At 34.1% G+C, this 72089-nt stretch overlaps 1 pseudogene; it reads right to left on the reverse strand.

The window, feature by feature from the left end:
* Positions 1 to 8676: 8676 nt before the first annotated feature.
* LOC101317771 (heterogeneous nuclear ribonucleoprotein D0 pseudogene) lies at positions 8677 to 32294 on the reverse strand (annotated as a pseudogene).
* Between the last annotated feature and the right edge of the window lie 39795 nt (positions 32295 to 72089).

A 72089-nucleotide genomic window follows, 5' to 3' on the forward strand; every position in this document is an offset into this window, starting at 1 on the left:
TCTCTCTCTCCCCCCCCCCCCCCTCTCTCTCTCAGAATATCAGTTTTCAATCCACATTCAAATGCATGGAAGTTTTGTTTTTGTCTTGTTTGGTTTGGTTTTTCATTTAGGTTGAGGATAAATAGTTTGTCTGGCATAAAAAATTTTGTGAGGCAAAAAATATACAGATAAGAAGGATGGAGATGATGGGATATATTCTATCCTCAGTTGGCCCCTCTGTCTTGGGTGAGCCCCTATTGTTAAACGATGAGAAAGGACAATCATCTTAAGATCTCTGTCCTAGAGATAAGTGTGACATATGAAGCGTGAGCAGAAAACAGTTTTCTGATGCTATCTTCTTCAGAGTCTTCTGTTTCTTATATCTCAAATAGACTTTGATAAAATTATTCTTAGACCTATGTCATGACCAAAAATTGTTGACTTAACTAGAATTTATGCATAAGAAGGGATATCATCCATTCTTCAATTTTTTCTTACTCTAAATTCTTATTTACTAGCACTGTGATTTGAAAGTCTGGCTCTTGCTCTCACTCTCTCCCCACATGCATGTAATTTCCATAAACCTGTCGTTTAAGCTGTTATATTACCTAATTCGACCAATATTCCTATTTTGGAAAATTGGAAAATGGGAGTACAGATTCAATTTGATTAGTAAAATAGATTAGTTCTTTTAGATAAACGCAATAATTTCTCTTTTTTTGCTGTACGCGGGCCTCTCGCTGTTGTGGCCTCTCCCGTTGCGGAGCACAGGCTCCAGACGCGCAGGCTCAGCGGCTATGGCTCACGGGCGCGGCTGCTCCGCGGCATGTAGGATCTTCCCGGACCAGGGCACGAATCCGTGTCCCCTGCATCGGCAGGCGAACTCTCAACCGCTGCGCCACCAGGGAAGCCCAATAATTTTTTTTTTTTTTTGACTGTGTTCTTCATTTTGCTGAGCTGGGCTGGAAGGTCCTTGAAGACTTTATTTGCCTGTCTGACACCTTGGTGCTCTTCCATTTAATGGTGTAGCTGTGTTTATTTGCAGCATAGCAGCAGGATCCCCAGAGAGAAAGTGGGAGCTGCTAGGTCTCTTAACATCCAAGTCCATAGCAGTCACAGCATCATTTTCACAACATTTCACATTTTATGAACTGTAGGATTTACTGGAAATAAAAAAGTATAGAACAGTGATTAAAAGCATTGGTACTGGAACCAGACAAAATGTTGTTCCCTGATATTTTTACGGCTAGTGGGGTGATCTCTAAAACCTCTAAGACTCATTTTCCTCTCATAAAATGAGATTTTAAATAGTTCACTTTAAAAGGAATTTGGATTGATTTATCAATAATAGTTCATAGCAAATATATCTTTATGTAATTAATATATTTCATTTTTAAAGCCCTAAAATTAGCCAACACTATCAACAACAATTCAGTTAGCAGTTGAACATTTTTTCAATTAGTTGGGCTAAACTGAATAATCTGATTTCCTATATGTTCCAGTCCTCTTTAAAAGATGGGAACCATGGTCGTTTCTCTGCATTCCCATCATCTAATGTTACTTAAGTAATGAAATGGTCAGGGCTACCTAAACTATTATTACTGTAACTCATTAAGACTTTAAAACGTCAGTGCTTAGCACTGTTATTTTATCTTGTGTAATTAAACTGAAAAGTCATACTAAATATCATTTAACCCTCTGAATATTTTCAGTATTGCTTAATTTTGAGCCAGAAAATCAGTACTTGAGGGCACACATAGTACTATGTTTTAATTCAGTTATGTAGGTGAGCATGGGTCATGGATGTATCAGATAGATAGGTAGATAGATATATAGATAGAGATTTAATATCGTGCTGCTAACATTCTATACCTTTACCCTTAAATGTTTCAGAATACATCTCCTAAGAATCTGTAACCATGGTACAATTATCAAAATCATTAATTAGAACATTGATACAGTAATTTTATTAACTCAGTTGTACATATTCAAATTTCATTGATTTTTCTATTAATGTACTTATTAGCTATTTTTTCCCAGTGCTGATTCCAGTTCAGACAATCTATATTAGTTTGCTGTGTTTCTTTAAGTATCCTTTATTCTATAAGAATTCATTAGCCTTTTTTTTAGATTTCATGAGCTTGACATTATTTTAAAAATTACAGACCGGTTATTTTGTAGGCTGTCCCTCAGTTTCATTTTGATTCACACTTGCTAACGATTCCATTCAAATAATGCATTTTTGACAGCAGTATCATAGAAGTGATGCTGTGTCCTTCTCAGTGACTGATAAGGGGGCACATGCTGTCACCTTGTTCCATTACTGATGATGTTAACTTTGATGATTTGCCTAAGGTGGTATCAGCTAGGTTCATCCACTGTAAAATTGCTAGTTCCTCCTTGTTAAAAAAAAAAAGTACTTTGGCGGGAACTACTTTGAGAATATGTAAATATCCTGCTCCTCATTAAACTTTTACCCATTAGATTAGCTCCCACTCATGATTTTGTCTGATTCAGTTATTATGATAGTTGCTAAGTGGTGTTATTTTTAACTCTATCATTCCTTCTTTATATCAGTTTTCTGTATAAATTATTTTCAGCTGGTCTAAGACAGCTCAGTGCTTATCTCCAGGTATGCCTGGAAGTTTCAAACTGATTCCTGGCTAAGAGAAGATTGAGAGTGCTAACTAATGATTTATAATGTGCTATTAAAAGTTTGAAACTTTCCAGGTGTCACCAAGCCAGTTTGCATATTGATCACTTACACATGGTGTAACATGTTACATGGCTTGGCTTGGCTGTATAACTATATAAGGGCATAAAAGGTCCCACTGGGAACATTTGGGAAGCTCTTCTAAAACCAAGATGCCTCAAACAGGTTATAAAGGTTTATACTCCAGAGATGAATACATCATGTGTGAATAAGAATAATTCTGGGGAACTGTGCCTGGAAGTCTCTCAGGCTATTGATTCTTGCCTGCACACTCTTTCTGTATCCTTTGACTTTATAAAGATCTTTGTGAATATGCTCTCCAAAGTCTTGTGGGTCCTTTCAATTATCTGCTCATACGAAATCATTATAGCATTAAATGGTAAGAGAGATCTTTCCCTTTTCTCCCATTCATTTCTATCAGTACACATTTATAGATTCTTGTTTTTTCAGAAAAGTTGTTGCAATTATTTTTTCTTTTGATGCTCAAATTTTCTATGCTTTGACTATTGGGAGGTCCTTCAAGTTGGTTTCATTGTCTCATTGACATGCTATCATTATTTTATGTGCATTTCCCTGCTTTTTCTTGTTGTTTTGCATGGCAGCAAGGTGCCCATATCTATGTGTATATGAGTATATGTATATACACAAATAGTTAATATAAAACTGTGTATATATGTATAAATAGGTTTTTAATGTCACAATGCAGCATGAAAGAGCTCATTCTAATCTTCCTTCTGTCTAATATTTCTAACTCTGCTTTCTCTCTTTTCTAAACTAGTTAATATTTTGTATCCTTCCCCAACTGACTGTACAATAGTTACCTAAACACCATTTATTAAGAAGTAAATTTATGCCCTAGTAATGTCAGATGTAATATTTATAATATATCAAATGTCCCTTAATAACTAGCTCTGTTTTTGGACATTCTATTCTATTTCATTGGTCTATTTCTATGCTTATGCACCAACACCACACTACTTTGAGGAGCATGGCTTTAGAGAATGTTTAAACTTGTGTATGTATTGCCCCCATGTTTCTAATTATATGTTATTATTACACAGTTGTAATCAGCTTGTCTAGATCCATGAAAGTTTGTAGGCATGTTTATCATGATTGTGTTAAATTCATAAAATTACTTAGAGAGGAGTCACCTTTATGATGCTGAGTCATTCTGTTAAAGAATAATATATTTTGTTTTGTTTGTTCAAGCCTAATTTGTGTCTTTCATAAGTATTTTAAAGTTTTCTTCATATACAGTTTGCATATTTACATATATTTCTAAGTTTTCTCATCTTTGGTGTGCTATAATTAATAGGGTTTTTTTTTCTCCCATTATGTCTTTGAACTGGTTGTTGTTTATGAGTCAGAAGGCTTTTGATTTCTGTATGTTCATGTTATTCTCCTACTCTAGTAAATTATTTTATTTTTGAGACAAATGTATTATTGATTCTTTGAGCTTTCCAAGAATACTATCCTATCATGTACAAATAAAGTTGTACTTCCTGTTTTACAATTTGAGACGCTAATTTATTTATTGTTTCTAATTGGATTGGCAGATATTTCCAATACAGTTTTTAAAATTTATTTATTTTTTTGTATACCTATATCAACTTCCTTTTGGACCTCCCTCCCACCCCCCCATCCCACCCATCTAGGTTGTCACAGAGCACGAACTAAGCTCCCTGTGTTATACAGCAGGTTCCCACTAGCTATCTATTTTACACATGATAGTGTATTTATGTCAAACCTAATCTCCTAGTTTGTCCCACCCTCCCCTTCCCCCGCTGTGTCCTCATGTCCTTTCTCTATGTCTACTTTTCTATTCCTGCCCTACAAATAAGTTCATCTGTACCATTTTTCTAGATTTCTGTATTACCAATACAGTTTTAAATACTAAAGTCTTAGTTGGCATCTTTGTTTCTGATTTTAGTTGTAATACCTCTTTTTCCCTGTTAAATAAAATACTGGTTTTATAACTATTTTTTCTTGCTTTTATCTTGTTAAGGACATATGTATCAATTTGTATCTTCCTAGCTATATTTTTATGAGGAGCAAGTATTTAATTTTGTCAAAGACTTCATCATCTTTAGAGATAATCATATGATTTTTCCCCTTAGATACATTAATGGCATGTTGGCTTAATAGATTTTCAGATATTAAACCAAGCTTGTGTTACTAGCATAAATGCCAGTTGTTCGTGATGTATTACTTTCTTAAAGTTGTTGAATAAACTTAGAGTTGTTGAATAAACATTTCTTTAGGATTTTAAATTAATATTGTTAATGGTTAATTTTATGAGCCAACTTGACTTGGCTAAGAGAAGCCCAGAGACCTGGTGAAATATTATTTATGGGTGTGTTTGTGAAGATGTTTCTAAAGAGTTAGTAGACTGAGTAAAGAAGATTCATACTTAACAGTATTGAGAATCATCATCCAATCTATTGAAGACTCAAATAGAACAAGAAGGTGGAGGAAGGATAAATTCTCGCTATCTCTTCTTGAGCTGGGATATCCATCTTTTCCTGCTCTCTTATATCAGGCCTCCTGATTCTCGGGCCTTTGGACTCTAGGAGGTACACCAATGTTCCTCCAGTTTCTTAGGTGTTTGGCTTTGGACTAGGAGTTACATCAGTGGCTCCCCTGGTTCTCAGGCCTTCATACTCAGACTGAATTATAGTACCTGCTTTTCTGCTTCTCTAGCTTGGAGAAAGCATAAGTCAGCTTCCATAATTGTGTGAGCTAATTCTCATAATGAATCTCTTGATCTATCTGTCTATCAATCATCAATATCAATATTGGTATCTCATTGGTTCTTTTCTCTAGAGAACCCTAACTGATACGAATGTTAAATCATTCACTGTAATTTTCCTTTTTGTGCTTATTTTTGCTATTTGGAAGAGGTGTTGTGCCAACTCTGGTATTTTCATTATTTTTTTGCCATCTTTTCCTGTAAAACCCTAAACTTCATTCTTTGTCTCTTATTTCCATTACCAGTTAATATGGAAACAGATGTTTTTTCTTGCACCATTTTCTTGCCCAGCCATGATGACTTGCAAAGCTTAAGCCCAAGAACTGTGCTCACTTTTAATTTGTTCCCCCATGTTCAGTCCTCTGAAAAACCACGTTTCTTTTCAGAATTTTCACAGTTAAGGTGGAATTTTTCTTTCTGGCAGTGATTTTAGGTCAATCCTCTGATATATATATGTATATGTATATGTGTATACACACACACACACACACACACACACACACACATGTTTTTACTCAGAAAAATGCCTAGCAATAGATTTATATATGGCTTAAAACAAAGCTTATGAAATATTTTCTTGAAATCTTACCATCTCACTATGTTTCTTATCTGTTTGTTTGTTGACCTCATTGGTGGGAATAGAAGACTCAACCCAGCCTGTATGGGAACAGTTGCCAAAAAAAACCCAGAAAAAAGTAATTTTTATTTTGTCTATAGCCATCCTAGCTAATGTGATCTCATGAACACTGAATTATTATCATATAACCTAAAAGAGTCCCAAACCATAGATTCTGAGAACAGTTATAGCAATCTTAAAGTGAATATTTTTAGTGTTGTGTTGAAATAAGGGGCAGAAAATTAAATTACTAGAACACAGCTTGAGTTCTTTCTTAGAAAAATGTTCCAATGCATGTTTATTGAGGTTGCCTCTGGGACTTCTCCCAGATGTGCACTAAAATGCTATTTATAGAGGAAATACCTTTCATAAAATCAGTTTCCCCTCTCCAAATTTTCTGTTTTTGTTAAGATGACTACTACATTGAATGTAGACATCAAATTCTTTGAGCCTTGTACATTTATTAATTTTTATTTCCCATTTGAACCATTATTCTGCCTCATCTACCCACTTATTCATATATGGCACTCAAATGTTGAGAACAACGATGAGTGTATTCATGAACTCCATCCATGTATAAATGTATAAATAACCATTTAACCTTTAAATATCTTGATAATCATTCAACAAGTCAAAGGCATAGATGTCACCAGTTTTAATGCACGCACTGATTCGCTCTTAGATTTTATCACTTACAACCATTAAGAATTGAAAGGATAATTTATCTTGAAGGTTGAAGCATGTGTCTTTTAACTAAGTGTTATCAGGGGACCAAAAAAAGGAACCATAAACAGATGGATTAGTTCTCTGTGCACTAAATCTAAAGGGTACTGAGCTGCATGATATGTTCTCTTTTGTTTTTGTCCCTAGCTCAAGGTCACAAGTGGAAAATAGTAATTCTTCTTTGAAAGCCTCATATTGTTTTTTCTGCAGTTATGCAGAAAATTATATTAATTATATTTATATTAGTTTATTTCTTTTCCCATGCTTTATGTATTTTTAAAGGGTTACTTTTATTGAAATAATATCCAATAAAATCAGGCAAATGCATATTGCTAGGGTAGAATAAAGAGCAAAAGGAATAACACTTGTTGGGAACATATATTAACTGTTATTTACTTTAAAAAAGCTAACTCATTTAACACTTACATCACTCCTATAATTTGGATAATGTATGACAATGTTAAAGATGAGGAAATGGAGATTATATACTCTATATAACTTATACAAAGTCGTAGTTTCTCTGTTAAGTAGAATAGCCCAGATTAAATGCCAGGTTTATGTGATGTTTTCTATAATTTAATACCTAGTAGAATATTAAAGAATACATGCAAAATTTATGTACAAACTCAGGATTTATAAAATATAGTTGTAATGCACTGTAAACTATTATGAGTATGCTATTGGCAAAGGATAGATACATAGATCAATGGAACAAAAAAAGAGAATCAAAAGGTAGACCCACACACATATGGCCAATATATTTTGACAGAGAGGTAAAGGTAATTCAATGGATAAAGAATATCCTTTAAACAATTGATGATGGAACAAGTGGAATCCATAAGCTAATAACTCAACCTAAACCTCCCACCTTACACTATAAGTCAAAGTAGATTATAAATGTAAAAAGTAAACTTACAAAACTTTGGAGGGAAAAAAATAAGATACAAATCTTTGTGGCCTGGTGTTAGACAATGAATTCTTAAATGTGACAGGGAGCAACAGACTGGGAGAGAATATTTGCCATCTCACATCTGACAAAAGAATTTTAACTGGAATATATAAAGAACTCTCAATACTCAACAGAAATAAAACAAAAACCCCAATTAGCAAAAGTGGGTACAAGATTTGAACCGATACTTTATCAAAGAAGATACATAAAAGTTAAAAAAGGACATAAAATTTGTTCAACATTATTAGTGAGGAGGGAAATGCAAATGAAAACCACAATGAGAGCCACTATAACACCTTTTAGGATGGCTAAAATAAAAATTATCAATAAACTCAAGTGATAACAAAGATGTAGAACAACTGGAACTCTCATGTATTGCCCTTGGTTATGCGAAATGATACAGCTACTCTGAATAGGGTATGGCAGTTTCTAATACGGATAAACACATAGTTACCTATATGATGCAGTAATCACACTACTCTGTATTAACCTAAAGAAAGAAAAACTTATCTTCAAGAAAAAACCTGTACATGAGTATTCACATAAGTCATAATTCAAAAAAACTAGAAACAACCTTAACATTCTTCACCATGGATGAATCACAGAAGCATTATGCAAGTGAGATAAGCTAATCTCAAAAGTTCATATACTGTTTGATTCCATTTGTGTGACATTTACAAGAAGATACAGCTGTAACGACAAAGAGAGAGTAGGTAGCAGGATGGTAGGAGTTACCTACCTACCTACTCTTTTTTTTTTTTAAATACAAAAAGATTTATTAAAAAACCAGTAAGACACTACTACAACATGACACTGTCACACTGGGCTTTTAACGTGAGACTGGGGGGAGGCATAAAACACAAATTGATTCTGAAGCAGAGCAATTAAGAAATGAAACAATGAAAGCAAATTTCTTTTAATGAGAACTCAGAATTAAACTTCAGAGGGACCCAATGTCATACTTCCATTTGGGGACTTGACACAAAAAATTTAGTTTGAACTGCTATTAGCAGGTGGCAGGAGCCACCTTCAAATGAATCTTCAATTTGGAAAATACTGTTTCACCACCTGTTGGGGATAAGTTGCAGATGGAATAATTTAGTATGGTTTGTAGCTATTTTGATGACCACATTGCCTGGATGCTTTCCCATAACCACTCTGCTGGTCACCATCTCTTCCATGAGCTCTTCCCGGAAATCCTCCTCTAGATCCCCACTGTTGCTGTTGCTGACACTGTTCCTTCGACATAGCTACTTTTATTCCACATTTACTAAGACCAACATTGTAGTATTTCTTTTCCATTATCTTCTTCACTGGTTCTTCTTCCTTAAAGGTAATAAAACAGAATCCACACCTCTTATTGGTCTTGTTGTCCATGGGGAGCTCTATGGATTCAACCTCACCAAAACCACCAAAATACTCCCTTATTTTCTCTTCAGGTGTATCTGGAGAAAGGCCACCAACAAAAATTTTTTAACAGGCTCTTTTGTTTTCATGACTTTGGCCCTCTTAGGATCAATCACCTTCCCATTCAATTTATGTTCTTTCTGATCCATGACCTTATCTACACTCTCCGACTCTTTAAATAGCACAAAGCCAAAACCCCTTGATCGCTCTGTGATAAGATCTAACTTCAGAGTGCAGTCTACAACTTCACCAAATTTGGAGTAGTAGTCCTTCAGATCTTTCTTTGTAGTATCCCAGCTAAGGCCTCCTATAAACATTTTCCATTCTTCTTGCCGTGCTGTCGCTGCTTCAGAGTGTAGGAGGATGGTAGTAGTTAGGAGGATGGTGTGACTTAAGAAAGAATATCACAAGGTAGTGTTTTGGGGTAATGGATCTGTTCTGTACCCAGATTGCCGTATGGTTACATGTATCTATACATGTGTTAAAATTCATAGAACTGTACACCAAAAATGTATTTAAAAAAACCTATTGCAGCCCTCAGAAAAAAATCTATAATTGTGTCAGTGGTGTCAAAGTTATAACCATAAGATGCAATTTTGAATAATATCCCCAGTTATTATATGAAAACATAATTCTGTACTAAATAAATAATACCATACTCTGAAATATATCAGTCATAAAGCTTTCAGGACACACAAACCTAATTAAGTATGTAAACATAAACCAATAGTAATTACTACTGCTTGTGTTAATTTTTAATGTTTATGTAATCAAAATAAAGAATATTGCAAGGTTCCTCTAAAGAATTTGATTTTCCCATAAAATACTGTTGATATTCAATCTTTTTTTTTTTTTTTTTGGCTGCCCCACGCGGCTTGTGGGATCTTAGTGCCCTGACCAGAGATTGAACTCTGGCCCTCCGCAGTGAAAGCCTAACCACTGGCCCAGGGAATTCGATATTCAATCTTTTAAAACTTACCAGTTATTCATATGTTTCACTATGAATGTTTCTAACCTTTTACTTATCTTTTTCTTCTATGACTCATTCTTGTGTTCTGAAAGGAAGTTTATTTTTGAAAATAATTTTAAATATACTATAAGTTTTTAAATAAGTTCAACATCGTAATAAAATCAGTTTTGGGGACAATAAAAAAATTTAAAATAATATATTATTATAACTTCTTAGCACCCGCTTTCACTTTCCAGTGAATCTTGGTTTGGACAGCATATCATTTGTTTAAGTTAGTAGTGATTTTATTTTCTTACTGTGGCACAGAACTTTAATTCCCTCCATCTAGCTAAAATTCTTTCTTCATTTGGTTGGCATCCAACTCTACTTCCTCCTGTACTTTCGTTTTTCTTTGCTCTGATCCCCTATAGATCTTGTATGTACACCCTTGTTAACAATGATAGGTTGTTGCCTAATACTGTTTTTTCCTATCATGTTTTTTGTTAAATAAGTCAAAATTTCTTTCAGAGCAATAAAAATGATTTACTTCTTTTATACAGAGGTATAACATGTATCTAGGATATTGTTATAGTTTACACAACGTTTGATGGACTTATTATCCTACCATTGATTGGTGAATCATCATAGAATTAATTTTGAATCCCTTGGCATGCCACTTAGTAAATTAGAAAATAGGAAGTTGTAGAGAAATGATTCTTTACTTACACTCAAAATGTGTGTATCTCTTCCAAAATCGATTATGATATTTGAAAGAAACACGTGAGCTTAGAAAGTTAAGCTGCTTGAGAGCTGATAGCTGCCCTGTCCTATTATAGAGAGATTTCCTTAGATTGCTAGAATAAGTCCTTAGAGTCAGCAGACTGACTTGCTCTTGTCACACAGCGATTGAGCAAGCCCTAAATTAGACATGTGTCAGATTACAAGGGTATCCACACAGCACCCATGTGCCTAGTTGCCTACCCTAGCAAAACACCATGGGAGTTAATGAGGAGTGGGCCATTTCTTTAAAAATGTATGAGTTTTAGTTTGATACCAACAAAGAAGAAAGTCTGGGGCTGGGGGAAAAGACTTGTGTTTTCATATATAGATAAGAAATTCCATAAACTCATAAGGTTTAAACACTCTATGAAGATAAATTAATAGCTGTGTTGCCTAAGATTTTTAGCCTTGTCCCTGGTTGTAAGTCTGTACCATCCATTAGTAAGTAGCTGACTTAGAAGTAGACTTTATTGAGGAGAGGGAGGAAGGTCTCCAGATGCTTGAGATTATCCTTTTATATGTGCATATTTATTGAAATGCAATGTTACTTCTTTTAAGAGTTCTAAGTTCCTTGATAGCGATACTTGTATTCTATTTTTCCAGTGCCTTGCAACATTGTGTGTAGAGTAGATAATCAAATTTTATTGAGTGGATGTTAAATATATAAAGTATAATTTCCAGGAATTCAATATTAAGATAGAAAACATATTACATGCATAAATAAATTTTACCTGTTGCTCTTCATCTCCAAGTATTAAGCATATCCTGAGTCATCTACTGTTCCAAGTTAGGTCTTTAAAGGTAGAGAGCTAGTTGGGATTAGGCAGAGTTTATGATGTAGTAGTTTTGTGTTAAGTTAAGGGTTTTGAAGGGAGACTTGAATAGTAAGCTGTTAGGCTTGAGAAACAATCTATGTTATTGGTTTACATTCGTATTTTCCAGGTCCAACCATGTCCTGGAGTAAATACTTGCTGTTGCCTGTAATCAGATTATTCAATACAAAGACATGCTTTCCTAAGCATGCCTGGTCACAGGATGGGAAAATATGTTTGGTCCCAGTATTGGTTTGGATAGGGACAGGGAATTATGTTGGTTTCAGTTTTCATTATTATTTTTATGTTGTTGCTTCTTATTCTTCTGCTCAGCACTCATTTTTGAATCTCCATTACACTTGTATTGAATTTCTTCTACACATTCCCCTGCATCTAACCTTTCACTTATCTTTTTCTTCTATGACTCATTCTTGTGTTCTGAAAGGATTTCTTGGGCTAATGCTTTCAATCAGTAAACTTATTTTCTACAGAATTCAATCTGTTATCTGCTGTCTTTTTATCATTTTTGAACTCTGTAATCATATTTGGTTTTATATTTTTATTTTTTAAATAATAGAGCAGTATTTCCTCATCTCAGATATTCTATCACTTTGTATGACAGGATCATTTAGTTAAACAGCCAAACTGTACACGTGTTACGTTAAGACTATCTTCTTAACATAATTATGTTGATAGGAAATCGCATCTGAATTTATAAGGACATAATAAATAAATTTAGGTTTTATGAAAATTTTCATTAATATTTGCATTGATATTTTTGAAATAGCAGAATTGTAAAATTAAGAGCTCTCCTTTCTAAACTTTAATTATATTATGCCTATCCAAATGAAGATTTGAAGGCAACATTTTTATTTTCAGTGAAGATATTTATGTTTCCCCAAGTAGAAAACTGAGAAAAGGATGAACATGATGCTAAAAAATAGAACGTTTCTCTCAAATGATCTACAGGAAAAAAACGATAGTAATTTGAGCTTACTCTAATATTATAAAAATAAATATTTAACAAAATATTATGCAAAGACTTTGAAATATTTTATTAAATAAGCTATGGTGTTTTATCAAACTAATGATTAAATCTCAATTGTATTTAAAATATAGTTTTCTAATATCACTGATTTGAATTTTTTAATGCACTGTAAGTGCTGAGGGAAAAAAAAATATGTATATATATTGCTTAATCTGGCCGCATTGCATTGCATTACACTGCTTTCTAGCTTTATTTTGTCCAGTAGAGCATTTCATTTTATAACAGGTATAACCTGTGTCACTATTTCTTTCTACCTCTGACGTGGACTAGCTTTATAATGCAGCATATTCATACTCTCGGGAAGAGGAAGCATCTTAATTGCTCTACTTCTAGGGAAAGCAAACAAGTCCTGCTTATTGAACTTACTAAATTGTTTGTAAAAGCAGAACAAAGGTGACAATATCCTGAATCATAACATCATATTCTCAGAATTATCAGATCACATGTGCAACTTTATTCAACTAGAAATTTTCTGAAATAAAACAACAGCTAGAGTGTTTTCCTATTGTTAATCTACAACATCTGGAATCTAATTTAAAACATCACCAGGCTTGCAAAAGAGCAGGGAAAGATGACTTAAAATAAGGAGAAAAAGAATCAATTGATACTGACTCAGAACTGAACACAGATATATGCATCTGAACTCCGTTTAGTGGAGGTTATTCGAACACAAAGAGGGCAAGAAGAAGCTGGGGCAGAAGAAATGAAAGATAATTCTTTTATCTCAGGCAAGTTTTTTTTACTGTAGGTGATAAAAGGGACATCCATTGAGACATATGGAGTATTAATTCATAAGTAAATATATACCAGAGGTTGCCAAGAAAGTATAAAACATGATGTCGGGCATCTGGAATCCAGATTCTGAACATTAGAATTTCTCTTACAGAAAGATTTAGAATGAGTATAGTCCCTATCTGGAACCCCAAAAGAGACAATTATGTACTTTCACATCTTCCACAATCCAAAGAATGGCCTGAGGAATAGTGGGTCAGTGATGTGCTCCAAATAGGGTTAGATATGAGCCAAAAGAATGAGTTAGAACAGAAGAGGCCTACAAGGGAAGTTGTGCCAACACCAAGACCTAAAGTAATTATCTGCCTCGAGTAGAGTGTGTTAAACATTTGCAGAGATACAAGGTCCACCAAGTAAAATTACTCGAGCCTTCAGGAAAATATTGAGCTTGTTGACTGCATTGATGCATTTTAAGCTTAGTAGATAACATTAGCATTTTTAAACCAAAAGAGCAAATATAATTTTGATCTGACTAGAAATTGCAAATATCCATCTAATACTGAATTTTAAATTCCTATTTAACAAAAATCAGCAAGAGAATGGCAGTATATTCAACAGAAAAAAATAAATTAAGCATATGATTTGAAGAGGTAGTATACAAAACAGGAAGCCAAAGTGCCATTAAATATATGAAGAGAGCCAGACCCTCAACCTGACTAGAAATCAGAGAAATAAAAATTCAAATTATACCACTTTACATCCATCAGATTGTAAGAATTAGCACTTGCTAGGATTTGGGGAAAAAAACAACTTTCATACACTGTACAAGGTTTATAAACTGTTACAGCTATCCTGGAAAGCAATTTGGAAGTACTGAAATTTGGTATGCATATAACCTCTAGACAACCTATTCCACTCTACAGCACATTTAATTTATAACCCAAGTAATTTATCATATAGGTCTATCAACGGATACCTTATTGTTATCACTCTAGTCTTTTCTGTAATGTAATATAATTTGAAATTAAATACATTTAACATAATAGTATAATGTTAAGAAGTAGTAAACTGAAAAGAATTCAGAAGTAAAATATTGAGGGAATAAATAGGCAAATATAACAAAATACAGTTTTTTATTTTCCAAGAATATGCATATGTTTAAATAAAATCTGGTAGCAGTGATTAGACACACATACATTAAATACACTAAAACTGGTTATCTAATGTGTTGAGATGGGAAGAAATTAAGCATGGAGGATAAAGAGAATGAAACTGAAAAAAGATAAATTTTAAGATAAAATAAAAGGGTCTTGTAAACACAGGTGATGATATGATGCCATGGATTGGAAAGTAAGATCAGTTTAACTTGGGGCATATCAGATCATTGTTGAAGCATTCAAAAAGAACACAGTATGAACTTCTAGTATTTTTTATACAAACAGCATGTATATTGGAAGTGGGTATAGTCTGTGCAGCTGAGACATGAAGTTTTTAAGCAGCCAACTAAAATTTTTACAGATTTCTAAGAAACTTTTACTTTAATTTCAAAACTTGGAAGAGATAATAAGTATTTCTAATCTGGGAAGTGAGATGATCTAATTTTCTGTTTTGAATGATCACTCTGTAACGTGAACAGATTAAAATGGGGCAAGAATAGAATAGAGTTTGTTTCAGTAACTCTTACAAATATGATAAAGGCATTCACCAAGGTATGCTTTAACAAGGAGGGGTGCTAGATTATAAGATATATAAAAACTTTAGATTCATTAAAATTATGTGATAGTTTTGTTGATAGGTAGAGATAGGAAAGAGAGAGGTAAAAGATAACTCTTGGTGTTATCAACTGAAGAACTGGTGTTTTTATTAAAGATTGTGAACAGATGATCAAGTGGAAGATACACTGAGTGAGAGGTCTCTGCAGCTTATAGGAAGATATCCAGTGGATAGTTAGATATATGGATCTTAAGAAAGCTGAAATTTAATTAGATATTTTATATTTATCTAATCTAAGAAGACCTTTCCTTGACAATATTGAACAGATAACATTTGTGCACAAATTTAGAGAGATAAGTAGAATATCTGCCACCCAATAGGCCAATAAAAAGATTACAAATAATCCTTGCTGCTCCCAAGTTTCTGTAGTTAAATAAGTGGATTTGAAATGGACATACAGTTTTAAAGTTGAATAACCGAATTAATGGATTTTAAATGATTGTCAATTACTATCACGATCATAATTCTATTTTGAAAGAAAATCTAGAGGTTATCCCACTGATTTGCAGAAACTGATTCCTGTGCTGTTACTGTTATACAAAGATAGCAAAATATTCTGGTTAGGAAGATGGGCTTTGGGGCTAGATTATTAGGGTTTTACTTTTACCCTGGGCAAGTTAAAAAATGCCTTTGACTCTCATTTCCTCAATTTAAAAGGGCAGCTAGTCTAATACTTTTGGTAGCTTATCGCCAAGATGGTCACCACTGATGCCCGCCTTCTCAATATCTGCTTTCCATCTCTCAGTTGAGAGTGAAGTACTTTCTTCCAACCCCTTGAACCTGAGCTGGTTTGTGATGGCTTTCACCATAAATTTTCAAAGAACTGGAGTTACTGCAGTTCCAAGCTTAGCTTTTAAGAGGAATGGTAGCTTCCACCTGTCTCTCTTGGAACTTGCCCTGGAGAAAAGCAGCTGCAATGTAAGAAACTTATTTTGAGACTGCCTGGTGGGAAGGCTATGGTAGCCACTTAAAAAAGACACATGGAGGAAAAAAATACCTCATACCCCCAGCTCTTCACCCATCCCTGGCTAGACTACAGACATGTGAGTGAAGAGTGTTCAGACAATTCCAGCTTCAGTTGTCATCAGACTGTATTACAATAAATATCAAGATGAACATTGTCAACCTCCAGACTCCATATAGGTTATAATAAAATGATTTGAATAGCAGTGGTAAGAGTAGACATCCTTGTCTTGTTCCTGATCTTAGAGGAAAAACTTTCAAGTTTACAGCACTGAGTATGATGTTAGCAGTGGACTTCTTGTATATGGCCTTTACTATGTTGAAGTACATGATTTTACACCTGTTTCGTTGAACGTTTACATTATAAGAGTGTGGTGAATTTTATCAAATACTTTTTCTGCATCTGTTGAGATGTTCACATGATTTTTGTCTTCCATTCTGTAAAAGTACTGTATTATATTTATTGATTTGTGTACATTGAACTATACTTGTATCCCAGGGCTAAATACCACTTGATTATGGTATCTGATCCTGTTAATGTTGAATTCAGTTTGCTAGAATTTTGTTGAGAATGTTTGCATGTATGTTCAGCAGGGATATTGGCCTGCAATTTTCTTTTCTTGCAATTATAAAATGAATTTGGAATTGTTCCCTCTTCAATTTTTTTGGAAGAGTTTGAGAAGGATTGGCACTAATTCTTTAAATGCTTGGTAGAATTCACCAACAATGCTATCTGAAGTGGGCTTTTTTATCTTGGGTGGTTTTTGATTACTGATCAATCTCCTTACGGCTCCATTTACATTTTCTATTTCTATTTCATGATTCAGTCTCCATAGTTTGTATGTTTCTAGGAATTTATTTCTTCTCGGTTATCCAGTTTGTTGGTGTATAATTATTTATAGCTGTCTCTCATGATTCTTTTTGTTTCTGTGGCACCAACTGCAATGTCTCCTCTTTCATTGGCAATTTTTAGTCCTCTCTCATTTTTTCTACATTTTTCTAGCCAAAGGTTTGTCAATTTTGTTGATCCTTTCAAATGCCAACTCAGAGTTTCATTGATCTTTTATATTGTTTTTCTAGTCTCTCTTTCACTTATTTCTGTTCTAATGTTTATTATTTTCTTCCTTCTGCTAACTTTGGGTTTAGTTTGTTCTTTTTGCCTAGTTCCTTGAGGTGTAGAGTTAGGTTACTTATTTGAGATCTTTCTTCTTTCTTAATGCAGGCATTTATTGCTATAAATTTTCTTCTCAATACTGCTTTTGCTGCTTCTCATAACTTTTGGTGTGTTGTGCTTTCATTTTCATTTGTCTCAATATTTTTTTTGTTTACCTTTTGAATTTTTCTGACCCATTGGTTGTTCAGAGTATATTAATTCCACACATTTGTGAATTTTCCGATTTTTTTCTGTTATTCAATTCCAATTTCATATAATTTTGCTTAGAAAACATACTTTATATGATTTCAGTCTTCTTGAATTTGTTAAGATTTGTACTGTGCCCTAATATGTTATCCATCTGTACTGTGCCCTAATATGTTATCTGGGAGAATGTTTTGTGTTTGAAAATTATGTGTATTCTGCTGCTGTTGGGAGGAATGGTCTGTATGTATTTCTTAGGTCCATTTGGTCTAAATGTTGCTCGTCTGGTGTTCCTTATTGATTTTCTGTCTGAATGATCTATCCATTGTTGAGAGTGGAATGCCAAAGTTTCTTACTATTATTATATTGCTGTCTTTTCCTCCCTTCAATTCTGTTAATACTTTCTTTATGTGTCTAGGTGTTCTGATGTTGGGTGAATATATATTTATAATTGTTATGTCTTCCTGAATAAATTAACACTTTTGTAATTATATTATCTCTTTGGCTAAGGTAAACATTTTTGACTTAAACTGTGTTTTCTCTAATATAAACACAATCACCTCTGCTCTCTTTTGGTTACCATTTGCATGTAATATATTTTTCCATACCTTCACTTTTTACCTATATGTATACTTAAAGCTAAAGCGAGTCTCTTGTAGATAGCATATGTTTAGATCTTATTTTTTTTTAATCTGTTCAGCTACTTTATGTTTCTGGATTGGGGAATTTAATTTATTTACATTTAAATTAAGTATTGATAGGTAACAAATTACTACTGGCATTATGTTAATTGTTTTCTGTCTGTTTGGTAGTTCTTTTGATGCTTTCTTCTTCTCTTGATTTCTCCCTTTGTGATTTGTTTGTAGTGTTATACTTTGATTCCTTTTTCTTTATCTTTTGTATATCTATCATAAGGTTTCCTTTACGATTGCCATAAGGCTTACATAAATCATCTTATAATTATGACAGTCTGTTTTAAGCTAATAACAATTGAAATTTGCTTGAATACAAAACCTCTACACATTTACCCCTCTACACACACTTTATGTTACTGATGTTACAATTTACATATTTTCATGCAGCATATCCATCAACTAATTATTGTTGTAGTTATTGTTAATATTTTTGTATTTTTAAATTTTATACCAGATTTAAAAGCAATTTATGCATCATTATCACAATATAAGAGGATCCTGTATTTGTCTATATATTTACCATAACCAGTGATTTTTATACTTTCATGAGCTTATGTGGTGCTATTTAGTGCCCTTCTGTTTAAAGAGAGTTGAAAAACTATCTTTAGCGTTTCTTATTAGGCAGGTATAGTGGCAATAAGCTCTCCCAGAATTTGTTTCTCTCTCCTTCATTTCTGAATGTCAGCTTTAGCCAGAGCAATTAGGCAAGAAAAAGAAATAAAACGCATTCAAATATATTGAAGCCCTGAGCAATGTTATGGTATTGGCGATGGGGCCTTTGGGAGGTAGTTAGGGTTAGATGAGGTTTATAAGGGAATCCCTCAGGATGGGATTAGTGCCCTTGTAAGAAGAGACGCAGAGAGTTTGCTCTCTCTCCAGCATATGAGGACATAGCAAGAAGGCGGCTCTCTATAAACTAGGAAGAGATTCCTCACCAGACACAGAATTGGCTGATGCCTTGATCTTGATTCCAGATTCTAGGTTCCAGAGCTGTGAGAAATAAATTTTTGTTTCTTAAGCCACCCTGTCAGTCTCTGTTGTTATGGCAGTCTAAGCAGACTAAGACAGCATAGTATTGGTAATGCTTTTTTAAATTTGAGTATCTCAGTTGAAGGAAATGAAGAATAGGTAGGGGTCCGCTATATGTTTAAGTAACTAGTAAAATGTTCATTATAATGATACATATATATACATACACAGTTAAACATGCTCAAATATACTCTAAAATGTATGGCATCCATATATATATATATATATATATATAAAAAACATATTAATCACTTGAGATTAAAATGTGCTTCATATATGTGGAAATCTATTTTGAAATAGTATGAATCAAAAAAACAAGAATGCCCTAATACTGATTTTTCTATTTCTGTATTCTCCATTTTTAAGTAATCACATCTTTAAGAGTCACAGAAACTTAGATCTTTGGTCTCATTTTTCCTAACCAACTTGAACTTTTTCCTGTCAGCTCAACACTCATCATTTTACCTCTTACTTTATACACTTTCAGAAATTTGCTAGGCTAGCAGGTTTCTTATGCTATACTCCAGTTTTCATAGGCAGGATATTAAGTTCAGTAAGCATGGAGGTTGAGAGGGATGAATGTTCACAGTGAAGAGTTAGCACCTCTGTTCTGCTGGCTTTAAATCTCATGCTGCAGGAAAATGGAATATTTCAGTACTCCCCATCTTTGTATTTCTACAAAGTTTACTTTTCTTTCATCAAAACTTTTCTCAAAATTTTCTCATTGCAGAAGCCTAACCTCAGAAGACATTCTTCCCTATAACTGTTGGACAGTTGGACAATAATACAAATATATAAAAGCTAAAAATCAAAGAATTATTTCTTCTACAGGATGTCAGTTAACAACTTTGTGTGTTTACTGAATCAGCTAAATTGTGGAGGTTCAGATGATTCAAATACATTGTAAGTGGCTGTAGTCCTTCCATTGCCAACTGTTTTTTGACTAATGAAAATGAAACAGCACTCTCTATTTTTTTTATATCAGGTCTTCTTGTTAAAATGCTAGTGAGATCTATTTGTTGGTGTAACTTACACAATTCCTACAAAATGGTGACCTCTTCAGTCAAGAGTCAATTTTCCAGCCACATCATATTAGTTACCCTTTCTCCTCTCCTTTTCTTCCTTCCAGTCCTCTTCTTTCTATTCTTCGTCTCCTCACTTCTTATATTACTGACAAAATGAGCAACATAAGAAAGGTTTTTGATTGTGTAAAATATTATTGTAATAATTTACCTTTAAATATGACATTTGAATTCCAAAATTGAAAAGTTTTTAACTATTATAATAGAACTCTGTGGTACATACATCAAAGATCAGATCCAGAATGCAGGCATTCTTGTTAGAAAGAGTCTAATCAATGGTCCCTTATTCCAAAAATTCAATTCCTTTGACTACAGAAAATGCTTAGATGGAAGGGAATCTTGCAGCATAAACAAACAAAAAACAAACGATAATTATGAAAGTTCTTTTAAGTATTCTGAAAGCACCAGTCATCAGATTGATTCCAAATAAATCATAACTAAATTCAGGCATCTAAGTTTGAAAAACTTTAAGTTATTTTTTAGATTTGCAAAGGCATTTCATACCCATTGTTACATGCCCCACAGTGTATAGGAGTATGTTATAAAAAGTAACCAGATCAGCCAACCCATTCAACTTTATTTTCAAGACTTATGAAAAGCTAACAGTTTAGTGCATAGTTTTGTTCATGATTTTCTGTCTGTGCACATAAATATATAACATAGTGTCCTTTGTATAATTTACAAGAACCACCATGATTGCACATAGGCTAATTTTCAATATGTTTTATCACATGTAAAATATAACAGGGTATTTTTCCAGGATAAGTCTCAGAGCTATAAGTCATCCCATTTTTTAACCACATATAGTCCACTTTATGGATAAACCATAACCTAGTCTCTTCTTGGTTGGATATATACAGTTTTTCTTTCCAAGATATTTGTTGCAAAGATGCTGTATAAAATATTGCTGTCCATATATTACACACTGTTTATTCTTTTGATGTCAGTTTCTTAAAACTGCAGTTATAACAATGGATACACATAATTTTTACTTCAATAGTTATTACTTTGTTACTTTAAAAAATGTTACAGCTTTAAAAACTACCATCAGGAATACATGAATTTACCTGCTTTTCTACACTTTCAATATTAAGTGACATTATCAATATAATTCATCAGATAGCTTTTCCTATATTACCTTTTTCATACCTGATGTTTTCATATAGAAATAATACTAATAATGCCAAACAGTTAATGAAATTTCCTAAGAAAACATGTCAAAAAAGTAAACCATATGAAAAATTTATATAGATATACACAAACACAACTGAATCACTTTGCTGTACAGCAGAAACTAACACAATGTAAATTAACTATACTTCAAAGTAAAAAAAAAGTAAACTAATATTTTTCCTTATTGATTAGTAAATATATTCCAAAGCATGTTATAAAGTGCTAACACTTATACTACTGGAAGCACTTGTACAATTTTTTAAGTAAAGAAACACAATCAAATATTAAAATGGGCCAAAATGGGAATACATACCTCAAGCCAAACGAATTGAAATGACTAACATAGGAAAAGATGTTCGAATTTATTTTCAAAACAATGCATATTAAGTTACATGTATTAGTTTGACAAAAAAATTGTTATACAACATATTCCTTGTGTAAATGGAGGGAAAGAGATTTTCATTTATAGAGACATTTTAATTCTTATAGTTTTTTTTTCAGATTAATCTGTAAATAATTGTTAATATAAAAATATACATATACTTAAGCAGTCCAATTCTTGAAGATCCATTCCATTGTAATAAATGCATGAGTATCAATATATTTATATGAGGATGTCATTTTTAGAGTAATTTAGAGAAGTTAAAAAATCTTTGACTGTATAAAATGCTCATCATAGGGGAATGATTATATGTTGTCATTCCATTTCATATGATAGTCTGTAGCTAAAGAAATGAATGAATTTAACATATATCAACTGACATAGAAGATTCTCCAAACATAATATTAATGATAAAAGCAAGATGCAGAAACATGTTTGTAATGTAATCTAATTTTTTAAACTTAATAACCAACCACAGAATCAATTTGTATATGTGTGTACGTTTGTACAAATCTGAACAAATTATGTAAAAACACACATCAGACACTTAATGTTAGTTTATTGGTAGGTGAAAAGGGAAGGAAGTAAAAAAATTACATATAAAGAAACAAATGTACCCATGATTTTAAAATAGTATTACAATAGAGTAATATTTATGCAAAATTATATATGTATGAAATTGTATAAAAAATAAGGTCACTAAAAATATCAGTGTTGGTTACTTTATGGTAAGTAGATGTAAGAATATTTAGATATTTTAAAAAATATTTTGTATCCTATTTATGAATTCAAGAGAACATGATTATCTCATTTATTCTATAATTAGTTTCTCAAATTTTTACTACTCCACCATTCCTCACTCGTACTACTATTTATTAATCTTTATATATTTAATTCTAATGTAATAAATCTACTTACCTTGATGGTGATACTACTTCCATTAAGACATAGAGAGGATTTTAAAACTGAACATTACTGGAATACAATTTAGATACAATAAAATTAATGCATTTAATGTAAACAGTTCAATGAGTTTTGACAGTTTTTGACAGTTGTGTTGTTTTCAGTTTGGGTTTACTATAAAAGGTATAAGTTAATATATGTAATTGGGTCAATGACCAATAATTTCAGATCACTGATAATTCTGAGAGAATAAAGAAGTTTAAAAATAAAAGAAAAAAGGGAAAATCTAGTCAACATTCAAAATTTTTGTGAATAATTTCAATAAAATGTTTTAGAATCTCTTCTGAAAAGACAATGTTTTAATCAGTTATTTGCTTTTTTACTACTGAGCTATAGGAGATTCTTATATATTTAGGATATTAACCCCACAGCAAACATGATGATTTGATGTAACAAAAGTTTTCGAGGTAATGTATATGTTTAGTCCCATGGTTGTAGTAATGGTATCATGGGTATATGAATATGTCCCAAATCGTCAAAATGTATACATTAAATATGTGCAATTATTTGTGTATACATTTTACTAAGTAAATCTTTAAAATAGGAAGTGACTAAATTACATTAGAGTAAAATGGAGAAATGAGTACAATGTACTTTGGAATAATACTGAAAAATATATAATACTGGCTAAAATAATGAGGAAATGAGGTTGATTTATATAATAATTATTCTTTTTAATCAGTATATGAGTTTTGTGATAATAAGAAGAGTAACTATGTTGACATTTTTCTCCCTGAGAAATATTCAGTCTCTTCCCAAAATAAGTTATCAACCTCTTTTCAATATAGTAACTTGGATCAAAACTAATAAGTGAGATAAACTGTGTGGCACTTTATCACTCCCCTCCTTATATCAAGTGATTTATGATTAACAACTTTAAATATTTTGGCATATGCCTTTCTCTTGCTCTTCAATGTAAAAATCATTCGACTCACATCATTTGGTATTTATTATTAAAGTATGGTCAGTGCTTGGGAACTTGTCAGAGACATATATTATGTGTCTTAGAAATATTTTTTTTTCCTTAAGTGATGGGAGTCGTCACTAAAATTTTCCATACTATATTTTGATAAGTGAAAAATTGACAAATTTTAAGTTTAGTATTTTATTTTTAGTTTAATAACATTCAAATTTAATAGTTACCAACTGTGACCAAATTTATTTTCAAAAAAAGGATTGTAATAATATTTCCATCCCATGTGCTCTTTAGAAAACTTCCCCATGAAGACCTTGAGGCGAATTTCCTTCCCTTGAATCTGGGCAAGCATGTGACTTGCTTGTCACCTAAAGAATATGGCAGACATGAAGCTGCAAGACTTCCAAGTCTATCCCATAATAGGTGAGGCAGCTTTTGCCTTATCAGATGGGTTACTTGCTTTGGAGATATTCAGTTGGCATATCAGAAATTCTACTACTCTGAGACTCTCATGCTAGAGAGATCATACTTAGGTACTTGGGTTAACAGACCTGCTGAACTCCCAACTGACAGATGGGCATTTGAGGGAGCATATTGGATGGCCAACCAAGCTGAGCCTTCAAGTGAGTACAGCTCCAAGCAGCATCTGACTTAGCCTCATGAGACCCAAGTGAGAATTGCCTAATCCAGCACTTTCTGAATCTTTGACCCATAAAATCGGGTAAAATAAAAATTGTTTAAAGTGTCTAAGTTTTGGGGTAATCCACTATGTAGGAATAATAAATGAAATATTATTCAATGTGAATACCTAGGAAAGCTGAATGAATCTCTCACTTGTCTTAAAGAGAGCCCAAATCAGACACATAAATATGAGTGATGAAAGGAACAACAGAGACATCAAGTGTAATCTCTTATTTGAATATTGAGGCAAATGACCTGGAGAAAATAGCTACTTATTGGTAGACCAAAGATTGGAACACATTTTTCATGATTGCTGTCTTGGTATTTTTGCACAGTTTAAAATAGCTCTGTATTTGAAGAGATTAAGTAACCATAGAATATTAATTGACATTTTTATATTTCATGACATATTCTTATTTTCTTTCTTTTAGAAAATCAGTCCCTTATTTAACTTTATTTGATTCTCAAACTCATTCACAGTTTTATATTTAAAACCTACTTTATACAAGTACTGTATTAAATGCTGGGGGATTAAATATGAAGATTTTATGCCATTGAGGTATGAAGAGTTGTTTAATATAAAGGCATTTAAATCATATATTGTGAATAAAATATGAGTAGTTACATAACAGTTCCATTTTAAAAAATGTTGTCAAATAAAGAAGAAAATTGGATTCAATAAAACATCAGATTTATTAAGGCTACCAGTGGTGTTTGAGATGGTTTGTGAAGGTGAATTGTCTTTTAACAAGTAGAGGTGGATAGTTACAGCTTTTAAAAGGAGAATATGCTAAACAAAGGCATAAAAACAACAGGTATATTCAGGAGGTGGTGAGGGTTTTCACATGCCAGGATATATTATATGTTTGTATATACTGAGAGGTGAGATTGAGAAGAGGGATGAGCACTGGAAGATGATAATTGATGTGTAGATTGGGGCCATATGGCAAAGTATCTTTGATACCGTACTGAAGGGGGCAAGAAGGCAGTGTCAGAGGTTAATTATGATCAAAGGACTTCTTAAGAATATGAAAAAAACTTTTATTACTGAACCTCCAGCAATAACATATGAATGAACTTTTGATTGTGTTTTCTTAAGAACTATTACTGCCCATTTACAATTATCTTAGACTTTTCAGAATAGATTGATTGCAATTGTGAATATTAAACTCTGATATAGCATTCAGTTATATGATAATGCTTTTTATCATTTTGGGCAGCCAGTAACTTGATTCACAAGTACCACTCGATAACAAACCTAGTCGGCACAAATTACTCAAGCATCTAAAAGGTAGATGTGACATGGTTGCAAATTACACAATCTCTTCTAGGAAATAAATAAGTATTTCATGTAAATGAGCCATTATTTTTCTTTAAAAAACAGTCATTCCATGTCTGAGAGCTTTATCCTAGCAGCTTTACTTTTTTCAGAGTGCAATTTCCTTTTCACAACAGATAACCTCCTTGTAGTGACTGGAAAATCACCTCATGCATTGATTTAGCTAGTCAGTCATTCAGTCTTTTTAAGGCATGTACTTGCTATGTGCTTGACCCTCTACTATGAGCTGGGGAAAAAAACATTCATAATTTATCCTTTTTTTTTTTTCTTTAAAAAGTTTGCAAAATGTAGCTCAGTAGGAAGTCAAAGATTGCCTTTCCCATACTAGGTTCGTTAGCCAAAATTACCCTGACACAACTGGAAAGGTCTGAACAGTAAAACTAAGGTAGTGATCTTGTTATTTTATAGAGAAAGTATTTTTTCTGACCATAAATTAAAAAAAAATGTTCTTGGCAAATTTAACTAATTCCATTCTCCAACTCACAGAATCATAGATTTATTTAGTATAGCCTTATTTTTCAAGCCCAGTGTTCTAGAAAATTAGTATTTTTAAGACAGGTAATTCTGAGTATAGTAAACTGAAGGTAAATTGAATAAATGAAGATGCCTAGCCAAAGGGATTTCCTGGCATCAATAAACAGAGAAAATAAAGAAGAAAATAACCCATTTCACAGTATAAGAACATAATCATTTGACTATAGCTATTTAACAAAGAAATATTTGATTGGCTTCCTTAGCCTGGGAAATAAATTTGAGATTAAAAGTCAGCTGATCCTCTGTCTACAAAAGAGGATAATGGATTCAGTGATTTGAATACAGAGCAGCAGGTAAAATATATCTTGGAAGCATGTATGGTCCATGGATCTATCCTTGTCCTGTTGAATCAGAATTTTCTAAACAAATCAATAGGAAAATATGCTTTAAAAATATTATCCAATATTGCTAATTTAATTTAGAAACAGAGATATGGATCTCTTGTCTCTCCTCCTTGTTCAAATAACAATGTGCTACAGTATGGCTTAGCTGCAAGACAAGGAGAGATTCTACGGCTAAAATGCAGCCTTGTTGTTTACTTTCCTTTATTTCCTAACAGTTAGATAAATAACAATATGTCTAGCTGAAGCAGACTTCTTATACCTTTGATGCCTGTGAATACTTTTAAGAACTCTTGAAAATATTTAGGAGAGATTTCTAGTGAGCAGAAGAATTACTGGTGTGGGGCTGTGAGTGGAGTGGGGCAAGTCAAACATCCTAGGGATTCTCATAACTAGAGCAGCCCTTTGTACATCAGGGAGATAAATAAGCTCAACATTACATGGTTTACTGAGAGTTCCTTTACATATGTATTAAATATATATAAACGCTTGGGAGATAATCACAGGTTTCCAAATTTATAGTTTAGAATCAATGGCAACATCACTTGCTGTATATGCATCAGGACAAAAATGGCTAATTAGGTGGAGTATTCTCAAATTAGTTTTATTTCGCTGACCAGCTACAGGATAATTGGAATACACATGATAGAATGGAAGTATCTATCATGTGAGACATTGAATGTTGAAACACTGAAAAGCAAGAAATAAGCAGGGACAAAGGAATGATAGTGCTGTGACCTGCATTTTTGTTGTGACACAAGCTTATCTTCCACATCTATGGAAACATAAATCATTTAACACTTTGTGTAAAAGAATCAGATTTTAGTTTGCCTCCAAATTCCAAACACCCTGAAGGTAATCACCTTATGGTGAATGAACCTGTTATGTGACGATTAAAAATGTGAGCACTGGAGTTAAATCCTCTGCATCCCAGTATTACTCCCACCACTTACTAGATGTATGGTGTCAGGCAAACTATTTCTTTCTCAATGCCTCAGCTACTTCATTTGTAAAATGCAGGTATCAACGGTACCTACTAAGAGTTAAATGAGCAAACTTCTATAAAAGATTTATAATTGAACATAGCAGATAAATACACAACTCGTGCAATCTATTAGTGTTATGCTCTAACATGCACTCTATTTTAATGTTTATATTAACATTGAGTTTATTTATTTATTTATGGTTTCCTGAAATTATACTGATGTAGTAAATAAAAAATAGTCATTACAGTCTTTTACTAACAGTAAACATGTATACATTTGTCTTATAAATATTGTCGTGCTACTCTAAGCTTTTCATATTTATTAGAAATGTCTCTTTCTGTATAGTCATGTTGTAATTCTCATATGCAATACATGTAATTACCATACAAGACATCCACGCAGTATTAAAGAGAATTCCACTTCATTTAGACAAGAATCGTGCATTATCTTCTTTGAGCAGAAATATAATTATATAGATTTTTAATGGTTGTATAAAATTGGAGAATTGGGTTTTAGTCCAGATCCCAGTGAGAAATTGACTCTTTCTACAAGAGTCACTTAAAATAACTTTATTCATATTTAGGAAAAAAATGGATTTCATTAGAGATCACAGAAGACAAAGAGCACTTTTATTAAAGAGAGTCATAGAGCTGCAAAGCAATGCACAGGCAGTTTCTACTATGTGGTAAGGTAAACAAGGCTTTTTCTGCAGATACTTCTAGAGGAAGAAACCATCCACAGCAATGCCAAAATAGGTACTTGATTGTTGACTTCCAAGAAAGATGGAAGTGTAAGGGCACAGCTCATTAGAGTATTTCATATACTTTGAAGACAGGAGAAAGCCACAATTTCACATCACAAGCTGAACAATAACTGATAAATAACAATGGCACTTGTACAATTCACAGGGGCTCCGAGAATTTAGTACAGAACAATATACAGTGTGTATTTTATAATGCAATAAAAGGTATAGGAAATAGGTGGAAGAAGTTCTGATGTACCTTACTAACAGGTCCAGTTTAAAGGCTGAGGGGTAGACTAGCCATGGAAGAACTAGAGCAGACCTCTTCAAAGACTGGAAGGTATGCTTAGGAACTAGGTTGCTGTCTGCCTTTTTCTGTACACTTCAATAACTTCCTAATATGGATACTGTCTAGAAATGAAGCTTAGCAATAAAACAATGTATATCAACAATCGTAGAATGCTCATTACTGACAACATTGAGCAACCTGATAAAAATACCTAGGCCAGGGCTTCCCTGGTGGCGCAGTGGTTGAGAGTCCGCCTGCCGATGCAGGGGACACGGGTTCGTGCCCTGGTCCAGGAAGATCCTACATGCCGCGGAGCAGCTGGGCCCGTGAGCCATGGCCGCTGAGCCTGCGCGTCCGGAGCCTGTGCTCCGCAATGGGAGAGGCCACAACAGCGAGAGGCCCGCGTACCGCAAAAAAAAAAAAAAAAAAAAAAAAAAATACCTAGGCCAAAACCATGTAAGGGTATGGATTTTAATCTATAGGTTATAATAAATTTAATTTAAACACTTAATATCCAAACCATTCTAGGATCATTAAAACACTTAAAGCTCCTGCAAGTAAGCCCTAAACCAGTCTCTGTCACTATTTTCACAATATTTTTATGTGTGCATGTGAAATCTGGGAAGCAATAAAACAAGTGAATAAATTGATGGCTAAGACAACATAGAGAAAAGTAGCCACAAGATATTGCTTAAAATAGTATCAAAAATTGTTGCTAGTAAATTATAATTCATAAATAAAGTCAAATAAATTCTATAATAAAATACCATCTCATATCTAATCATACAACCACATATTAATATTGATATGAGAAAAACATAAAACATGGAAAGTTATACATGGCTATGACCAAACTTGAATCTGTTTTTAAAAATAAATCTTTACTAAGATAACCAGAACTAACAAGATTATTTTCAAATTTCACTGGAATAATAAAGATCTATTAAAGGTTGTCACTTTTTTTTTCAGAAAGAAAAAAAAAAAATGAGGGAAGTGTTATGTGCTACCAGTTTTGAAAAGGTATGATGAAGCCATAGTAATAGAAGCAAACAAGGAATGAAAAAAAAAAAATGACCAATGAAATAGAATTGATAACCCAGAGACCAAGAAATGTGTTTTTGAATATTTGATTTTAAATAGATAAGCAAAGTAAGATTTTGTAGCTGGTGTTAGAGAAAACTCTTATATAGAGAAAATAAAATTGAATTTCAATATAAAATTTTATAATATATGTAGATGTGTAATTCAGATGTATTAAAGATCTAAATGTGAAAGTTAAACATATTTAGTAATTAGTATTTACTGTGTAATTATTTAGAATATATTTGGCCTAGTAGTGTGAAGAATTTCAAATAGGGCCCTAGCACAAGTTTAAATAAATAAAATAATAAATTAATAAGCAAACACATATTCATTTGATTTCATCAAAATTATGGATTTCTATACAGAGTACCTACATAAAGTCAACAGACCATTAACAACTTGTAAAATGCTATTTTTAGTATATACAACAAAAACTAAGAGAAAGATGAATCAAGAAACTCATGTAAATCACTCAGAAACACAATAGAAATACAGATAAAGAATACTGTACGGATAAGTAACACTCACAAGTGGAAATCTGAATGATAGTAAGTATATGAAGAAATTCTCAAATCATTAGGAATAGGAGAAATAATATTTAAGGCAACAATGAGATGCCAGTTTTCCCCATCATATTTGCAATATTAGAAAATTGCATGATGCCAGAGTCTAACCAGTCTTATACAACATAATCATAAGACTGGCATCCTATCACCTTGACCATATTCTCTTGGTTAGAAGCAAGTCACAACTCTTACCCGCATTCAAGAGGAGATTATAAAAGGACATGAAAAGGATAAAGATATTTATATTCTACTATATTAAAACTATAAATCTCACAAATCATTTCTAAAGGAAACATTAAAAGGAGATAGGTAATAGTGGAAGGAAGACACCAATATCCTTTTTAGATGACTTGCAGTCTTAGGAGAAGTGCATTAAGAATAATTAATAAACTAAAAAGAATATATATATATATCTATATAGTACTAGACAAAAAGTCAACAGGATGTTTTATAATTAAACAGTATTATGTTAGAATTAAATGTTCCTGAAATAAAGATCTTGTTCTGCAGATTCAAAGGATGCAGTATGTTTCAGTGTGATCAATAAAGAATAAACACTTAAATTTGTTGTTGACATTTTGAACAAGGAGTTTAAAGAAACCCATTCCAGTGAGGGTGCTTTATAGACTTTTAACTTGTGATCTCTTAATTTTCTTTCTTCCGTTTAAAAAAAACAAAAAAATAACCTCCAGATAAACACTCAATTTCAGGGACAGTACTTTGACTTGTGTGTGGGTGAGAGTCAATGGGAATAAGGAAACAAGACCCTTACCTCTGTAGTCTTTGCATTATATGGAGGCAATCAAACTCCAGAAATGGAAGAAGAGTCAACATTCAGTATATAATGGTTATATGGAATATACTGCTTGTTTTGTGGGTTTATTTTTTTTTAATTTTGTTTTGTGTTCAAATTTTGTTTCCATCTTACAATAATTTTCCAGGAAAAAAAAAGAGCTAGGATATGTCTTTTTCATTTGAAAGATTGAAAAGAAAAACAGGTGAATGCCTGAGAGAGTTTGTGGACTCAAATGGCATGAGGTGTAAACAAAAATGTGCCCAGTGTTTGGGGAGCAGCCAGAATAGTTGTGAGGATCAAAAAGACCAGGCTGTGACCTCCCTGAGATCCTGAAATTGCCAGCAAGAATTTGAATTCAGCTTGGGTGCGTGTGTGAGAGGAAGGGATTAATTTTAATTTTCTCAAGGTTTATGTGATAAAAAGAGCTGATAAGGAAGTTGATGAATTCAAAAATATAGGTTTCTTCAGTATGTTTAAGTTTATCACTAGAATAAGAAAAATAAATACACATATCCTAAATCATTAGATGGGGAAAGAATTCACTAATGCACAAAATCTGGAAGCACCATGCAATGAGCACTCTCAAGCAAAATTAGATGGTCTTCTCAGACAAAAGGAAAAACACCAAGGACTGCTGCATTCAGCAGCTCTTTCAGTGGCACAAAATAAATACTAAGCTGTAAGGAAAAATCTTGTATGAACTAACACAACATTGCATCATTCCCCCATTTTTATTTGCACATTAGCCAAATTGTTTTAGTGACCTTATTTGCTCTTTTAATATCACATTTTAATATTTTCTGTTATTATTCTGATTTATTTTCCTCTTTATTATGTAAATAATAAATAAGTGACAGCTTCCTCTGTTAACGCTTTTCCCATGGAGAACAATTAACAGTTTGGTATGTACTTCCAGGCAATGTTCTATTTCCAGGCATATTAGTTTTCTTTTGCTGCTATAACAAATTACCATAATCTTAGTGGTTTAAGGAACACAGATGTAATATTTTACAGTTCTCTGTGTCAGAATTCTGACATGGGTTCCACTGAGAGAAAATCAAGATATCAGCAGGGCTGCTTACCTTTCTGGAGGCTCTAGGGGAGAATCTTTTTCTTGCCTTTTCCACTTTTTAGAAGCTGCCCGCATTCCCTGTTGTAGCCACCTTCTTTCATCTTCAAAGCTGGCATTGGAGCATCTAGTTTTTCTCACACTACTGTCTGGTATTCAGAGAGCCAAATGAAGATGTTTCTTCTTTTAACGATTTTAAGGAGTCAAATGATTAGACTGGACCCACCTAGATACTCTCCATACTCTCTCTCCAGCATACTCTCTCCATCTCAGACTCAGCTGATGAGCAACCTTAATTGCATCTGCAACCTTAATTCTCTTTTGCTATGCAAGGTAATAGCATAGCCGCAAATTCTAGGGATTAACGTGTGATCATCTTTCAGAGGTTTTATTCTGTTTAGCATACCAGATATACACAAACATTATTTCTTTGTTTTAGTCTTGTCTTAAAAACCAGGAAAATCAGATCAGAGTGCTTGTCTTTTATTAGTTTTATTTCTTTTTAATAATAAATGTTGTAGGATTTTCTGTTTTCACTATGCATAAATTTAATTCATTATATTTAAAAACTGATATTATTCTAGAGTATGACTATAGACTAATCAAATTAACCATTCCCCTTTTGATGACTGGACACTTTACAAATTTTGCCATTATAAGCAGTGATGCAAAAATCAACCTTATGCCTGAGTGAGTGTACAATTTTGTCATTAGTTATGTTAAATTTGTTCGATGGCTAAAAAGTTAACACTCCAAAGATATTTGATTCCTTATGGACTTAGAGATTTAAAAATCAAATTGTGATAAAAGGAAAATAAAACAAGTGCAATCATAAGGATATAGACAAGATGATAGGCTGGAATAGGAAAAGAAACAACTAAATCTGACACAGTTATTTAGAAAAAATAATATTCAGAGGGAATGGCATTTGTGCTAAGTAGTAAGTTATGTTTTGGTAAAAGAGAAATGAAACACATGATAGATTGGAAGAATATTATGAACACAGGTTTTGAGTAGTGGGTAGTCACATTTGCCCACCGTTTGGAACACAAAGTAGTCCAGAATGTTCCAAACACTAGAGTGTCATATGTTTAGAGGAAAGTATTGAGGTACAAGTCTGAAGTGGTGGGATGGATTTAATCATAGAGAGAAGGTGACAGCTTGCATTGGAAGACACTACCACAAAGTATGTTGAAAGCCGTATGGTTTTGTGACTTTCATGAATATGAGGAAGAGAAAGGAGTATTTGTTCATAAAAGAAAACAAGACAGCAGAAAAGTCTGCTTAATAAAAAAAAAGCAAGAAAACTTCATAAAGAAATTATGGATCTAAGGAATGGGGACTGAGGTATCATAGTTATTAAGAGTGAGACTCTGGAGCCAGACTTCTTGGGCTTAAACCTTGCTCCATTATTTCCTAACCATTGTTAAGATCTTAAGCAAGTTCATTAACATCTCTACCTGTGTTTCTTCATCTTTAATATGGGGGTGAAAGTAACACTATGTTTTAGATTATTGTGAGGATTAAAAAGAGAGCTGTATCCTCTAAAGTAGCTAAGAATGAACAATGGGAAAAGGATAGTATCTTCAACACTATGTTGAATACTTGAATACCATGTTGAATAATACTATGTTGAGAAAACTGGACAGTTACATTCAAAAGAAGGAAACTGGACCCATATCTTACATCATACACAAAAACTGACTCAAAAAGGATTAAAGACTTGACAGTAAGACCTGAAACAATAAAACTCCTAGAAGAAAACATATGGGGGTAAGCTCCTTGAAACTGGTTTTGAAAAAATATATATATATTTTGGGGATTTGACACCAAAAGCAAGGCAACAAAAGCAAAAATAAATAAGTGGGACTACATCAAGCAAAAGAGTTTCACACAGCAATGGAAACCATCAACAAAATGCAAAGGCAAGCTACAGAATGGGAGAAAATAGTTGCAAATCATATATCTGATCAATGTTAATATGCAAAAATATAAAGAACTCATACATCCCAAAAGTAAAAAAAAAAATTATGAAAAAATGGGCAGGGGAGCTGAACAGACATTTTTCCAAAGAAAACACACAGATGGCCTACAAGTAGGTGGAAAGATGCTCAACATCACTAATCATCAGGGAAATGAAAACTAAAACCACAATGAACTATCACCTCACACCTGTTAGAATGGCTATTATCAAAAAGACAAGAAATAACAAGTATTGGCAAGGATGTAGAAAGGGGAACCCCTGTGCACTGCTGGTGGGAATGTAAATTGGTGCAGCCACTACAGAAAACAATATAAATATTCCTCAAAAACTTTAAAACGTACCTACCCTATGATCTTGCAATTCTACTGCTGGGTATACATCCAAAGGAAACAAAATTACTATGTGGAAGAAATATTTGCACTCCTAGGTCCATTGCAGCATTTTTTACAGTAGCCAAGACATAGAAACAAACTAAATGTCCATCAACAGAAGAATGGATAAAGAAAATGTATAGATATATATGTACAATGGAATATTACATTAAAAAGAAGAAGAAAAGCCTGCCATTGTGATAATATGGATGTATCTTGAGATCATTATGCTAAGTGAAGTACATCAGACAGAGAAAGACATATACTGTAAGATCTCACTTCTATAGGAATTCTTTAAAAAAAAAAACCCTCATAGAAACAGAAAAAATTGGTAGTTGCCAGAGGTGGGGGTAGGAAGTGGGGAAAATGGGTAAAGGTGGTAAAAGGTGTGAACTTCCAGTTATAAGATGAATAAGTTCTGTGAATGTAATGTACAATATGGTGATTACTGTTTACAATAATGTATATTTGAAAGCTTAGAGAGTAGATCTTAAAAATTCTCGTTACACACACACAATTTGTAACTATGTGAGGTGATGGATGTTAACTAAACTTATTGTGGTAATCATTTCACAATATATACATATGTGAAATTATGTTGTACACTTTAAACAGACACATTTTTATATGTTAGTTATATCGCAATAAAACTGGAAAAAACAAGAGTTAATGCACATGAAACAGGAAATTTTTGGCACATAGTAATTCATAAATATTAATTAGTATTTTTATTTCTGTAATCATTTTTGCTGCAGTTGTTAGCATAATATCAAACAACCGCATCACTTCTCTTTATTAGTAACCCACATTCATTTAAACTCCTTGTAAATCCCTTCTATCATATTCATAGCTAACTACATGTTTTCCAGTTTCATCTTGGTTTAGGTAACCTGTAATGAATGCAGGGCATACTCATACAGTAAGAATAAAATTGATTTACATATAAAGGTGTAAAAGTATTCATTTGAAAAATATTTTCATCTAATTAGTTCAGAGTTGCTTGACATCATACACCTAGAGAAACCCTCTGGAGTCCTTCCCATATTAAAAGTAAGACTCTTACTTATTTAATTCATACACAGTTTATGCTCAAATACAACTCTCTAAAAGCCCTGTGTAATTTCTCTCTTAAATTTAATTCTTTTTTATTATCCTAATCTATTTAAATGAAGCAAAACTTTTAGATGCTAGCTTGGATAAACAAACTTCCTCAAAGCTATTTCTGATAAATACGTTGAACAAATACAAATCTTTGCTCTGGTTCAAATACACTGTAGTAATCAGGATGATTTTAAATATGACTGTTACAATCACATTTAGTTGCCCTGTCTTTGTTTCCTCTTCCCATAATCCCATTCTCTCAGATTATCCACATGAAAGCTTTCTCTCTGTTCCCATTAATCTTTTCCCTACCTGAATCCAAAATGCTATGTCTTCTATCACAATTGGCTTCAGAAAATAATAATAAAATTACAAAGAAAGGATTAGAATAATATGCTGAGAATAAGAAACAGAAGAATCATCAAAACTAAAACTCCTGTTTTATTTTTCTGTGTTGGCAATAACAATAGGGAGGCCAGCAAAGAAGATAGGTGAAAAGCAGTTTAAGCCAGGACACAGATACATAAGTAGAATGTTTTTTGTGTTATAGCTACATCGAATGCATTTGGAAATTTTCTATGGAGAGTCAGCTTCTGCTTAAAATATATTTTTAAAGTTTTGCCCATTATGATTTAATCACATTAAATTTATCTCCCCTTCAGGGAATAGCTAATACATTAAAATTTGTTATTGGAGTAATAGATAAAAGATACATGTTAAATTCCATACTCTATCTTTTAAAGTACACTCATTATTCTTTTATTTACTGTTTTTGACATACAGATCAAGAAAATTGTTCTAATAAAGTTGTTTAAGTTGCATAGAAATTAGTCAAATGCTGTGATTATTTTCTCTTGTTTTCATTGTGCCGTGGAGGTTTTTTGCATCTGACTAATGATTTAATGTAAAGAAAGGGCCAGAATATGATGGCATATACATATCATTTTTTGAAGAAAGTTTTCTGAAATGTTTTACTTTTGAATAAAAGAGGTGTTAAATTGTGTCCTAATTGGCCCTCAGTGAAGAGAGAGAATTTCTTTCTGAAACCCAAACTTTAAAACATTCCAAAATGGACAAAAAAAATTACCAGCATTAGAGGTTCTACATATATCAGCCAAGCAGATAAAAAATTCAATAATTAAATTAGTTAATATAGATTACAAACCAATGTGATATTATTAGGTTAAAATTTAACAACAATTTTAAAGGAAAAATTTATGCTTGACCAAACTTTTGAAGTATGGTATAGATGTATGTGCTATTTAGCCTTACTCCCCTTTTAATATTTTATACACACACACACACACACACACACACACACACACACACACACACATTTGTCAGAGATAGGAAATGACTTTAATGCAGGTAAGGAAGAGGAGGAGTCCATGTACACGGCCTAACGGTAGAATATTTAGCAGTGCTGTCCAGTGGGATACAGAATTGTGACAGGTATCCATTAACATTTTTATAAACTGTCAAAAAACCTTGCACAATCTTTATTGTGGGAGTCCTTTCATGAAGTGTGCATGTATAAATATTTATCAAACTGTACATTTTAAATATTCATAGTTTGTTATAATCAAGCATATCTCAATAAATCTGTTTTTAACAAAAAATGCATGAAATGATTTCTAAATATGAACCTTATTCCCAGTTTTCCTAGTTATTAGTTTATCAATACAGTGGGGGTAAGTTCTGGGAAATTTTTTCATGACATGTGGAATAGCAGAAAATTGGCAGATGAGTATGACTGCAAACAAATATTTCTTGAGGAAATAGTTCATTGATTTTTAAGATGACAAAAAATCAGCTAATTGGTATCAGTCAGTTACTATGATTAAAACATTCAGTCTAAGCTGAGCACACTATATAACTAATTGATTCATACAGTCATATCTAGATTCATATTACATCATTTATTGAGGACCTATTATGTACTAAGTACTATGCTAGGTGCTAGAGAAAACATTCAAAACCAGATGATAGCACTTTTCCTCTGGGTGCTTATAAACTAGAGGACTGCTTCTTTTTTTTTTTTTTTTTTTTTTGCGGTATGCAGGCCTCTCACTGCTGTGGCCTCTCCCGTTGCGGAGCACAGGCTCCGGACGCGCAGGCTCAGCGGCCATGGCTCACGGGCCCAGCTGCTCCGTGGCATGTGGGATCTTCCCGGACCGGGGCACGAACCTGCGTCCCCTGCATCGGCAGGCAGACGCTCAACCACTGCGCCACCAGGGAAGCCCAGGACTGCTTCTTGAAGGAAGTTCTTCAAAACTTGAACATAAATAAGTATCAACATCAATGCTAGAAAAGTTAAAACTTTCTTAACCACGTTCAACCACAGGGACCCCAAATAGCAAGAATGGATAGCGTGGAGCGAGGGAAAGTGAGCCCAATAATGGGGTGTCCAGAGAAATAGTAAAAAAGTGAGAGAGCGTTTGAAACAACAGGGGATATATTTTAGAACTTTATCTGAATCAGTGATGACTCCTGCTCTGGGTCAAACCTACCTGATTATATTTTAAAACCGTGAGATTAAATGTATACAACAGTAAGAACAGTGTATAGTGAAAATTATTTTATTATTCCATAACTCTTTATCAAGTTAATGTCCAGTCACATTCACTTATTACATGCACTGCTTTCCTTCTACCACACAGTGGAGTAGGTATAGAGACTGAATGTGAAGCCTGGAAGCCATCAGCCTGGATCCATCACTTACTAACCAGATGACCTTGGGTAGGTCACGCAACATCTGTGATAATAATAGTTTACACCTAGAAACGTTGGAAAAATAAATTAGTTAATATTTGTAAGGGGCTTATTACCAAACACAAACTAAGCACCGTTGAGTACTATTATTAACAGTCACCATTGAAAGCCCAAGGCTGATACTGCATGACTAACTTGTTCTCCTGGGAGAAGGATGACGGTAAAATAGAAGGAGATTTGATGAACAATTACTGCCAAGCTTTATGACTTTGTGGGAGATAAGTGTTGTGACTGCATTTATTATCTTCTGTGGGAAAAAAATGGTGATCTGTAGTAAAATCCAATTAAATCTTTATTATTTCATTGAGACATTTCAAGAGACACTTCTTCTATTAAGAGAAAGAGAAACTGAAAGTAAGCTCAATTTTTTAAATCAAAAGATTTCTCAGAAGAATATGGCAAACATGATGTTCATTTTCTCATTGCAGTATATACAATTTATGTACTTTGAAAGGATCTTAATTTGATTTACATAAGAACAAAAGGCAGCAGATTTAATTTGCTAATTCCATTTATTTTCCATGTTAGAAGAAGTAATCATAAATTTTATAAATATCATGTTTGACCAAAGATCAGTCAAGGGTCACCTAGGATCCTTCTATGTCTTAATCCCCTACTTGGAAAGTCAAGCTTCTCTTTCTGTAGTCTCCCTGACTTTCTATATGCTAAAATTCAATACAATTTTTATTTTGGATCTACTTTATGAATAATAAATGATACACTAGTATCTCAATCCTAGAGGGCTGATTTTTTTTTTTTTTTGACCAAAGATGACTTTCTATTAGAAGTCAGCTAAATTGGGCAACTATAGCCGTTCACATTTCTATATGTGTTTGATTTATTCATTTTTATTCAAATATTATTTATATTACATCAAAGTTGATATTTTCAGCAGTAGTGACATTTCCAGTAAATGAAATCCACTTAATGGCAAACATTTTTTGATCGTAGACTGAAGTACTAAATACTTTTTGGTAAAGAGAAAAATGATAGAACAAAGTTATAATTTCACTATTATACGTATCAAATATAACAGACAAGTGAAAAATTAAAATCAGAGCTCTGTATTTCAGTATTTTCCTTTTAATTTTATACTGGAGTTTATTGGTCTTGTTTAAAGCATATATCATAACCAAAATATGATATTTTTTAATATTTAACATTTTGCATTTTTAGAAAAAATTGCTCTACAAGCAATTTTAAGATATATGTTTAATCTGAAAACTTACTTAAATATACAGAAATGAACATTTTATATTTTGTTTGAAACTTGATTAAAAAGTTCCACTTAGAAGCTTTTTATAAACAACAAATTCCTGTTGTATCACACATGGACCTATATTCAATATCCTATAAAAAACCATAATGGAAAATAATATGAAAAAGAATATATATAATATATATATAACTTAATCACTTTGCTATACACCAGAAACTAACACAACATTGTAAATCAACTATATTTCAATAAAATTTTTTTTTAAAGAAGCTTTTTCTTACAGGCGTTAATTGAGGTATAATTTATATAACATTAAATGCACAGAACTTTCTTTCACTTTTGTGAGATTTGGTAACTGTATAGGCTATGTAGCTACCAACCAAGACAGGATGTAGGATATTTTCATCACCCAGAATGTTCCCACAATTGAATGACTGTGCCTCTAACAATCAATCGGAGCCTTCCTCCCCTACCTCCATACAGTGGAACTCCTTTTTCTCAATATAATGTTTTTGAAATTCATTCATCTGTTTGTCTATGTTAGTAGTTTATTTTTATTGCTGAGTAGGATTCCATTGAATGGATGTGTCATAATTTGTTTTTTCATTCACCTGTTAATGGGAATTTGGGTTGTTTCTAGTTTGGGGCTTTTATAAATTAGGAGGTTAAGAACTTTCCTGTCCAAGACTTTGTGGGGACATACATTGTTATTTCCTTTTTTAAAATACCTAGGAGTAGAATTGCTAAATCATATTGTAAGTGTACAATTAGTGTTATAGAAACCAGCTAAATGATTCTTCAAAGTTTACACTGCTGCCAGTAATGTATGAGAGTTCCATTTTCACATCCTTGTCAGCACACATTGTTGTCAATTTTTCAAAATTTATTTTTAAATTTAAAAATTTTTATTTTTAAAAATTATTTAAAATTTTATTTATAAAATAAAATTTATTTTATTATGAAACAACAAAAAAATTTTAAATGCCTAACATCAACCAATATTTGGTAGAATTGATTCATACATCATTCATAGATTTAAAATATATTTGTTAATAAAATTTATTATTATTAACCCTCATATTTTAAATATATCTTGCTTGATACTCACTGGTCATCTCCCTTCCCTCCCCCTCAAAAGCTCTATTCCCTAGAGGCAACCATGTTCATGTTGAATTTTGGCAATTTTCACAATGTCTTTTTTATCAAAAATATTTTTCCATTTGAGGCTTCCCTGGTGGCACAGTGGTTGAGAGTCCACCTGCCAATGCAGGGGACTCGGGTTCGTGCCCCGGTCTGGGAAGATCCCATATGTCGCGGAGCGGCTAGGCCCGTGAGCCATGGCCGCTGAGCCTGCGCATCCGGAGCCTGTGCTCCGCAACGGGAGAGGCTACAACAGTGAGAGGCCCACGTACCGCAAAAAAAAAGAAAAAAAAATGTTTTTTCCATTTGAGTATCTAGTCTATTAAGAATTAACATATCATTGAATAATAAATGGTATAATTAGCTTTAAAATAGTTACAGGATATTCATGATAACATTGCATACATATTTCATTAGAAATTAAAATGAAATCTGTATCTTAATTACATTGCATAATTATATTATTTCAGAAATATTGAAAGTAAATTTTTAGAAGTCAAAATTTTCAGCTGGATGTTTATGGTTCGTCATACATTTGCATTGTCAAATATTCTTCTGTATTATTATAGGATCAAATTTGATTAATTAATAATTGAAATACATTGTATGTAGTATCTACCTGAACTCATTTCAATTACTTCACCACTGTAATATATGCAGTAGGAGAAAGAAATAACATGTATAGTTCTCTGTAAGTGTCAGAAAAGGGAAAAATATGAAATGTGATGGAATAGGAATAAGAATTGTCATGATTATTTTAAAATTGATCTTTTGTGTTTAGGATATGATAACTAGCCAATTTAAAGCTGACCAAAAACTTGGGTAAGGCATACAAAAGTCATTTTTATGATTTCAAAAATAACATATATCTCCAAAATAATATCTCTTCTATTTCATTATTATTAAGTTTTCAACTTGAACTAACCCTTGTAGTGCTCCACACTACCAAATTGTTTCCCTCTCACATACATACAGTTTTGTTGTACCTTTCTTCTCCATTAAATTTCTACTCTGCCTTTAAGATTAATCTGCTTAAGCTGTATAGCTTATATAAAACCTTCTGATTCACTAATGCAAACTTATGTCTATCTCCTCTAAATATATATAACATAGATTTCTATAATATAGTTGACCCATCTTACTGCCTTGTATTATTAATTATCAATGTATTTATATTCAACTTGTTTCTCTAAATTCTTTTTAATTCTCTTTGCACATCTTTTAGTGGTTAGCACAGAGCCTTACATGTGTGGGTAAAAACACATTCATACTCTTAAGAAAACATAGAGCTATTTAGGCTACTTTTGCTATGAAAAGGTGAGACAGAAAAATTCCTAGAGGGAAATGTACTTTAACTATAGTTTCAGGCATATCTGTATGTAGAAAATAAAGAACAAACAGAAAGAGAAAGCTTTAAAATGCAGATGAAAGAGTGGATGATATTTAGAGGAAGACTGCCAGAGGAAACTTGAAGAATTGACCGATTCTAACAGAATTTTACTAAGAAATCTCTGCCAGTCAGAAATATTAAAAATATAGAATGAACTACCTCACTTTGCCACAAAGTTGAAATCCATCAGCCAGGGGCCAGGAATTTTTAAAATTGAGAATATTGAATAAAAATTTCATAAATTGAACCATAAGTTCTAATGTAAGATTTGTAGTTTAGCACTGCACTTACAAGGTTTCCTAATTCTCATGAAGGCAAAAATCAAGTCTTAAACTACTTTGCATCTCTTATAGTTCAGAGTATATTGATTTATAGCTTGAATAGTTATGTGGATTTGAACAAGATGATGATTTCTAAATATTATTTAACTGTCTCAGGAATTTAGTAGATAATCATTTTATGCCTATCACTCTCTAAGCACATAAAGATGAATAAAACCCCCATGACACTAAAATAATGATTTTTTCTTTCCTGCCTAATCCTATTTACAATAGAGAGAAATTTGGTATAAATGTGCTTCACATGTACTCCAGTCATGAGAATTCAGAAGTCTTTGGATCTTATTTTAGGACAGTCTTATACAATGGATTCTGCTGTCAGTACTCTAAGGAGGATTTGGCCTCTAGATTAAAAATTTCTTTTATTTCCTCATAAATCAATAACCTTTCAGGGAGAAGCTCAACTCTTCATAACATGATATACAGGAAAAAATATTCTCCTGTCTCCAAAGTTTTGCTAACCATGGTTTAATATACAGGAAGAACTCTCTTGTCCTCTTTAGGCTTAGGATCTAAGTACTTTGTTTCTCTTATCAATATTTCTCTTGATATCACCTATTAACCCAGCCAAAGTGGTCCACTTTGTGACATGCATGTGGATTTCAGGACAGGACTGTATCTAGCTAGTTATACCTGATCAAGGCATTAATTATTTAATATTCATCCCTTCTCACTCTCATTCCCTACAAATAGGTAGTAGCAGAAACTAATGGAAAAGTTCAACGAACATGTGTTCAATGTGTTCCATCCAAATTAATGCACTCTATTTTCATCAGTTCCTCGCTCTTACTGACTTGGATATTTGATATTAAAAGGTTTTTGTGAAAACACTTCCATCACTATATGAGTGAACTTTTGTGTGCAAAATTAACTAAGTCTCTGAGTTACGCACATACACACACACACACAGAGCAATTTTTTTTTTTTTTAAGGCTGTGCCATGTGGCATGTGGGGTCTTAGTTCGCCAAACAGGGACTGAACCTGTGTCACCTGATTGGGAGCACAAAGTCTTACCCACTGGACCGCCAGGGATGTCCCACACAGAGCAATTTATTAAATGTAAACTCTACAATTGTAAACTTAGTTTTGACCATCATTACCCTTGGAAACTACTAGAATTTCAATCTACAGCATTCATTAATTGCCCACTGTTTTCATGTATCTGAACTTTCCTTTACTTTTGTCTTAATACTACCTAGCTCAGAAATTTTAAAGCCTTCCTCTGCAACAATGCTTTAATAAATTACGTCTACTGGATCACTTATGCCTTCTCTGTAAATTCTTTCTTTCACTCTTCTGCACTCTCTTCTGTGAGACATTATAGCATAGAGGCTAAGAGTTCAGACTCTGGAATGAGTACACACGTGAGCAAACCTCAGGTCCATCTTTTTACTACCTGTGTTTCTTAAAATGTAGAAGGACAACAGAAGACAGGCATGTGTAATAGGTGGATGAATGGATAGATGGATAGATAGAATAAATGAAGGAATGAATAAATACCTGCATGAGAGTAAGAGAAGTTTACATGGACTTTGAGGACAATGATTAGGGTTAGTTCTCCATCAGAATATTTCATTGGAGAATTGTTATAGTTTATTTCATATTCTGTTATGTAGATCATGGAATTATTGAGGAAAACCAGTGGCATTTCTGCCTCTATCTGAAACTTTATCAGAAAAAATTTGTTTTAGTTTTTGTTTTGAGAAAGAAATATTACTGCCTAATTGAAATTAAAATTCTAGGCCTAAACTTTTGAAATGTAAAAATGTTTCCAAACCAATCTTAAAATATAACAATTTTGGCTTTCTTTTCTGAACTGCAGATTGAACCTTTTACATTATATTCTGAACATGAAGCTCTCTATGGCTGCTATTAATTTAGATTGGTTACCTTGGAAACAGGAGTTCTTTCTTTTTAACCCATCACTAGTGTCATCCACTTCTATATAACAACAATTAAGATGAAATTTTAAAAAGGGAAACTATATATACATATTTTCCTATTTGTCATTTGGGAGAACAGTTCAAACATAAAATATTTAGTAACAGAAATAATATTAATAACAAATATATCTAAATCCATTTAGCGTTCACCTCAATGATACAAATAGTCCTCTCAGTACTTATGCTTTAGATCTCTGAAAAACAATAGCTGTTTTGATAAAAGTTGTATGTCTGCTATGCACCATAAAATCAAAAGTGCACATTAATATGTACTGACAAGTTGAAAAGAGTATGTTCTATGTGTACTTTGCTAAATAGAACTGAACTTCAGTAAAATCAGAATTCTTATGCTATTTCCAAATAATTGCCATTACCTATTAATAATTAATAGGCTGAAGGAAATATTATTATTACCGCTTTTATATTTAAAGAGGTAATGTTGTCAAAGCAAAAAAACAAAGTTTCTAGAGGTTGCTAAAAGTTTGGGCTTGTTTTAAATGTTATTTAATTTACCTATGTGGTGCACTTTTATAAATAATATATATTAATTATATATATCAATTAATAAAGTGATAAACATTTATAGTTAGTAAATGGAGGTCAAATAATTTATATAGCTATTCTATCTCCATAGAATATGAACAGTCATTCATAAAGTTATTTCTATTGCAAAATTAATTCTGATTTGCAGCTCAAAGTGGAATAAGAATAAGAAAAGAAAAGTGGAATAGAATAAGAAAAATTGTCAGGAAAGGAATAGTATAAAAATGCATGGAAGGAAAATAAACAATCTGTGAAACTATTGAAATTTACAGCTCAGTGAATGGGTTCACTAACATATGAAACACCTCTGAAGAAAGAATTAGAAATATCTAAGACACGCCTGAAGGTGCTACCAGGATGAGGACCAGAGACTCAAAAGTTGTGATACAAAATAGAGATAAAGAGACATAGAGGATATGATGAGGGCTTAAAACAAGAGATATTTCTTCCATCTCAGTTCCAGAGGTCAGAAGTCTGAAATTATGGTGTGGGCAGGGCCAGGTTCCTCCAAAGATTCTAATCCTCTGCACCTTCCAGGCATTCCTGGCATTCCTTGGTTTATAACAGCATAACTCTCTCCCTCTGTATTTACTTGGCTTTTTTTCTCTTGTCTCTGCACCCTCTCCTCTTATAAGGATGATAGTCTTTGGATTCAGGGTCCACCCTAATCCAGGATAATTTTCTCTCAGGATCCTTAATTAGTTACATCTGCAAAAACCTATTTGCAAATAAGGTCACATTCTGAGGTTCCAGGTGGACATGAATTTTGAGGAGACACTATTCAATCCACTACAGAAAACAACTAAATAGCCAATGTGAAAAAAGTAGAAATATAAAACTGGATTTATTCACAAAGTGAACTGTTACATATTGGTGAAAATGAATGAACCAGAAACGCATAGATAGTGACATGGGTCAATCTTATATGCATGATATTGAGTGAAAAAGCTGTCTCTAATTATGTGTACAACATGATTCCATTTATATAAATTCAAAACAACAACACAATCTATATGTTTTGGTCATATACAAATATGGTAAATTATATTTTAATAAATGAAAGTGAATAATTATTAAAAACACAGGATAGTGTTTATGACTAGATGTGGGAAGAAGAATGGAGGATGAAATTAGAGAGGCACACAGATAGTTTCAGCAATGTTGGTAATATTCTAGTTCTTAGGTTGAGTGGTGGTTTCCCAAGAATACATACATATATATGTATCTGTATTGTATGTATGTATGTAAAATATCGTGTAATACCATTACTTTTAAAAAACTGAAAGAAAAAGTCACAAATATGAGAACAGGTGGCTCAAATTTAAATAAGAAATAAGGCACCGAGAAGACTTAACTACATGAAATGTAAAAGTAAGAAAGGAGAGGGGCAAGAAAAAATGACTGTGAAATACATATGAAGAAAGATTTTAGACTCATAATTTTAGACTCATTTCTCACATATTTACATATGTGCATTATCATGGAAGTAAATATATCTGCCTTTTAACTGTGACAGTAACATTAAAAGAGACGAAAGTTCCATTTTAACTCATTTTAAAAGCAATATGAAAATACTGTATGTATATTCCATTCCAGCGTATTCACATATTACTCTAATGATGATATTTTACATCATTGTTGAATTCTGATCATCTTGTTACATGGACATATGGAAATACCTATTCAACAAAATAAAAGATGACCCTAAATTACATTTTAAAACATGGAAATTTTGTATTAAAAATAAAAGATGAATCATAAATATGGCCAGGTCACAAAAATTTCTCTATTACCTCTCACCTGTGCTAATGCTAATCAGCTATATAATTTAATTATGGGAAATATTGTTCCATGGCACAATTTGAATAAACAGTGGTCACCTTGACATATTATATTAGGAACACATTTTTAAATGTTTAAATAAATGTCAAAAGCCATTTGTCAAGCCATGTGGTGTTTTGCCATACTTAATAATATTACAAATTTATGAAACTGTATATAATGAGAATTTAGTAGTTTGAGATTTCTGTGACTTTGCTGCTTTGTGACAATTCTCCTTTACTGAAAATTTATTTTAAGAGTGCTTTTGAGTAAAAATTAAAAGCCAGAATTTTTGGTTTCTATTGTGCATCTTCCCCACAATCTTTATTTTTCCAGTTTTTGTAACATTGTTTGACTTATAGATAAGCTCACAGAAATGCATCAATACTCAATTGTTTTTTGATTAATGTTTAGTTGTGTTTGAAGGTCTTCCCCATCCAGTAGTTTCAAAGCTTCACCTTACTTTGGGCTTGCTCTCTGACAAATTATGTCTTCCTCTTTTCTCTCCCACTCTAAATAGGTATGCTTTAAAGTAGGAACAAATGCCCCTAATGCAGCTTTGTTGGAAGTTCCTTAAGAGCTTAGTCAGTTCATTGTTTGCTCTAGGTACTAGCAGATCAGATGTCCATTATTGTCTCATTCCTTCATTTAAGAAGCTTTTCTTCCTGTATTCAGTGTTGTGAGCCTGCTCCACAAAACGAGAGCTACATCTTGGCTACACCCATAAAGCCAATTATTAGTGGAAATATTCAATTCAAAAATCAGAGAGGGCTTCCCTGGTGGCGCAGTGGTTGAGAGTCCGCCTGCTGATGCGGGGAACACGGGTTCGTGCCCCAGTCCAGGAAGATCCCACATGCCGCGGAGCGGCTGGGCCCATGAGCCATGGCCGCTGAGCCTGCGCATCCGGAGCCTGTGCTCCGCAACGGGAGAGGCCACAACAGTGAGAGGCCCGCGTACAGCAGAAAAAAAAAAAAAAAAAAAATCAGAGAAATCCAGATCTTCAAAGAATTTTTGAAGGTTTGAGAAAAGTCAAAACTAAATTCAGAAAGTTACAATTATTTATTTTTCCCCCAATCCTGCAGCTGCTGAGATGACTTGTAACTACTTACATGAAATATAAAGCCTGGACATTTCATCTACATTATCTATTTTTCCCACTTGTATAAGAAAGAGTAATTATACAACACATTATAGAGTTTTGCAAAAAGAATGCAATAAAAGACTAAAAAGTACTTTTCCACTGGTATAGGAAGACAGCTATCTCATTTTCCTGATCTTTAAAACAATAAAAGTGTTTTGTTTCTATGAACCATGTCTGTAGAAAATATACCAAAATGGCTAAGGGAACAAGCCTGACATTTCTGGGTACCTAGCCCAGTTCCTTCTGATTTGCTAAAAGGTATTCTGCCTTCTGTTCACATTTACAACTTTTTTTCTTAGAGTTGTACCCAAGTAAAACTATTGGCACCTTTCTGTGGAAGGTGTGGAAGTTCTACTCCTGGCATGAGTGAAAAAAACACTGGGCTAGCTTTCAGAAAACTCCCTGTAACTGTAACCTTTCTGAGACTTTTCTCACACAGTTCTTCCAACAGACCAAAGATGTTCATAGGATTATTGTGAAGAGCAAATTAGATGATACATACCAACTACAGTAACAGTTCTGGTTTGTTACAACTATGTAAGTTATTTGAATATTAATTAATCTTCCTTTGAAAATGCCTATGTTTCTGATTTCCACAGTGTTTCAAAATCGCTCATATTTCATACACTAGACACTGTGTCCTTCCTCTCAGAGTTTCCCGGTTAATAAAGGAAGATAGCTTGACTGACTTCAAATGTATCTTTTCTTTATACGGCAACACTCTTGATTTGCTTTCTCTTGTTAGAGCAGAAAGTACCGCATGCTATTAACCTGAGTCTCTGTATCCTTCAAAAATTATTCTGTTAATGATTCCCTTTTAGGAGAAGTTAATCATAAAAATAAAACCCTTACCAATAATTACCTACCATCTTGTTTTCATAATGTACTTAAATATTTATACTTCTACTCCTCCATTAAACTAATCAAATGAGAAATACTGCTAAGGGAATTGCCTTATAAATAAAGGCTGCCCAGAAAGATGATAATCTACTTTTCTATGCTTCTGTAATTTTCTAACCAAATAGGTTTTCATTGTGTTGCAAAATACTAGCAGATTACCAGTGACATGAAAAATGTGTCAGCACATATAAATGCAGGCTGATACTAATGACTATTATTCATTCTATTATTGACTCTCAAGAGATTCTGTTTACAGAAAGCAATGTTTGAACCAAGGATAAATAATGCATTTCAAAAATACAAAAGCTTTTTTCACTCTTCCATTAATTCTAGCCTTTTTATTAAGAAAAGCTAATTTTATTTAGAACAGTTATTATTGGCTTGGATTTGTGTAGGTACTTAAAGACAAGTTTGAACATATCAGTTAACTTAGATAAATATTCTATTGCTATTTTATGATAATAAAAATTAATTTTATTATTAGAATCCCATTTAGAATCATATTTCAGGGTCCAGATCATCCCAGGAAATTCAAAGAAAAAAGTTAGGAAAGAACAAGTCTTGGGCTTCCCTGGTGGCTCAGTGGTTAGAATCCGCCTGCCAATTCAGGGGATGCGGGTTCAAGCCCTGGTCCGGGAGAATCCCACATGCCGCGGAGCCACTAAGCCTGCGAGCCACAACTACTGAGCTGTGCTCTAGAGCCTGTGCTCCACAACAGGAGAAGCCACCGCAATGAGAAGCCTGCGCACCGCAACGAAGAGTAGCCCCCACTCACCACAACTAGAGAAAGCCCGCGCACAGCAACAAAGATCCAACGCAGCCAAAAATAAACAAATAAATTTATTAAAAAAAAAAAAAAAATCTTTACCAAACAAAAACCTTTTTAATGATACTAAGATTAATGAAAAATATTTTGAAAAACTTATTTTTGTTTCTTCCTCACGAGTCTTGTTTTTGCAGGCTTTATTGAAAAGTAGACATTAGTATACATATTTTATATATATATAACACACATATTGTATGCATATATACAATATTTAAATGTAAAGTTTTAGATGCTTTCCAAAACTTACTAATGCTCTTAAGCTATCAGGTGTAAACATATTCAGAAGTTATATACCATAGTATCTTAAAGGCAAACTACTTATCTGAGTTTTTCTTCCATTTATTTTAAAGTAAATGTCACAGGATGAGTTCAGATTACCACATAGTAAAAAAATAAATCGATATTGTGCTTAAATTCACTTAAGGTAATGTATTTTCTTTAATCTAAATGGAATTTAAGATAGAAAAATAGTCACTGTATGAATTTTCATACAAGAGTAACAAATGTCTACATTAGGGATGAACATCAATGAGCTTAAAACTTAAGAACAGGGAAACTGATAGAAATTATATATCTGCAAATTTGTAGAAAACATGCTTAAAAACAGTCACTCATCATATCCATTTTAATTTTTGCTTTATTCATTTAATTTTAAAATACAGCATGCATATTTCTTTTTTTAATTTTTATTTTATATTGTGTATAGTTGATTAACAATGTTGTGTTAGGACTCTATGCTTTCACTGCATATTTCTTATACATAAAGGAAATTTGCTTTTCTAGAACATGTACTTAAATGTGATGGGCCTTTGATCAGCACATAACATGAGCACGTACATAAAAATATTTATACTACACAAACAATGGATTCATTTCTATTTTATGTTTATTAAAAATTATCAAGAAAGGAAAGCATTTTTTTTGAATTTTATTTTATTCATTTATTTTTATACAGTGGGTTGTTATTAGTTATCTATTTTATACATATTAGTGTATATATGTCAATCCCAATCTCCCAATTTATCCCACCCCCACCACCTCAGCTTTCCCCCCTTGGCGTCCATACGTTTGTTCCCTACATCTGTGTCTCCATTTCTGCCTTGCAAACCGGTTCATCTGTACCATTTTTCTAGATTCCACATATATGCGTTAATATATGATATTTGTTCTCAGAAAGGAAAGCATATTTGAATGTAATATTGCATTAGATTTCTATTCAGAAAAAAAAAATAGGTTTATGTGATCAAATGGACCTAACATAACTATACATTAGAAAAGATAGATGAGTTAATTTACGTTTGATTTTTTTTGTTAGTATATTTCACAGTAATAGTTCCATAGTAAAGATTTTCTTATGAATCTTTATTTTTTCCTTCTTTCAGTTAACCTAGTTTCTCTACACATGTGGAGATAATTTTCAGAAATAGCTTGGAGGCTTCCCTTAATAAAACAACCAAAACAATGCTCTTTCTCTGCTATAACAATTTCCAAACTTTTTAAAGCCACAGGATATATATATATATATATATATATATATATATATATATATATTATAATGAAGATTATTCAAAAATCTTAAAGTCATACTGTTAAATATGTACAATGTGGGCTTATTGGATAACACATCTGGAAAATATCTAAAAAATTTGGAAAGAAATTCTTGACTACTTTATTGTAACAGGGAATGTTTCTATTTGATCTAAAGCAGGTAGGGGATCTCCCAAAATATACATATTTCTTTCACGTTTGAAGGTATTTTAATTTCTTCATAGGGAGACCTGAGAGGTAAAATCCTCAGAAAGACGTTTCTGGCTCCACCACAGTCCTCATGGTCTCGACCAGAGGTGAACATCACCTCCTCCAGAGAAGTAAGTACCTGAGAGGTGTAGCGAACTGAAGCCTTTTATTCTCATCCACTTGTCTTCCTTCCAGTCTCAAGAGTAGAGAGTTCCTTCACAAAACCTGTCTCTAACTCTGAGAGGTTGAGATTGCCAAGATTATGAAACAGATTGTGACAGGACAGAGATTCCTTATTGCTAAAGAATACCTCAGGGTGTTAATTATTATATGTTGCTGAGGGCTGTCCCTATTTTAATAGAATTTTTGTATGAAAAATGAGTTTTATAATTAATCATGTAACATAAACTTTGTACATTTTTTCATGATTTCATTATTTACTGAGATATAGTTGATTTACCATATCATATTAGTTTCAGATGTACAACTTAGTGATTCAGTATTTTTGCAGATTATACACCTTTATGGGTTATTACAAGATAATGGCTGTAATTCCGGTGCTATACAGTATATCCTTGTGGCTTATCTATTTTTTATTTTCTTTTTTAATTGAAGTATAGTTGAAGTACAATATTCCATAAGTTACAGGGGTACAATATTGTAATTCACAATTTTTAAAGGTTCTACTCCAATTTTAGTTATTATAAAATATTGGCTATATCCCATGCTGCACAATTGATCCTTTTAGTTTATTTTATACATAATAGTTTGTACTTCTTAATCCCCTACCCCTATATTGTGCCTCCACATCCTCACCAATATTTGTTTTTTGTGGTCTTTTTGGTGATAACCATTCTGACAGGTGTGAGGTGATATCTCATTGTGGTTTTGATTTGCATTTCCTTAATGTTGAGCATCTTTTTATGTGCCTGTTGACCACCTACATGTCCTCTTTGGAAAAATGTCTATTCATGTCTTCTGTGCCTTTTTTAATCAGGTTGTTTGTTTGTTTGATGTTGAGTTCCATGAGCAGTTGATACATTTTGGATATTAACATCTTATCAGTCATATCATTTGCAAATATTTTTCTCCCTTTCGGTAGGTTGTCTTTTTGTTTCATCAATGGTTTCCTTTGCTGTGCAAAAGCTTTTAAATTTAATTAGGTCCCATTTGTTTATATTTGCTTTTATTTCCTTTGCTTTTGGGGACAGATCCAAAAAAATATTGTTACAGTTTATTCTGCCTATATTTTCCTCTAGGAGTTTTATGATTTCTGGTCTTCCACTTAGGTTTAAATCCATTTTGAGTTTATTTTTGTATATGGTGTTAGAGTTTCATTCTTTTACAATTAGCTGCCCAGTTTTCCCAGCCCCACTTATTGAAGAGATTGTCTTTTTCTCCATTGTATATACTTTCCTTCTTTATTGTAGATTAATTGATCATGTGTGTGGGTTTATTTCTGGGCTCTCTATTCTGTTCCACTGATCTATGTGTCTGTTTTTGTGCCAGTACCATTCTGTTTTGATTACTGTAGCTTTGTATTATAGTTTAATTAGGCTTAATACCCAACCTTCTAATCTGTACTTTAAAAAGAAAAGTCTCATTCTATATACTGCTATAAACCCCATTTATAATATTCAACTTTACCTAAATAGTAAAAAGAAAAAAAATTCTTCTTACATAAAAAGTAAAAAGTCATTATAAAAAAGATACTATACAGCAATAAGTAATCACATGAACCACAAAGGGTACTGCTTTCCTGAAATTTTCATCTAATAAATATATATCATTTAAAAAAATTTAGACAATTTATATTTCCCTTTTTCTGTATGACTGTTCTTTTCTATCTAAACTACTGTTTTGATCCCTTTGCCTGTGTCAGACTCTTAGACGGTTCAATAGGTAGTCTTCAGTAAATTTGGGGAGAAAAGTTATTCTATCCATAATTTTCTGTCTTTGTACAGACAGCACTCAAGTAAAAATTACTGCTGCTTACTAAGGTATAAAGAAGTAGCAGTGGCTACTAATGTGGAGGGGCAAGGTAAGTATTATAAGCAGTGAGGCATTATAATCACCTTCTCAATTAAATTAAAATAGTTAACCCTAAATTCCTTATGTTCATCCTACTAAGAACTTCCAAAATATATATACAAAAAGCATCAACTTAATCACTGTAGAATGAATGTCAAGAGATCATTACTGATATATTCAGATAATCTCTTAGATTATTATGAAATTAAAGTTAGTTATGATAAAAATTCAAGTAAAAAGTGAAAGAAATATGATCCTTACCATATGTCATTAAATTGGCTATGCTAGTGTATTCATATCTAATACAATTTACATGGTTGAAAAGCTGCATATGGTCACTGTCATTCAGAATAAGATGAAACATGCATATTTGATATCAAACACTCTAATTTATAACCAGAATTATTTCAGTGGAAATTTAAGCTGTTGTGCTTTGTGCACTGGCTAGATTTTTGTTAATAAAATTGTAGTGATTCTTCAGAGAAACTACTCTCCTACATTACCTTGCTTATTTTTCATAAAATTAGTATCTTTTAGTAGGAAGTGGATCATGCTCCCTAAAGATGAGTGAAGGAAATATGACAAAAGTAGTAAGGGAAATAATAATTTTGTCATTAGTTCTTATTAATCAAGATATTTGTAAATTATACAGAGCATGAAATGGTTCACTGCCAGTAATTGAATTAAAAAGAGCAAGTTAATATTTATAAGCCAAGTGGAAGTTTTTCAGGATCATTGATTAAAATTAAAATTTCAATATGGCTTCTTGATTATGTGAGCAGAAAGAAATCTAAAGATAAGTACCACACCAAATTTATATGTTGAAGTCCTAGCCCCAAGTTTGACAGAATAGGGCCTTTCAGGAGGTAATTAAGGTTAAATGAGGTTATAAGGATGGGGCCCTAATGCAGTGTGACTGGTGTCCTTCTAAGAAGACAAAAAGACACTAGGTGTGTACATGCCCAGCAAAAAAACATACAAGGACACAGAACGAAGGAGGCCATCTGCAAGCCAGGGAAACAGGCCTCAGGAGAAACCAACCCTGCCAAGACCTTGATCTTGGACTCCCAGCTTCCAAAACTGTGAGAAAATAAATTTCTATTGTTTAAGCCACCTAGTCTGTGGTATTTTGTTATGGCAGCCCTACCTGACAAATATAGTAACTTCAAAAAGTACTTTCTGTGATTATGGAAATTAAAAATTGGCCTTGCCATTGTATGTCAGTTTACACCAGTTGAGTTATCCATTGGTAGAACAAGCTATCTCATGAATCAGTAACATATTTAAACAGAGGTGGGTGGTCAGCTATCAAGGGCTCTCAAGAATATATATTTATATATTAGGACACAAAATTACTTGACCTCTAATGTTCTATTTACCTTTCAAAAATCTGCAGTAATCTTCAGAGTATCACATAAGTTAAATTTTTTCTACTGTCTTCTACATTCAAATATTAAATAATAATCATAAAAGAAAGAGAATTAGAGAAATGAATAGAACACAATTTTTTTCCAGTAAAGGGTGAGAGTTAAGGGGTGGGTGGTGACAAACCATAAACCAAGTTAAAGAAGCATGATTGAACTATAAATGTCTTCTGAATGAAGAACTATGAAGACACACAGAAAAGATGGAAGAACTTTGTCTAGCAGAGATTTGCTTAAGTTGGGATCCTTAAGTAAAATCTAGGGAAATTCTTAACTTTCTGAACTATATTACCAAATTTTTTGTGGTTTTGTGTGTAGAAGTGAAAAATGCTTAAATGTAAGTGACATAAATCCAATTCAAATTAGCTAATACATAAAAGGGTTTTATTTTAGAAACAATGGGGCAGTTTACATAATGGGAGTTAAGACTGAACACTCAATGCTTGGGAAAGGCAAGGATGACACTAAACCTCAGTTACCACTAAACCAAGTACTCTAGTGCTTCCACAGTGCTCTTTCCATCATTCATTACTCTATATGTCAATTTATTTTGTTTTATTGCATAATGTTTCTCAGAAAATTATGGAACACTAACAGCTCAAGAGTTTTTAATCTTAAAGAATGTGAAGAGGCACTCTTTTTTCTCCCTTTAGAACCAACTTCAAACACATATATATGGAATGTAAAAAAAAAAAAAGGTTCTGAAGAACCTAGGGGCAGGACAGGAATAAAGATGCAGACGTGGAGAATGGACTTGAGGACACAGGGAGGGGGAAGGGTAAGCTGGGAGGAAGTGAAAGAGTGGCATGGACTTATATATAGCACCCAATGTAAAATAGATAGCTAGTGGGAAGCAGCCGCATAGCACAGGGAGATCAGCTTGGTGCTTTGTGACCACCTAGAGGGGTGGGATAGGGAGGGTGGGAGGGAGACGCAAGAGGGAGGAGATATGGGGATATATGTATATGTATAGCTGACTCACTTTCTTATAAAGCAGAAACTAACACACCATTGTAAAGCAATTATACACCAATAAAGATGTTAAAATAAATAAATAAATAAAATAAAGGTCAAACCAGAAAAAAAAATTTTTTCAGGGAAGGCTTTGAATACTGCAGCCTGTGATATCGAGCTAAGATTTTGATCAATCTATTTTAAAAATAGCTACATGGAAAGAATAATGAGGAAAGGGGCTGTACATACAACAACCTCTAGTTGAGCATCAAGAGAAAAGCTTGCAATTAATTTTAACTAACTTTAGCAAGAGTAAATCAGAAAGACCAGGAAGAAGAGCACTTCAGGGTGACAAAATAACAAATGAAACTAAAAATAAATGCTATATGTACTATGTAGTAAAGACAAGCTATAAAAATAAAGTAAAACTGGATCAAGAAAAGTAACAGGTGCCATCTAATTTGTGCTTTACGAAGTGGTGGTGGTGGTGTTTAGCATTAGTGTGGTTTTTAGTGTTGGTTCCAACATTTGATTCCAGGGAGCCTGAGGATTCCAAGAGGGTCATTTCTGGTGTATAGTAGGAATGGAGTTGGAGCCAGAAGACAGAGAAAAAGACTGTATACCCATCAGCAGATAAATGTACTTCTTTTTTAAAGTTAATTAATTTGTTTATTTTTGGCTGCTTCAGGTCTTTGTTGCTGCACACGGGCTTTCTCTAATTGCTGCGAGCGGGGGCTACTCTTCATTGAGGTGCACGGGCTTCTCAGTGTGGTGGCTTCTGTTGTTGCAGAGCACGGGCTCTAGGCGTGCGGGCTTCAGTAGTTGTGGCACTCAGGCTCAGTAGTTGTGGCTCGCGGGCTCCAGAGCGCAGGCTCAGTAGCTGTGGTGCATGGGCTTAGTTGCTCCGCATCATGTGGGATCTTCCTGGAGCAGGGCTCAAACCTGTGTCCCCTGCATTGGTAGGCAGATTCTTAAACACTACACCACCAGGGAAGTCCCAAATGTATTTCTTTATGTATTTTGTTTGTATGTCTCTGTAAGATATGGATTCAAGAAAAAGTTTAAGAATTTGATGGGGGAGTCATGGAAATAGCGTAACTAAGAAAGAGATGATCTAGTTTTAATTCTAAAATTATTTGAGCTCATGGATGAAGGTGAAGAATGATGGAACTTGAAGTACTAAATCCAGTGTGGAGGTGAGTACAGTATTCCAAAATGCAGGCACACTTCGTTTTATTGTGCTTAATTTTATTGCCCTTTGGGGATACAGCTCTTTTTATAAGTTGAAGGTTTATGGTTTATGGCAGCTCTGTGTCCAACAAATCTATAGGTATCATTTTTCCAACAGCATTTGCTCACTTTGTCACATTTTGGTAATTTTTGCAATATTTCAAACATTTTCATTGTTATAATATTTGTTATGGTGATCTCTGATCAGTGATCTTTGTTGTTACTATTGTAATTGTTTTAGGGGGCAACAAACTGTGCCCATATAAGACAGTGCACAAACTTAGTCAATACATGTTGTGTGTGTTCTGACTGCTCAACCAACCAGCCATTCCTGCATCCTTCTCCTTGGGCCTCCCTATTCCCTGAGACACAATAATGTTGAAATTAGGCCAATTTATAATCCTAGAGTGGCCTCTAAGTGTTCAAGGGAAAGTCAGAGTTACATATCTCTCTTTAAATCAAAAGCTAGAAATAATTGAGCTTATTGAGAAAGGCATGTCGAAAACCCAAATAGGCCGAAAGCTTGGCCTCTTGCAGCAAACATTTAGCCAAGTTGTGAATGAAAAGGAAAAGTTCATGAAGGTAATTAAAAGCGTTACTCCAGTGAACAAACAAATGATAAAGTGAAAAAGGCTTACTGCTGATATGGAGAAACTGTGAGTATTCTGGATAAAAGATCAAACCAGCCACAACATTCCATTAAGGCAAAACCTAAACCCAGAGCAAGCCCCTCTCTTCAATCCTGTGAAAACTGAGAAAGGTGAGGAAGCTGTAGAAGAAAAATTTGAAGCTATCAGAGGATGGTTCATAAGGTGTAAGGAAAGAAGCCATCTTCATAACATAAAAGTGCAAGAAGCAGCAGCAAGTGCTGATGTAGAAGCTACAGCAAGTTATCCAGAAGATCTAGCTACAATAATAAATGAAGGTGGGGACTTCCGGGTGGCACAGTGGTTAAGAATCCACCTGCCAATGCAAGGGACATGGGTTTGAGCCCTGGTTCAGGAAGATCCCACATGCTGCGAAGCAACAAAGCCCATGCACCACAACTACTGAGCCTGCATTCTAGAGCCCGCGAGCCACAACTACTGAGCCTGAGTGCCACAACTACTGAAGCCCATGTGCCTAGAGCCCATGCTCCGCAGCAAGAGAAGCCACCGCAAGGAGGAGCCCGCACACCGCAATGAAGAGTAGCCCCTGCTTGCCGCAACTAGAGAAAGCCCGCACGCAGCAATGAAGACCCAACGCAGCCAAAAATAAATAAATAAATTTATTTTTAAAAAAATTACCTATAAAATGAAAGTGGCTACAGTAAACAACAGATTTTCAATGTAGATGAAATAGCCTTGTTCTGAAAGATGTCAACAAGGACTTTCATAACTAGAGGAGAGAGGTCAATGCCTGGCTTCAAAGATTCAAGGGACAGGCTGACGCTCCTGTAAGGAGCTAATGCAGCTGGTGACTTTAAGTTGAAGCCAATGCTCAGTTACCATAGTGAAAATCATAGGGTCCTCAAGAATTATGCTAAATCTACTCTTCCTATGCTCCGTAAATGGAACAACAAGGCTTGGATGACAAAACATCTGTCTACAACAAGGTTTACTGAATATTTTGAGCCCCCTGTTGAGACCTACTGCTTAGAAAAAAAGACTCCTTTCAAAGTATTTACTGCTCATTGACCACACACCTAGTCCCCAGGAGCTCTGATGGACATGTGCAACAAGATTCATGTTGTTTTCATGCCTCTAATATAACATCCATTCTGCAGAGCACGGATCAAGGAGTCATTTTGACTTTCAAGTTTTATTATTTAATAAATAACATTTTGTAAAGCCATAGCTGCTATAGATAGTGATTCCTCTGATGGATCTGGGCAAAGTAAATTGAAAAGCTTCTGAAAAGGTTTCACCATTCTAAATGACATGAAGAACGTTCATGATTCATGGGAAGAGGTCAAAATATCAACATTAACAAGAGTTTGGAAGAAGTTGATTTCAAGCCTCATGGATGACTTTGAGGTGTTCAAGACAGCAAAGGAAATGACTTCAGATGTGGTAGAAATAGTAAAAGCACTAGAATTCGAAGTGGAGTCTGAAGATGTGAGTGAATTGCTGACATCTCATGATAAAACATGAACAGATGAGGAGCTGCTTCTTATGGATGAGAGAAGAAATTGGTTTCTTGAGATGGAGTCCACTCCTGGTGAAGGTGCTGTGAAGATTGTTGAAATAACAGTAAAGGATTTAGAATATTACATGAACTTAGTAGATAAAGCAGCAGTAGGGTTTGAGAGGTTTGACTCCAGTTTTGAAAGAAGTTCTACTGAGGGCAAATGTGAATGCTACAGAGAAATCGTTCCTGAAAGGAAGAGTCAAGTCAATCAATGTGGCAAACTTCATTGTTGTCTTACGTTAAGAAACTGTCACAGCCTCCCCAACCTTGAGCAATCATCATCCTGATTAGTCAGCAACCATCAGCATGAAGACAAGACCGTCCACCAGCAAAAAGATTATGACTCACTGAAGTCTCAGATGATGATTAGCATTTTTTAGCAATAAATTATTTTTTAATGAAGGTATGTACATTTTTAAGACATAATGCTATTGCACACTTAATAGCCTACAGCGTAATTTGTATATGCTCTGGGAAACCAAAACAAAATGTGTGGCTTGCTTTATTATGATATTCACTTTACTGGGGTGGTTTGGAACCAAACTTGCTGTCTCTCCAAGGTATGCCTGTAATTGATAAATTTCTACATAAATTCAACAGTGATGATCATAGGAGGTAACAGATTCAAGACCTATTAAGCAAGTAGAAATGACATTTTTTTGTGAACTGTGGGATAGGAGGAAATAGGAAACAACTGGGGAACAGTGGACGGAAGATGAAATACAAAATTATACCCAAATTTTGGGTGTCGGTGAATGTACGAATAATAGGAGGAAAGGGTAGGTGTGATGAAAGTAAATTGTCTCAGAACATAAAGGATAAGCTTTAGGTGGTGAGAGATTCTAATCTGAGGCTCATAGGAAATGTGAAAGCTGAAGTAAGAGTCCTTAGGAAATGCTGAAGACCAAGGAGTGGGTAAGATTGCCTAAAAGTGATGTTTGATGTCAGAAAGTCACTAAGGATGAAACCCTGAGAAATATTAGTATTTAGAACATTGACAACAGGAAGAAAACCATCAAGGAACTGAGAATGAGAGTCCAGGGAGCTAGGTGATGATCCAAAGGTAAATTATGACCTGGAAATCAAAGAAGAGGGAGTCCAAAGAGGAAGAATCAAGAATTGGAGAAAATATGAAGAAGATGAGGTTTATAAAAAGCTGATTACTTCTGTCAGTAAGCATCCTATTAAGCAGCTGAAAGTTCCATTTTGGAAGTCATAGTGCAAGCTGAATTTCAGTTGTCTAAGAAGTAAAAGAAAAGCTGGAAAGGATGAAAACTAATATAACTCTTTCTAAAAACTTAAAGATGAAGAAAGGAGAGCTCTAACAGAGGCAAGACTCTACTCTTTGGAACACTCAATTGATCTGTCCCATCAAGTAAACATTCTAAGATAGTTTTACAAGTCATCATTTAAATGAAAAGAATTCAACAAATATTTGTGTCAGTAAGGATTGGCTAAACTAGACTGCAGCAATAAAATGTCCACAAATCTCTGTGGCTAAAAAACACAAACAGATCTCTTATTCAAAGTCCATATACATTGCAGAGATGCAGACTGAGACTCTGCCTTGACACATGCTTCCATGATTCTTAACGCAGGGAAGGAGGATGGGTACTTAGCACACGTTCTTAAGCTTCTAATTTACAATGGCATTTCATTGGTCAGATTAAGTAGCATGGCTTTGCATTACTTTTTAAAAAAATACATAGGTAGAGGGGAACCAGATATATTTGCTTCATGATGTCTAAAATTTATAAACATGTTTTCTATTTACTAAAGCAGTCTTACCAAAGGCCACTATATCTTCTTCTGCTGACCCTCAATCTTCCTCTCCTACCACCCCACCCCATCAATCCATAGAATATTAATCACAAGGTTGGGATGGTCCCAGATGAGTTTAAAACTGCTGCCTAAACATGGAAGGACCATTAGATTACACACTTTAGAATGTGCCCATCTAGGAGAAAGGTTATTTTCTCCCGTTATAGACACCAGAGCCTACTCTACAGCAGCTTTGTTGTATGTGATCTCCAACAATGAAGATCAGAACTGTGCTGTGAGCTAAATTAGGTTTACCATCTTCCCTCAAATGATACATCTCAAGCTTTAGGTGAGTTCAGATATAACTTTTGCCTATTAGAAATACCCTAAATGCATATCACTCAGGTTTTAATTAATCTTTCTAAGGCTGTTTTTAAAAGTTGAAGAAACATCCCTCATATAAAGTCCATAGACATCCCTAAGGTTAGCTTCATATTATCTTCGAGTAATACACTAAAAGTAGAGTTTTCAATGAAATTGAACATTTCAAAAGCCTTTAAGCTTGGAAGTGGATGTGAATCAAAATTTAATGGCATAAGGTTGGGCTAGAAATAGGTTGATTTAGGGTCAAGGGGAAGGCAGCCTTTGTAAATCAACTGAGTAGCATAGTAACATAGAAATGAAGTATGGGTTCATTTATAGCTACTCAAAAACATGCACTCTGTCACCATGATTCAAGAGAAAATTTCTTCAGAAGGGTTTACATTATATAATTCAATTTATCTAAAGAACGGAAATCCATATTGTAGTGAAAATGGTGACAAAACACCTAGTATTTGTATAATGATCTACACATTTCCATAGCTTTCAATTCAAAATCTCATGTGCACACATGGAAATAAATCACAAAAGTTTTAAATAATGTGCGATTACATATGACTTTTTAAAATAAATAAAATTGCATTTAGTGATAAAGAATTTTAATATAATCATTTGGGAGTATCCAAAATAAGCTGTCGTAAGTAAACTACTCTATTATAAATTACAGTTAACTCACGAACTGTATTCAAGGAAAGATTTATTATCCTGACATACTCCTTATAAGAAACCACAGAGGAGCAAAATTACAGAACAAAGCAAAGGTCAACTCCAGCACATCAGTTGAAAATAGATGGAGAAAAGCAGTACCGTTTGGCACCAGATCAATAGCCTTAGGGGCTGGACAGTTCTAGGAGAAATGTTCCCAGTAATCACAAGTTCTGAACATGAGTACAAGCTGGTCTGCGTTAGGATCATAGTTCAATGTATAGGAATGGACTTGGAGTGCTCCTAAACGCAATATAAGTTTCATGTACATTGAAATGAGTCTGAACTTAATGGAAACTTTTTTTTGTTTTTAACTAATTTATTTATTTATTTATTTTTGGCTGCATTGGGTCTTCGTTGCTGCATGCAGGCTTTCTTTAGTTGCGGTGAGTGGGGGCTACTCTTCGTTGCGGTGCACGGGCTTCTCATTGCGGTGGATTCTCTTGTTGTGGAGCACGGGCTCTAGGCATGCAGGCTTCAGTAGTTGTGGCTCGTGGGCTCTAGAGCACAGGCTCACTAGTTGTGGTGCACGGGCTTAGCTGCTCCGCGGCATGTGGGATCTTCCTGACCCAGGGCTTGAACCTGTGTCCCCGGCTTTGGCAGGCTGATTCTTAACCACTGCACCACCAGGGGAGCCCCAATGGGAACTCTTGACTAGTGAATTATATTAAATCTTTCAGCAAGCAATAAGAAGGAGCATTTTCCCATTACATAATCTGATTATTTTCATGTCAATATTTTATCTTTAAAACTGGATTAGTGGGTTGACTGACCCTAACATTGTTGCTAAGACATGGAAAACAGGCTGATTTCACCAGGGACTTTCAGGTAGGCAATTCTTGCTTGCAGTTATTAGAAATTAGGATATAGCCCTCAATTCTAATAGACCCAAGTCTCGGTATTATCACACTGTAAATTCATAAAGCTTACTGCTGATCTGGTTATATAATGTATTCATTAATTTATACTAAAATATAAAGTATGAAGCAAGTCCAGAATACTATGTAAAATCTATTGTTTTAACTGTAAGAAAGTCTATTGTTTTAACTGAAAGAAAAATAATTGAGTAATTAAATGTTATTAACATAAAAGTTTAGTAGCTTAAACCTATTCATTGGCCTCTACACATCTCATTCAGATAATATTTTTAATGCAGATCTGAATATAACAAACCTGTTTATAATCCTTCAAAATTCTTCATTGCTCTAAAAAATATTGGCCCAAACTCTTGACCAGTGGATCAAGCAAAGCTGAATTTATTGGCCTTACTATCTTCATGGAGAACACAAAAAAAATAATAGTTTTATCTCATTATCAGAATTTAAGACTCAGTGCTTACAGGGTTTTATGACATAGGCTCAGTGATCTAAAACAGATTATCCAAGATAGAGGACTGGTTGGAATTGAGGAGAGTTTATAACAAAATGTCTTTGTATTGGTGGAAAAGCCTTAATAAGCAAAATGTTAATATGGGCAGATAAGCCAATTTCGCGTTTTCATAGTCCAGTCTTCCAGGAACAAATATTTCCTGGAGCATGGAGCTAAGATATTTTATTGCTTTACAAGTATTATTTAGCACAGAAATAGGTACATTCATTTGATCCCCAAATTATTTAGCACAGACAAAAAATATGGTTGGCTCCAAAATTGTTTAGTATGTTGGTTGAAATTCTCCATGTATTTTTGGTCGTTCTTTAGACTAAGCTGCATGGTAAATGGTTTCCATCACAGAATATGATCAATGTAGTTCAGTGTCATTGTCTGGTATCTCAGGGTCATATGTGGAGTTATTGACAGTACTGTTCCAACCTTCATAAGTGTCAGATTTTCTTGTCCTTCTTTGGAAGTGAATTTGTTGCCTCATTGTGAGGACAGTGATTGCAGAGCAGCAATAAAGATTCTAGAGAATGCACATTTGAATAATACAATACAGATATTAAAAGAAACATGATTATAGTTTGCTGTTGATTTCCCAAAAAAGAACCAAGAGTGCTAAATTTAAACCAATAGAACTGATTCCACTCCCAATCTAATAACCTGTAGACTAGATACAAGGACTTCAGTTATTTTGACTGTCTGGCTTATGGCAATGATTGTCATATAAAAAATCTCTTTGTGGTTGCTTTCAGCTACTCAGATAAGATAGTGGTTTTAATATCAAAAGGCTGAGTTGCTCCTCAAGAAGTAAAATCTCAACAGTGTGGTTAAATTCAGGGTGCAGCCAAATCAAAAGCAAACAATAGCCAAGTATTGCACTCAACAGAAGGAGGCAACGTGAATGAGGAAGCAATATGAAAACTAAAGACATCATCAGCTTCACAATTAAGCAATAAAATACGTCAGATATTTTAGAAACCTTAACCAAAGAGTCAGAAAAGTAAGGAAGAAAAGCATGAAGATTAAAACATTACAATTTGTGTCTCTTGCAAATCTCATTCTTTGTTTCTTCGGTGACAGCCATGTAATTCTTAATAGGCTTCTTGATTAAAACTTTGGAGGCATATATTAATCTTTTAGGGCTACCATTACAGAGTACCACAGACTGGATGTCTTAAACAGTGGATGTTAATTTTCTCACAGTTCTAGAAGCCAGAAGTCTGAGATCTAGGTGCCAGCATAATTGGTTCCTACTGAGGATTATGTGGGAAGGATCCTTCCAGACCTCTCTCTTTAGCTTGTAGATGGTTGTCTTCTCCTTGTGTCTTCATGTTGTTTCCCCTTTGTTTGTGCCTGTATTCAAATTTTCTTATAAAGACAACAGTCATATTAAATTATGGTCCACCTAATTGACTCATTAATCACTCAAGTAAAGACTCTATCTCCAAAAGCAGTCACATTCTGAGGTACTGTGGGTTAGGACTTAAACATATGAATTATTGGGGAGGGGGACACAGTTCAAACCATAACATTTTACCCTCTAACTCCCCAAACTCACATCCTTCTCAAATCCAAAGTAAGTTTACCCTATCCCCAAAGTCACCAAATTCTGGTCTCATTCTATCAAGTCTTAATCCAAAATCTCGTCTGAAATATCACCTAAATCAGGTCTGGGTAAGACTTGAGTTATGATTCATCCTGAGCTGTGAACCTGTGAAACCAGACAATAAATTATGTGCTTCCAAAATATAATAGTTGGACAGGCATAGGGTAGACAATCCCATTCCAGAAGAGATAAATCATAAAGAAAAAAGGGATCACAGTTTCCAAACAAGTCTGAAACATAGCAGGGCAAATACACTATTAGATTTTTTATTCTTTATGGACAATTTTTAGAGTAGTTTAAGGTTCAGCAAAATTGAGAAGGAGGTAGACAGATTTCCCCTATACTTTCTGTCCCCACACATACATAATCTCCCCAATTATCAATACCCCTCACCAGAGTGGTACATTTGTTACAATTTATAAGCCTATACAGATACATCATATTCACTCAGATTTATAGTGTATATTATGGTCCACTCTTGGTGATGTTTATTCTGTGGGTTTGGACAGATTTATAATGACATGTATTCACCATTACAGTATCATACAAAATAGTTTTAGTGCCCTAAAAATGCTCTGTGCTCACCTATTCACCCCTCTTCCCCAACCAATCCCCAACAACCACTGATTTTCTTTCTACTGTCTCCATATTTTTCCCTTTTCCAAAATACATTAGAGTTGAAATCATACAGTATATAGCCTTTTCAGATTGACTTTCTTCATTTAGTAATATACATTTATGTTTCTTCCATGTCTTTTCATGTCTTGATAGCTCATTTCTGTTTAGCACTAAATAATATTCCATTGACAATGTACCACAGTTTATTTATCCATTCACATTCTTTAGGACATCTTGGTTTCCTCCAAGTTTTGGCAATTATAAATAAGGCTGCAATAAACATTTGTGTGCAGGTTTTTGTGTGGCCATAAATTTTCCACTCCATTAGGTAAATATAAAGGAGCATATTTACCTTTATATTTACCTAATGGATCATATGGCAAGAGTATGTTCAGTATTAAAAAACACCATCAAATTGCCTTCCAAAGTGACATTACCATTTTGCATTCCCACCAGCAATGAATAAGAGTTCCTGTTGCTCCACATCCTTGCCAGTATTTGGTGTTGTCAGTGTTCCTGATTTTGGCCATTCTAACAGGTGTGTAGTAGTATCTCGTTTTAATTTGCATTTCGTTGATGACATTTCATATGATTTTTGTCAACTGTATATCTTCTTTGGTTAGGTCACTGGCCCATTTTTTTAATGGTGTTGTTTATTTTCTTATTACTGAATTTTAGAGTTCTTTGCATATTTTTATAACAGTCCTTTATCAGCTGTGTCTTTCACAAATACATTCTCCTGGTCTGTGGTTTGCCTCTTCATTTTCTTGACATTTTCTTTCACAGAGCAGATGTTTTCAATTTTAATGAAGTCCAGCTTATCAATTATTTCTTTGCTTTTTGGCCTAGAAACTCTTCCAGAAAGAAAGATAATATCATATTGAGGTTCGTCTCATTTGTTCTCCTTCTGTCAAGGATCACAGTTCTGTACTACTTTTGTCCAATTTCTGAATACACTTATGTCACATATTTTATGAAGCTTTCTTTTCATGTTCAATGAAAGCTTCACTCCATAAATTTTAGTCCATCTATCCTAGTTGTCTAGAAAGAGAAGGATTTGGAAATCACTGCCTTTGGCAAGTCAAAACCCCTCCCCAATTTTATCAGTTCTTCATCTTTTAAGACCTTTTGCACTGACTTGATTTTATTCATTAGGTCATCATTGGTTTGAACACTTGCAAATAAAGAGCATGATATTGATTGTCCCATGTAAAGATGGGAGAGAAGCAAGAGCAGAAAAGGAGCATCTCTTTTCGTATGTTTTTCTCCCACAACTGGACCAGAAACCTCTTGCGCAAGATTAATACTACTGGTCTACTTATATACTAGTTTGACAGAACTCTCCACTCACTATTTTCTTCTTATTTTGATCCCACCACCTTACTTCCTGTAGTTCTCTGGGACCTAGTGGAATGATCAACCATGCATTCTGTCACAGCAGGAACCTGAAACAAAACTGAATTAATGAATGAGAACTCTTACCCACAAGTGTCTGTCTGCACGCTATGCTTGCTCTTTTCAAAATTAACACCTCCCACACCTCAGAAGCATTCTCAGTTCTTCCATTCCTGTTCTGTGCCACAGAGGCTTACCCCAAGACATTGCATTTCTTGGGCTCCTAAGAGTCTGTGTATGCTGTGTATGTTCCTGTGTATGCTACTGTGTTCAGCCAATGGGAGACACTGATAGGAGACAGGAAGGAGAGAGACAATGAGAGGTTGGGATAGTTCTCCTCTTTCTCTCTGCTCTGGGCCATGTTTACACAGTGGCTGAATCTCTTTTGGACTAATTTTATTTTCTATTGACCACTAGTCAATGGTTCCATCTCTCCCTGGATTCCAAAAGCATAATTTCCCACATTTATTTCTTTAGTCTTAGGGGTAATAACAACTTTTAGCTATTGCTAGTCTGGTTTTGCTTCAACATCCCTTATTGGGTGACTTAACTTTTCCCACATGTCTGAAAGTTGTTCTTTTACTGTAAGTATACTCTCTTGAATTATCTGCATGGGTTTCTATTTTCTAATGGGACCATGACAGATACTTATACGTCATGTAAGATTCTATTTTTAAAAGGGGTTAAGAAAGCAGAAGCCTGTTTTTGGTAGACTTAGAGAAAGAACACTGTGGCAGGGAACCATGGTTATGTCCTTAAGTGATTCTGAGGTTCTGGTTGCAGTTCACTAATCTCCTTTATGCTTTTTATTTGTTTTAACTCAACCCACTTATTCACTCTTCAAGAGATTTGCATTAGCTGTGCCTTCTACCTTCATCATTTTTTTTCTAGGTTTTTTTTTTGGTTGTTTTTTTTTTTTTTTTGGTACGCGGGCCTCTCACTGTTGTGGCCTCTCCCGTTGCGGAGCACAGGCTCCAGATGCACAGGCCCAGCGGCCATGGCGCACAGGCCCAGCGGCCATGGCTCACGGGCCCAGCCGCTCCGCGGCATGTGGGATCTTCCCGGACCGGGGCACAAACCTGTGTCCCCTGCATTGGCAGGTGGACTCTCAACCACTGCGCCACCAGGGAAGCCCTTTTTGGTTGTTTTGTTTTTGTTTTTGTGGCTAGCTCCCCTTCATCCTTAGGTTTCAGGTCAGATCATTTTCTCAGGAAAGCCTTCCCTGATCCTTCTATATACAGAAGCATCTACCCCTGTCATTCTCTACTACATACACCTGTTCATTTTCTTATCTCATTTATAATTTCCTTCCTTTTCCATTTGTGTTTCCGTATTTATTAGTCATCTCTCATTATCTTTTGAAGATGCATAGTTCATGAGAGCAGAGTCCTTCCTTTATGTTCTTATTGAACATTAAATTCCTAGCATCTAAAATGTAGAGCCAGCCATATACTCGTTGTTCAGTGAGAACAGTAATGCTTCAGGGAACAAGGAAATAAAATGTTTGAGAAAGACAGTTATTCCCAACCCATGCTTATATTTTGGGAAGAAACTCTTTAAGTATTATCTGCTTTAAGAGCATCAGAAAACTGTTTATGTCCTTTATTAGTGACAGTGAGGCTCCTTTAAGTGGCAAAGAAGACAAGAATCTGCAGGCTGAACCACAGATGTGAAGACAAGAAAATCTGCTATTGATGTTAATGTAATGTTAGCATCATTTATACCCACAGTTTGGTGAAATATGAAGGCATGAATTGCACATTCTTAAATGTTAATTTTGGCATCCAGTTTAAATAAAAATAGGATAACTTTAAGGCCCATTAATTTTATTCATGTATAATTTCTGCCCATTCTAATTATGATATCCAAAATTTACATACAGATTTTAGATTGCATTATTTCAGTGAATTTTCCTTATTAGACTCGGATAAAATACTTATATTCCTTTTCTCAGAATAAGTAACAAGTAGAATTAGAAATACCTCTTTATGCTGGGTACAGACCTTCGAAACAGAGATGAATAGTCTCTCTGTTATCTAGTCCCTGAGCTCTATTTAAAATGATCAGATGTACGTATGATCACAGAAAATCTCCAGTGAGGTTTTGTAGTCCATCAGTGCACAAAATCAGCATTTTTTCAATTAGCATAAAAGACTGAGTGGCTGCACAAATTTATCTAGTAAGAGGAAGATGACTGAATTAGTAAGAAAGCTGGTCTCTTGTGGGGGAAGCCAGCTCAGTAGATGATATTAACTTCTTTTTTTTTTCTATTTTCATATCACTGCATAGTGAATTGGATAAGTGAGTTGAGATATTGAAACAAACCCATACTAAAGGTATTTGTCTAATGAAATTTAAAACTGGAATGTACCTGAATAGTACTTTTATTCTTTCTTTCACCTTGAATATGCTATAAAATGGGCTGTGCCTCCGTATTCTATATTAAGAAGTAGGATTTAGTGGGAAAAGTGCTAAGGGATTTGGATAAGAAGTTCCGTAGTTTGACATACTCTATTTTCATTGCCAGGTCAACACAGTTATACTGTGCATGCAATCCTGGTAGACTTACAAGGACAATTTAATGATTACATCTTAAATGTTATATCCAGAAGGATTTATAAGTGGTGCTAAAACTGGGCCTCTGTAATACATCCATAACTTACATTCATATAGGCGATTAGAAAACCACCGCTGTCCTGAATAGCTGTGTTTTAGAAAATAGCAACTAGAAGACTTTTTTTGTCAGGCTTTCTCTTTGCCCAAGTAATAAAATTCACAAGCAGCTTTTTTATGCGCTGCCATTAATAGCCCTTTAAGTTTCATATAGAATCTCCATTTTTCCCCTATTTTCCTCTCACAGTACCCAGGTAAATTTCCCCTGCAGTTGTTTCTCACTATTTCTCTATCTGTGCTCCTTGTATTTTAGTACCACTGAAAAATGAAAAATTGTTGTTAGCTTTACCCACTCCTCTTTTTACTCTAGATTAGAACAGGGATACTCACACACAAAGATTATGGTGATCCAATACACACAATTCTCAGCAGTGAACAATAGGAACAGTTTTAGTAAGAAGACCATCAAGGAAGTTTGGCAGCACAAAGCCATGAAGGCCATACAAGAGAAGCCATCAATGAGAAGATGAAAGGAGGAAACTGGAAAATTTGGCGGATATATGGACGATGAAATCATTATAATACAATGGGAACTCACTTGAATGGTGGGAATTAGCATTTGAGAGATGCTGTAGGAGGTACAGTGAACCAATCATAACCCCTGGATATGGAATGAATGGCATATTTGGTAGGAGAGGTAGATAATGAGATTAAGTTGAGGAGGAGATGAAGTATTTGAGGGCGATACAATGCTAATTCCTATCCATTCAAATGAGTCTCCAAATTTCACCTTGTATTTTCCTAAGGCAATCAATAAGGAAATGAAGACTGAAGGAGGATGGGTATGATGCATTAGTGAGAGTTCAGTTAGAAAAACAGAAGCTACCCTAGCTACTTCAACAGAGAGAATTCAATGTAAGAAATTCATTAAACAGATATTGGAGAACTTAAACAAAACAGGACATAATGAAGCAAGTAGGAGTAATAAATGAGAAAATGGGTATTGCCTTCAGAGATGGGGGAAAACGTTGGCGTTTTCAGAACCTGGAGGCCAAGAGTAGAATCCACATATATCTGAGAATCAGACACGTGAAAGGGAGCGCCAGCCACTACGGCAGTAAACCAGGAGTCGTCTTGTAGACAACCGTTCAGACCTCAGAACAACTCATGACTTCAGGAGCTGAAAATAAGGGTGCCACAGAGCCACGGCTGAGACCTTCTAAGGAGATGGCATCATCTGTTGGTGCTGGCATCTTATTTGTTCAGAGGAGAGCTCTTGCAGAGCTGGTAGTGATCCTATTGTTATTAACTCCCTGGGGGTGGTTGTGGTATGGGGCTGGGAAGGCGGGGTGAGGAGGATGGTCTGGAAAGAGCAAAATTGTGCTGGAAATTGGAAACCATTGCTGCAGCCAGGGTGAAGCAGCACTGATGAAGTGACTGTGATAGGGACAACCGGCAAACTGAAATCAGCAAGTCCCCTCTTTCTCCCTCCAGGGCCTGTACTGAAAGAGCCTAAGAGGACTCTATCCACATGACAAAGAATTATAGACTATAGAGTCCCCACCCCAGCGCCAAAAAGTGGAGTGTAAAAGTATGGATTTAAAGCTGAGTCAAATAGCTTCATAACCAGCATGACTAGGACACATAATTTCAAACTCTGATTAGGACTCCTAACCCTGAGAAATGTCCTTTATGGCTCAGTGTGTGAAAGAGAGAAAGCAACATTGGGCTTTATAGCTGCAGAGAGAGTCAGCTAAAGTAGTGATAATTAAGCACAAAATAAACTAATATAATAATGGACTTCACCGTGAGCTACTTTATAAGCCCATCTTTAAAACCTGCTCTCCCTAAAAGGGATGGGGGCAGAGGCAGACAGTAAAACCTGAGGAGTGATAGTGATAGACTAAGGATGGCCACACATTGCTGACTACTCCATCCATAGCTAGACTGTTCCCCTCCCTTGAATCTGGGCTGGCCTTAATGATTTGACCAACCAAATGCATCAGCAGTGACATTCTCGGACATTTGAAGCAAGGACATAAGACTCTTTCTAGTTTCCACCCAGGCCTCACTGTCTCAGGGATCTCTGAGCCATCATGTAAGAAGTCTGATTACAACACTGGAGAGGCTTCTTGGAGGTCCTCTGCCGAGGCACGAAACATCTCGCATCCTCCTGACCAGCCCCTTGGCCCGCTGAAAGACAACTCGGTGACATCTATTGACAGCACGTGGAATGCCTGAATTCATGACCCACAACCTGATGAGACAGAATAAAATGATCATTGTTCTAAGCTAGTAGAATAAAATGATCATTGTTTTAAATTTTAAGCTAGTAAATTTGGGGATAGTTTGTTATGCAGCAATAGATGGTGGGACAGATAT

This window comes from Tursiops truncatus, chromosome 12 (assembly GCF_011762595.2).
Source record: "Tursiops truncatus isolate mTurTru1 chromosome 12, mTurTru1.mat.Y, whole genome shotgun sequence".
NCBI classification, from domain to species: Eukaryota; Metazoa; Chordata; class Mammalia; order Artiodactyla; family Delphinidae; genus Tursiops; species Tursiops truncatus.